At 43.3% G+C, this 72,089-nt stretch overlaps 2 protein-coding genes across 2 annotated transcripts; both read right to left on the bottom strand.

The window, feature by feature from the left end:
• Positions 1 to 34,359: 34,359 nt before the first annotated feature.
• LOC127295866 (uncharacterized) lies at positions 34,360 to 37,374 on the bottom strand. The gene is made up of 10 exons (XM_051325865.2): positions 37,123 to 37,374; positions 36,968 to 36,998; positions 36,722 to 36,870; positions 35,701 to 35,792; positions 35,572 to 35,579; positions 35,396 to 35,467; positions 35,140 to 35,307; positions 34,936 to 35,031; positions 34,698 to 34,820; positions 34,360 to 34,626 (listed from the first exon to the last, which is right to left on the bottom strand). The coding sequence occupies exons 1-10, from the start codon at positions 37,140 to 37,142 to the stop codon at positions 34,534 to 34,536; spliced, it is 852 nt and encodes a 283-aa protein (XP_051181825.1). The 5' UTR covers positions 37,143 to 37,374; the 3' UTR covers positions 34,360 to 34,533.
• A 3,716-nt stretch (positions 37,375 to 41,090) lies between these two features.
• LOC127295864 (elongation factor 1-alpha) lies at positions 41,091 to 43,365 on the bottom strand. Its single transcript, XM_051325864.2, has 2 exons — positions 42,854 to 43,365; positions 41,091 to 42,200 (listed from the first exon to the last, which is right to left on the bottom strand). The coding sequence occupies exons 1-2, from the start codon at positions 43,313 to 43,315 to the stop codon at positions 41,319 to 41,321; spliced, it is 1,344 nt and encodes a 447-aa protein (XP_051181824.1). The 5' UTR covers positions 43,316 to 43,365; the 3' UTR covers positions 41,091 to 41,318.
• Between the last annotated feature and the right edge of the window lie 28,724 nt (positions 43,366 to 72,089).

The following is a 72,089-nucleotide window of genomic DNA, read 5'->3' as shown; positions in this document are numbered from 1 at the left end:
TGCAGACGGATCTGATTGAGCATCAGTGGGCATTGGCTGACCATGAAGACATTGCCTAGAGGATACCGTCTTATTTTCATGTAGACTTTTAAAAATTTGGATGTAATAACTAAGGCTTCGTTGAAACTGTTTATTTTGTTGTTTTCAAACATCCCAATTCATGCCGACGCGCAAATGCGTCGGGCCGCTAGAGGCACCCCAGGCGCAAACGGACGCGTGGACAAAAACGGTCATTTTCGCGTCCGTGGAGCGACGCAAACGGGCGCACGCACACAATTTGGACGTCCAATTTGCGTCACCCCATTGAAGATGCCCTCAGAAGGGCAGTGGCACCCTAGCCCACCAGAGTTCAAATTTCAGATTTGACACTTTGGTGTCTCATAAACACGGGATATTCTTCAGTAGGGGGGGGGGGGGGGGGCGGGACGTTCCCGTCGACAGCGAGGCGCATGTGGTGACTTCATCAATCTCAAGACCCACCGGATTAGTTCTTCGACAAAGTCTCTTGGAGGTGCTCATAGGGGTAGGGTATACGTGCGTTCATAGGATGAGTGTGTGCACGTATGTGTGAGTGTCTTTGATTGCAATGTGTTTCGCAAAGGAAAATGCTTAACTTCCTTCGGAGGATGCGGGGCGAGCAACCTCCGGCTCGGCCAGCGTTAGATGCGCTTCATCCAACGAACCAACAAGCGTGTCAAAGTGGGGCCCGCCCATGTTCTCCAACCTCCTGAGCCATCGTCCTCACGAGACCAACACACTTATCTGTTCCCTCCGTTCGTCCTGCTCCACAGCTCCGCTCGGCCGTGTTCAACCTCTAGCCAGCCGCCGTCCCCGATTCCCGCAGCCTCGCCGGCCGCCCCTCTCACCGGAGCAGCCTCGCTGGTGGACAACACCGCCACGTCGCGTTCCTTCCGCCGATCTCCCCGCGCCGTTCGTCCTCCTCCGCGTTTGCGGGAACGCGGTGGTCCTTCCGTCCACCGCGACGACCGCTGCCTCCGTCCCACGCGTCGCCACCTCCATCCCGAGCGTCGTCGGGGCCCAAAACCATCCCCTGCCACACCGTGGATTCTGCCCCATGGCGTGCGTGGTTCGAGCAGCTTGGCCGCCGTGGCCTTTTGTAACGGAGTTGCCGGTGAGGTCCCAGACCTGTGCTGCGGTAGAAGGCGCGCTCTTCTACCTAACGTCGGCGCCGCCGTCTCCCCTCTCCTTCATCCCGTGCCGGCAACAATCTGACCCGCTCATCAGATTTCAGCCTGAGTGCTTTGTGTGCTACCAACGGTAGCCAAGGGCTGCAAATGTTTCCTGCTGGTGCTACCAACGGCGGCCGATGGTGCTGCAAAGGGTGGATGAATATGCTGCCAACACCGGCCACGTGTGCTACCACGCCGACGCGTGGTGCTGCAAATGGTCGTTGCTTGTGCTACCAACTGCGATCAGCGGTGCTACAAATGGCTATTGTCGGTGCTGCAAGGAGCAAGTGGTGGTGCTATCATTGGCGGGCAACATTGCTACAAGGAGGTCTCCGAGCAAGTACCATGCTTTGACAAAGTACGATGCTGCAAATGGTCACCGACGGTGCTACCACCAGTCTGTGGTGGTGCTGCAAGAAGGAAGTGACGGTGCTGCCAGACGGTGTTGGAATGCTGTCGGCGGTGCACTGACGAGGAGTAGTTCACGATGCTACAATTGTATATTTTTGTGCTACAAATATTATGTGGTTCTGCTACTTTAGTATAATTCTTGTGCTACAATGTCTCCGGCAAGGTCTCCGACGAGTCTCCGGTGAGGTGTCTAGCAAGGTCTCCGGTGAGTCCCTGGTGAGGTCTCCGGCGAGGTCTCCAACGAGCTCTGTGTTCGACGGATATTTTTTTTGTTTTATTTTATAGACGAACCGTTTTTTGCTTCAATGAAGCAAAAGCGGGACTTTTTTTGCTGCGATGAAGCAAAATTGGGATTTTTATAAACGAACCGTTTTTTGCTTTAATGAAGCAAAAGCGGGACTCTTTTTATTGCGACGAAGCAAAGTCAGAATTTTACCTAAAATAGACACGTGTCAACATGTGAAGCAGGAGGCTGGAATGTTTGGTGCCTCGGGAGGATTGCTAGCGCTTTCCTTTCGCAAAACAAACAAAAAATCTAAGCGCAACTTCACCGAGCTGGTCCGTTTCGTTCCTTTTAATTTGTTTAGGTCGGCCGTACATAGAAATGCGGCCGTGTCCTCTTTGATCGGTTAAACTTAGCGGCCAAACGATATTTTTTATAATATCTGATACTGGAGCAATTACCGAACCTTTGACAGAGCTGCCCCCCCCGCGTCGCCCTCCCCTGGCGACTAGGGGGGAAACCCTAGCCGCCACCGCCAGAAGCCCGCTCCACCTCCTCTCCTGCTTCGCCGCCGCCGGAGGGGGGCCGGCAAAGCCGCGCGCCCCCCGGGGAAGGTGGCGGCGGGGCGTTTTTCTCTCCCCCGCGTCCCCTGGCGAGAGGGAGCTCGTCGGGCGCGGGGCGGGGCGGCGGGCGCTGGGGCCGGCGGATGCGCGTTGGCGGAGGTGTCGGCACGCGGACGGGGAGCGGCGGTGGTGCGGTGGCGCTGGCATGGCGGGGCTTGGTGGTGCTGCTGCGGCGCTGGCGTCGCAGCGCGCTCGTGCCCGCGACGATGGATCTGAGGTCGGCCACGGCGGCGGGCTGCAACGGGAGGCTGCGGCGGTGGAGGCTGCGACGGTGGTGCTCGTGGTGTCGCGGCGCGTGCTCGAGCCCGCGGCGGCGGATCTGCGGTTGGCCGCGGCGACGGGCTGCAGCGAGAGGCTGCGACGGTGGAGGCTGCGGCGGTGGAGGCCACGGTGGTGGAGGCCGCGGCGGAGGAGCCTGCTGCTGGCCATGGCGGCGGTGCTGCTTCGGGAGACTGCGGCGTTGGGCGGCCCCTGATCCGGGATTTGCGGTCCGCGGCCAGTTGGGCCAGTTGGCTGTGCGGTGGCGGCTTCGGATGGTGCAAGGTGTTCACGTCTGCGGGCTTCGGCGGTCGTCCTCGAGCCCCGTGTCGGTGTTGTCGGCGTCCCCTCTATGTGGCGTTCCGGCGGCGCCCACGGTGATCTTCGGCGGTTCTCCGTTGGCTTCGGGATGTGTTGCCCTCTGCGCGTCGGCGGCTACGGGTTAGCGGTTTGCTGCTGGTGGTTTTTGTGCCGGTCCTTGTTGGCGGGCGCGAGGTCTTGGAACTCTTCGCTGGGCGAAAGCTCTGTCTTGGCGGCCGGCCGGGACCGACGACGGTGACGCCTGTGGGCGCCGCTACCTTCTTGAAGGCGTCGTCGAAGCGGGTGTTTCTTGTTCTCCGCTCGGGTTCTCCGGGGGAAACCCTAGATCCCTCGCGGGATCGGGCGTGGGCGGCGCTCTTACGTCGCTATGCCTCTTGGGGCCTCGCTTTGGATGTCCACCGGACAAGGGGACTTGTGGAGTGTTTTGGTGGTTTTTCGGTGGAGGCGGGTTCGTCTTCGGCCAGGCGGGGCGCGGCCTCGGGGCCGGTGTGGTAGTTGGAGCGGTGGCTCCGGTCTTTCGCCTCCGCATGTTGCGTTGAGGTGTGGTGTTGACTTTGTTGGTCGTCGACCCGTGTGGAGCGCAGCCTCGGGGCTGGCGTGTGGTGTCGTGTTGTACGGTTTTCGGCCAGTTTTCCTCATAAACTGGCCAACTCTTTTCTCCTATATCAATGAAAGGCAAAGCTTTTGCCTCGTTTCAAAAAAAAAAATATCTGATACTATATTAAAAACCTAATTTATATAGTTAAAAAACAAAAAAAATGAATATAAATATAAATAAACAAAACCCTATCTGGTAACTATGGTTTGCGCCGCCATACCTATTTGTCATCGGCTAGGTCGATAAAGACTGATTGCTTCCAGGGTCATGGACCTCATGGCTAGACCAGAGGAGGTGTTGCCGTCGGAGGAGTCGGTGTTGGCACTGATGCGGCTGTTGGAGCAGGCTCATGCCACCTGAGCGACATGGTGAAGTCACCCTGGCCAATGGCAGGCCGACCCTGTACGCAAGAGTTGATCCATTTTACACATGAGATGTGTTTGTTTCGGACATAATTATAAAAAATACCACCACACTATAGGGTAGTGTTTTAAAGAAATCACCACATTACGCTAGGGTTTTTAAAAAAACCAACAATCTAGCGCTAACATGTAAAAAACACTAATTCTTCTCTGATATTGGTTTAATGGCCAAATAGACATGTGGATCCCATTGTCAGGTTGACATTGTACGTGCCTTTACACATTTCAAATTCTAATTTGTGGCCCTCATGTTCTTCTTCATTGTTTGAGTGCTCAACAACTATGATGACACTGTGTGCCTCCTGTTGCGGTGTCGGTCGCCTCTCGCCGGTTGGGGAGGCGGAGGGCGACGCGGTCTCACATAGCAGAGAGAGCAGGGTGCGCCCATCGAAGAAGAGCCGATGGGCGGCGAGCCTCTGTCACCGGGTGGCCCGGAAGTGGGCAGTTCGCCAGGGTAGGGAGCTGCGATGGCGCTTGGGCCGGCCAGTTACTGCACAAAAACAAAGAGGGTGAGGGTGCCACCGGAGAAGAGGGGACACATGTTGGGAACGCTCCCGATGAAATCCCACTACGGCATCGATCGCCTCTCATCGATTGGGGAGGAGGAGGGCGGCGCGGTTTTGCGTCTGTCACAGAGAGAAAGGTGTAGCAGTCGAATAGGAGCCGATGGGCGGAGAGTCTGTGTGGCCGAGCGACATAGAAGGAGGCAGTGCACCGGGCAGGGAGCTGCGGCGGCGCTCATGCGGGCCGTCATCGCCTATCCTCACAGGTCGGTGGAGGTGAGCGCACCAGGGAGAGGGCCACGGCGGGGGCCAGCACACCGGTGGCCTCGACGGGACGCACACACCAAGAAGAAAGTGGTGGGGACGCAAGTCAGGGATCCAACCGGGGTTGAGGGCAGCTGTCGACGGGCCTGTGCTCCCATATTGGCGATGGTGCGAGCACACCAGGGAAAGGGCCGCCATGGTTTGTACTAGCGTGGTGTATTCTAGAAAAAAATAGCTTATCTGTGCCTATATATCTTTACTATTAAAGCGAAATATGTAATGTCACACTTCCACATAACGTCACACTTCCACGTGATGTCACACTTTACATTATTTACATGCTATGCCACTGCATGTTAGGAGGCCGCGTCTATCTCCTTAATTTAGCTCATCCAAAATAATCTCGCGCTTAAACTGAAAAGTTTGTTTCTCAGTTCCATGTTATTCTCTACCAGACTAAGAGCATGTCTAACAGACCCCTTAAAAGGGTCAAACCCGTATAATAACCTCCGGAATACGGGTCTCGGCTCTACCCGGCCGTCTAGCAGACCCCGTAAAAACGGCCCCCGCTCCGATTTTTGCTATTTTTGATTACGGGGCGGGTCTTCGCCCCTACTTGTGCGGGGTGGGAGCGGGGATAGAGGGCCACCCAGTATCCCATTTCCGAAAGCGCGCGCGGACATTTCAGTTCCCCTCACCCGTTTCCCCCCGCGCGCCGCCGCCGGAATCCGTCAGATCTGCGCCCCTCCGCCGCCCGCCGAGCCTCGCCGAGCTGCGTCGATGCCCGCTGCACCCCCGCCGGAGATCCGCGTCCCTCCGCGCGCGCCGCCGCACCCCCGCCGCGGTCTTCTTCGCCGTTTTCGCCGGTGAGTATTCCACCGCGTTCTTCTCCATTGTCGCCGGTAAAATGGACGTGTTTGGGGCTGATGTATGCTTCACCGTGGTAGATGGCTTCGGAGGATGTGCACATGGCGTATTTGGATGCGACGTCGACCGATTGGTCCTCGTCGGATTCCGACTATTCGGACCTCGACGAGGTGCTCAACGACGACGAGACGGAGATGATGATGCTCCTGTTCGGCATGAAGCACATGGAGGACCGCGCCAAGCTGTTGGATCAGCGGAAACGATCCGTGATGGGGCGTATGTGCATTCCGCGGAACCGCGCACTCGGCCACGAACAGCTAATGCAAGATTATTTTGCCGAGGTACCGACCTATCCTCCCCGCCTCTTCCGTAGAAGGTACCGAATGCGTAGGACTTTGTTCGAGAGAATAGTCAGAGAGATTGCGAGGCTAATTGCGATTATTTCAAGCAAAGAAGAAATGATGCCCAAGTCATGGGATTTAGCCCATATCAGGGGGTGGCCGGGGATGCTTGGTAGTTTGGATTGCATGCATTGGACATGGAAAAATTATCCAAAAGCATGGCATGGAATGTATTGTGGCAAAAGTCGTGATGCTACCATTGTTCTTGAAGCTGTGGCCTCTCAAGACTTATGGATTTGGCATGCTTTTTTTGGACTGCCGGGGACACTCAACGACATCAACATCTTGAATAGATCCCGTTTGTTTGCAAGACTAGTTAAGGGTGAAGCACCAGCTTGTAACTACAAAGTTATGAATAATGAGTACACCATGGGGTACTATCTCACAGATGTTATTTACCCTAACTATGCAACCCTTGTCAAGTCCATAAAAGAGAAAAATGACAAGTCTTTGACAAGAAAGGAAGCTTGCTTCACCAAAAATCAAGAGGCATGCCGCAAGGATATTGAGAGAGCTTTTGGTGTCTTGCAAGCAAAGTTTGCAATTGTCCGGGGTCCTACAAGGTTTTGGCACAAGGAAACTCTTGTTGATATCATGACATGTTGTGTGATTCTTCACAACATGATCATTGAAGATGAAAGAGGTTTGAACTTGCCATGTTTCTATGACAATGTTGGCACCCGAGTGCAGCCCGAGAGGAACCCTGATCGGATTGAAGCTTTTCTTGCAGCTCATCAAGGCATTGAAAATGCCGAGACTCATCACCAGCTCACCCAAGATCTGATTGATCACCATTGGCAGTTGCATGGCCAATGAGTTATTACATTCATTTCCTATTGTTGTATGTGTGAAACATTCATGTGAAACATTTGTTATTTGTTTAATTCTTCCATTAGAACATTTGTTGACATTTCCGAAAACATTATTGTAATAATTATGAAGATTATTGTGTGATGTAAAACATTTATTTTATGTGAATGTTGTGTTGGTTCTAATATCCAATTTGTCAAAAAACCCTGTTTTGAGGGGTTGAAAACTCGGACGAGCTAGCAGACCCCGTATCCCCACCCCGTAAAAAAGAATATTCTGTTTTACGGGGTGGGGATACGGGGTCTGCTAGCTCGGACGAGTTTTCAGCCGGTGAAAAGTGAATACAGGACCCTCTACTAGCGTTTTAAGGGGCCAAAAAATACGGGGCCTGTTAGACATACTCTAAGATTGGCAGCAACCGATGCACCCCAACCCCCAGAACCGATCTTGCCTGGGCTAACCTACCTCGATCGATCCCCGCCGCTTCCGCCAGCCTACCTCGAGCCCCGCCGCCACTCTCCTCCACTGAATGGATCGTAGTGAATGGACGCTACGTCAAGTTTTAGTCTTTTTCAATTTTAGCGGTGCGGAAGGTAAAGGTGAATCCTTTAGTGGTGTCGGTGTTCCTACAATGATGCTAGACAAGTGCAACAAGCAAAGGAACAATCGAGATAGTAAGAGTAAGGAGCAGGACAACCGGATGGCGCGGAGACGAGGCGAGGTTTGTTTCCCGCAGTTCCTCTCACAAAAGAGAGTACATCTGCGTTGAGGAGGTGCTAGCCTCACACAAGAGGCTAGGCGGCTACACCACGAAGGAAGGCCTCACCTTCTTCCTCGAGAGAGCTCCACAAAGGGGCTCCCCCTTCTCCACTATGGCACCGGTCGAGGCGGTGATTCCTTCACAAGGTTGGGGCGAGCTCCACACCACAAGGAGGCTTGCAACAACCTATGGAGCTAGCACAACACCAAGCTAGCCTCCATAGGTGCACTTTCTCCAAGATCCCACCATAGGAACCCTAACACCAAGATCCACTAAGGAATAGCAAGTATTGGTGAAATCTCTCTTGGTAGAACTATAGATCGGGGTCTCCTCCACCACTCCTCAAAATTTGGGCAAGATTGGTTGGATGGTTGGGGAGATCCTCAAGGTTTAAACTCAGCAACAATGGAGGAGAGAGAGAGAAGAGATAAAAACGAGTTTGGGAAGAAGGGCCCTTTAAATAGGCCCTCCCGAATCCAACCGTTATGTCTAGTTTTTGCCTAAGCGGTACTACCGCTCTGAGTTCGAAATCCCACAGATCTTGTCCACGTGGACACAGAGCGGTACTACCGCTCGAGGTACCGCAATGGGGTCCAAACCTTACAGGACTCAAAGCGGTACCACAACGGTACCAAAGCGGTACTGTGATACGTCTCCGACGTATCGATAATTTCTTATGTTCCATGCTTGTTTTATGACAATACCTACATGTTTTGTTCACACTTTATATCGTTTTGATGCGTTTTCCGGAACTAACCTATTGACGAGATGCCAAAGGGCCAGTTGCTGTTTTCTGCTATTTTTGGTTTCAGAAATCCTAGTAAGGAAATATTCTCGGAATCGGACGAAATCAACGCCCAGCATCTTAGAATTCCACGAAGCTTCCAGAACACCCGAGAGCCACCAGAGGAGGGCCATGTGGGCCCCACACATGTAGGCGGCGCGGCCCAGGCCCTGGCCGCGCCACCCTATTGTGTGGGCGCCTCGTCAGCCTTTCGACTCCGCCTCTTCGCCTATTTAAAGGTCCCTGACCTAAAACTTCGATACGAATAAGCCACGGTACGAGAAACCTTCCAGAGCCGCCGCCATCGCGAAGCCAAGATCTCGGGGACAGGAGTCTCTGTTCCGGCACGCCGCCGGGACGGGGAAGTGCCCCCGGAAGGCATCTCCATCGACACCACCGCCATCTCCATCAACGCTGCTGTCTCCCATGAGGAGGGAGTAGTTCTCCATCGAGGCTAAGGGCTGTACTGGTAGCTATGTGGTTAATCTCTCTCCTATGTACTTCAATACAATGATCTCATGAGCTGCCTTACATGATTGAGATTCATATGAGTTTTGTATCACTATTCATCTATGTGCTACTCTAGTGATGTTATTAAAGTACTCTATTCCTCCTCCATGCAGTGTGTGCATCATGTAGTACTTGGCGTAGTTTATGATTGTGATCTCTTGTAGATTATGAAGTTAACTATTACTATGATGGTATTAATGTGATATATTCCTCCTTTCATAGTATGAAGGTGACAGTGTGCATGCTATGTTAGTACTTGGTATAGTTGTGTTGATCTATCATGCACTCTAAGGTTATTTAAATATGAATATCGAATATTGTGGAGCTTGTTAACTCCGGCATTGAGGTGCTCTTGTAGCCCTACGCAATTGGTGTTCATCATCCAACAAGAGAGTGTAGAGTGGTTTTATTATGTGATCAATGTTGAGAGTGTCCACTAGTGAAAGTATAATCCCTAGGCCTTGTTTCCAAATACTGCAATCATCGTTTATTTACTGTTCTGCTGCATGTTTACTTACCACACGCCAGCAAGCACTTTTCTGGTGCCATTACTACTGCTCATATTCATTCATACCACTTGTATTTCACTATCTCTTCGCCGAACTAGTGCACCTATACATCTGACAACTGTATTAGGTGTGTTGGGGACACAAGAGACTTCTTGTATTGTGGTTGCAGGGTTGCTTGAGAGGGATATCTTTGACCTCTTCCTCCCTGAGTTCGATAAACCTTGGGTGATCCACTTAAGGAAAAACTTGCTGCTGTTCTACAAACCTCTGCTCTTGGAGGCCCAACACTGTCTACAGGAATAGAAGCGCGCGTAGACATCAAGCACTTTTCTGGCGCCGTTGCCGGGGAGGAAAGGTAAAAGGTACTCACACTCCAGATCTCGGCTACTAAGCTATTTTCCGGCGCCGTTGTGAGTGCTCGAAGCTATTTCCTTTAGATCATGCAATTGCATCTTTTTGTTTCTTGTTTACACTAGTTAGGCATAATGGATAACAATGATCTTCTTATTCTATTTCCTGATTTAAGACATGGATGGTTTGATGCGGAAATTAAAAAACCTATGGAACCTTATTTGCATGCTAGTAGTAATGATATTAGTATGAACGCTTTGAACACCATTGTTGCTAATGATATGGAAAATTCTAAGCTTGGGGAAGCTGATTTTGATGAGCATGATATTTTTAGTCCCCCAAGCATTGAGGAGAAAATTTTCTCTGATGATACTTTGCCTCCTATTTATGATGATTATAATGATAGTAGTATTTTGGTGCCGCCTACTATGGAGGATAAAATTGATTATGATTACAATATGCCTCCTATATTTGATGATAGCTACTTTGTTGAATTTGCTCCCACTATTACTAATAAAATTGATTATGCTTATGTTGGGAGTAGTAATAATTTTATGCATGAGACTCATGATAAGAATGCTTTATGTGATAGTTATATTGTTGAGTTTGCTCATGATACTACTGAAAATCTTTATGAGAGAGGGAAATATGGTTATATGCATCTTAATAATATTAAGTTTCCTCTCTATATGCTGAAATTTTTGAAGCTACACTTGTTTTATCTTCCTATGCTTGTCACTTTGCTCTTCATGAACTTATTTATTTACAAGATTCCTTTTCATAGGAAGCATGTTAGACTTAAATTTGGTTTTGAATTTGCCTCTTGATGCTCTCTTTTGCTTCAAATACTATTTCTTGCGAGTACATCATTAAAACTGCTGAGCCCATCTTAATGGCTATAAAGAAAGAACTTCTTGGGAGATAACCCATGTGTTTATTTTACTACAGTAATTTGTTTTATATTTGAGTCTTGGAAGTTGTTACTACTGTAGCAACCTCTCCTTATCTTTATTTTATTGCATTGTTGTGCCAAGTAAAGTCTTTGATAGTAAAGTTGATACTAGATTTGGATTACTGCGCAGAAACAGATTTCTGTCCGTCACGAATTTGAGTCGCCCCGTCTGTAGGTAACTCAGCAAAATATGCCAATTTACGTGGGTGATCCTCAGATATGTACGCAACTTTCATTCAATTTGAGCATTTTCATCTGAGCAAGTTTAGTGCCCCAGAAAAATTCGTCTTTACGGACTGTTCTGTTTTGACAGATTCTGCCTTTTATTTCGTATTGCCTCTTTTGCTATGTTGGATGGATTTCTTTGTTCCATTAACTTTCAGAAGCTTTGTGCAATGTCCAGAAGTGTTAAAAATGATTGTGTCACCTCTGAACATGTGAATTTTTGATTATGCACTAACCCTCTAATGAGTTTGTTTCGAGTTTGGTGTGGAGGAAGTTTTCAAGGGTCAAGAGAGGAGGATGATACAATATGATCAAGAAGAGTGAAAAGTCTAAGCTTGGGATGCCCCCGTGGTTCATCCCTGCATATTTCAAGAAGACTCAAGCGTCTAAGCTTGGGGATTCCCAAGGCATCCCCTTCTTCATCAACAACTTATCAGGTCACTTCTCTTGAAACTATATTTTTATTCGGTCACATCTTATGTACTTTACTTGGAGCGTCCGTTTGCTTTTATTTCTGTTTTGTTTGAATAAATTCATGCTTGTGTGGGAGAGAGACACGCTCCGCTGGTTCATATGAACACATGTGTTCTTAGCTTTTAATGTTCATGGCGAAGGTTGAAACTGCTTCGTTAACTGTTATATGGTTGGAAACAGAAAATGCTACATGTGGTAATTGGTATGATGTCTTGAATAATTTGATACTTGGCAATTGTTGTGCTCATATAGATCATGTTTAAGCTCTTGCATCATATACTTTTCACCTATTAGTGAAGAAATACATAGAGCTTGTTAAAATTTGGTTTGCATGATTGGTCTCTCTAAGGTCTAGATATTTTCTGGTAAAGGTGTTTGAACAACAAGGAAGACAGTGTAGAGTCTTATAATGCTTGCAATATGTTCTTATGTAAGTTTTGCTGTACTAGTTCATACTTGTGTTTGCTTCAAACAACCTTGCTAGCCTAAGCCTTGTATTGAGAGGGATTACTTCTCATGCATCCAAATCCTTGAGCCAAAAACTATGCCATTTGTGTCCACCATACCTACCTACTACATGGTATTTTTTGCCATTCCAAAGTAAATTGCTTGAGTGCTACCTTTAAATTTCTATCCTTTGTATTTGCAATATATAGCTCATGGGACAAATAGCCTAAAAACTATTATGGTATTGAATATGTACTTATGTATCTTATTTCTTATTAAGTTGCTTGTTGTGCGATAACCATGTTCCTGGGGACGCCATCAACTATTTCTTTGTTGAATATCATGTGAATTGCTATGCATGTTCGTCTTGTCTGAAGTAAGGGTGATTTATCATGATCAAATGGTTTGAGTATGCATATTGTTAGAGAAGAACATTGGGCCGCTAACTAAAGCCATGATCCATGGTGAAAATTTCAGTTTGGACATTAATCCTCAATCTCTTATGAGAATATTATCTGTTGTTAAATGTTTATGCATTAAAGAGGAGTACATTATTTGTTGTCTATGTTGTCCCGGTATGGATGTCTAAGTTGAGAATAATCAAAAGCGAGAAATCCAATGCGAGCTTTCTCCTTAGACCTTTGTACAGGCGGCATAGAGGTACCCCTTTGTGACACTTGGTTGAAACATATGTTATGCTATGATAATCCATGTAAATCCAAGCTAATTAGGACAAGGTGCGGGCACTATTGGTAATCTATGCATGAGGCTTGCAACTTGTAGGATATAATATACATAACACATATGCTTTATTACTACCGTTGACAAAATTGTTTCTTGTTTTCAAAATAAAAGCTCTAGCACAAATATAGCAATCCATGCTTCCCTCTGTGAAGGGTCATTCTTTTACTTTTATGTTGAGTCAGTTTACCTACTTCTTTCTATCTTAGAAGCAAACACTTGTGTTAACTGTGCATTGATTCCTACATACTTGCATATTGCACTTGTTATATTACTTTGCATTGACAACTATCCATGAGATATACATGTTACAAGTTGAAAGCAACCGCTGAAACTTATATCTTTCTTTGTGTTGCTTCAATGCTTTTACTTTGAAAATATTGCTTTATGAGTTAACTCTTATGCAAGACTTATTGATGCTTGTCTTGAAAGTAATATTCATGAAAAGTCTTTGCTATATGATTCAGTTGTTTAATCATTGTCTTTACCATTGATTTGAATCGCTGCATTCATCTCATATACTTTGCAATAGTATGATTAAGATTATGTTGGTAGCATGTCACTTCAGAAATTATCTTTGTTATCGTTTACCTACTCGGGACGAGTAGGAACTAAGCTTGGGGATGCTGATACGTCTCCGACGTATCGATAATTTCTTATGTTCCATGCTTGTTTTATGACAATACCTACATGTTTTGTTCACACTTTATATCGTTTTGATGCGTTTTCCTGAACTAACCTATTGACGAGATGCCAAAGGGCCAGTTGCTATTTTCTGCTGTTTTTGGTTTCAGAAATCCTAGTAAGGAAATATTCTCGGAATCGGACGAAATCAACGCCCAGCATCTTAGAATTCCACGAAGCTTCCAGAACACCCGAGAGCCACCAGAGGAGGGCCCTGTGGGCCCCACACATGTAGGCGGTGCGGCCCTGGCCCTGGCCGCGCCACCCTATTGTGTGGGTGCCTCGTCAGCCTTCCGACTCCGCCTCTTCACCTATTTAAAGGTCCCTGACCTAAAACTTCGATACGAATAAGCCACGGTACGAGAAACCTTCCAGAGCCGCCGCCATCGCGAAGCCAAGATCTGGGGGACAGGAGTCTCTGTTCCGGCACGCCGCCGGGACGGGAAGTGCCCCCGGAAGGCATCTACATCGACACCACCGCCATCTCCATCAACGCTGCTGTCTCCCATGAGGAGGGAGTAGTTCTCCATCGAGGCTAAGGCTGTACCGGTAGCTATGTGGTTAATCTCTCTCCTATGTACTTCAATACAATGATCTCATGAGCTGCCTTACATGATTGAGATTCATATGAGTTTTGTATCACTATTCATCTATGTGCTACTCTAGTGATGTTATTAAAGTACTCTATTCCTCCTCCATGATGTAATGGTGACAGTGTGTGCATCATGTAGTACTTGGCGTAGTTTATGATTGTGATCTCTTGTAGATTATGAAGTTAACTATTACTATGATGGTATTAATGTGATCTATTCCTCCTTTCATAGTATGAAGGTGACAGTGTGCATGCTATGTTAGTACTTCGTATAGTTGTGTTGATCTATCATGCACTCTAAGGCTATTTAAATATGAATATCGAATATTGTGGAGCTTGTTAACTCCGGCATTGAGGTGCTCTTGTATCCCTACGCAATTGGTGTTCATCATCCAACAAGAGAGTGTAGAGTGGTTTTATTATGTGATCAATGTTGAGAGTGTCCACTAGTGAAAGTATAATCCCTAGGCCTTGTTTCCAAATACTGCAATCATCGTTTATTTATCGTTTCCGTCGCATGTTTACTTACCACACGCCAGCAAGCACTTTTCTGGTGCCGTTACTACTGCTCATATTCATTCATACCACTTGTATTTCACTATCTCTTCGCCGAACTAGTGCACCTATACATCTGACAAGTGTATTAGGTGTGTTGGGGACACAAGAGACTTCTTGTATTGTGGTTGCAGGGTTGCTTGAGAGGGATATCTTTGACCTCTTCCTCCCTGAGTTCGGTAAACCTTGGGTGATCCACTTAAGGGAAAACTTGCTGCTGTTCTACAAACCTCTGCTCTTGGAGGCCCAACACTGTCTACATGAATAGAAGCGCGCGTAGACATCAAGCACTTTTCTGGCGCCATTGTCGGGGACCAGAAAGCTACACAACAGGGATTTCCTCCCTCGTCAACCACGCGCCAGACCTGGACAGCATACTGCCGTAACTAGTTACGGTACTTGAGCGGTACCATGGGACAAGCGGTACTACCGCTCCAGGTACCGCAGAGGTACCGTAACTCGTATTGTGGGTCAATTCCAGCGCAGAACTCAGCGCGGTACCTTGGGGCGGTACAATTAGGGGTAGCGGTACTACCGCTACTGGTACCGGTAGTACCGGCCTGACAAAAACTGTTTTTCTCCTCGTTTTCTCTCCAACCATGTCACCTCGCGATACACACACAAAACCAGAAAACCTATAAGCTACGCTTCAGTCCTCCGATCTTGACGTGTCCAGCAAGGTCACCGTGCACTTGGAAATCTAACAAAGATACTCAAAACACACGGTGAGATTATTCGAGTGTTGTCATCAAACACACAAAACCCGGGGTTTAGACTTTGCTCTTTCAATCTCCCCCTTTTTGGTGTTTGATGACAACACAAGACTTTGCAATAGCATATGATATTATGATGAGATACTTAGATTTGCAAAAGCTCGATGGAGCTCCCCCTAAACATGTGCATATTTGGAATATGTATTTGAATACAAATACACACGTCCTAGAGGCATAACCCCCCCTAGATTTTACAAACCAAGCACATATGCAACAAGGATACTTGACATGTTCAAATAGCATATCCGCAATATGGAGGCAACACAAGATCATGCAAGGAGTTTTGGGTGAAGTTATCATACATTTTGCCTTGAGAAAACCCAAACTCACCGTAAGATGCCTCCCTAGAGTTGATGTAGCCACAAGAAACGATAAACAACGAGGAGCAAACGGCTACAATCAACGAAAGTCCCCATGAAAAAAACCCATCCGAATAGGAACTTCTCCCCCTTTGGCATCGGAACACCAAAAAGGAGGGTAAGGAAACTATAAGGATGGTAAGAGAGAACATGCAACCAAGCTTGCAAAAACCAAAAGGAAAACAAAGCTTGAATGAGACTCTCCAAAAAAAACATGGAGAAAAAGATAGCAAAGAAGAAGGACAAAAAGAAGGTCACAAAGAAACACGAAGAACCGAAAAACTCCTCAAGGAGGAGGTTGGTGGCCGAAACCACCGTGTAAGAGTATAGTAGTGTGAGGTCGCGTGGATGTATCTAGGACTGATACGTCTCCGACGTATCGATAATTTCTTATGTTCCATGCCACATTATTGATGTTATCTACATGTTTTATGCACACTTTATGTCATATTCGTGCATTTTCTGGAACTAACCTATTAACAAGATGCCGAAGTGCCAGTTCCTGTTTTCTGCTGTTTTTGGTTTCAGAAATCCTAGTAACGAAATATTCTCGGAATCGGACGAAATCAACGCCAAAGATCTTAGAATCCCCGGAAGCATCCAGAACACACGAGAGGGACCAGAGGGGGGGCACAGGCCCACCACACCATACCCTGGCGCGGCCTAGGGGGGGCCCGCGCCCCCCTATGGTTTGGCCAGCCCTTCGACCCTCCTGCGCCGCCTCTTCGCCTATATAAAGCCCCTGGATCGAAAACCCTGAGACGTTCGACGAAAACCACAGAAACCTTCCAGAGCCGCCGCCATCGCGAGGCCAAGATCCGGGGACGGAGTCTCTCTGTTCCGGCACGCTGCCGGAGCGGGGAAGTGCCCCCGGAAGGCTTCTCCATCGACACCGCTGCCATCTCCACCGCCATCTTCATCACCGCTGCTGCTCCCATGAGGAGGGAGTAGTTCTCCATCGAGGCTCGGGGCTGTACCGGTAGCTATGTGGTTCATCTCTCTTCCATGTACCTCAATACAATAATCTCATGAGCTGCTTTACATGATTGAGATTCATATGAGTTTTGTATCACTATTCATCTATGTGCTACTCTAGCAATGTTATTAAAGTAGTCCTATTCCTCCTGCACGTGTGTAAAGGTGACAGTGTGTGCACCGTGTTAGTACTTGGTTTATGCTATGATCATGATCTCTTGTAGATTACGAAGTTAACTATTGCTATGATAATATTGATGTGATCTATTCCTCCTACATATGCATGAAGGTGACAGTGTGCATGCTATGTTAGTACTTGGTTTAATCTGTTGATCTATCTTACACTATAAGGTTACTTAAATATGAACAAATTGTGGAGCTTGTTAACTCCGGCATTGAGGGTTCGTGTAATCCTACGCAATGCGTTCATCATCCAACAAAAGTGTAGAGTATGCATTTATCTATTTTGTTATGTGATCAATGTTGAGAGTGTCCACTAGTGAAAGTCTAATCCCTAGGCCTTGTTCCTAAATACTGCTGCGTTACTCTTTGCTTGTTTCTTGTTTTTTCTTTGCGTTACTCTGCTGCAATACTACCACCATCAACTACACGCCAAAGAAGCTATTTTACGGCACCGTTACTCTTGCTCATATATATTCATACCACCTGTATTTCACTATCTCTTCGCCGAACTAGTGCACCTATTAGGTGTGTTGGGGACACAAGAGACTTCTTGCTTTGTGGTTGCAGTGGTTGCATGAGAGGGATATCTTTGACCTCTTCCTCCCCGAGTTCGATAAACCTTGGGTGATCCACTTAAGGGAAAACTTGCTGCTGTTCTACAAACCTCTGCTCTTGGAGGCCCAACACACTGCTCATGTGAAAGGAGGGGAACGTAGACATCAAGTACTTTTCTCGCGCCGTTCTTGGGAGGAAAGGTAAAAGGCACTCATACTCCGGTTCCTGTAAAGTACTTTTAGGCGCCATTGTGTTTGTGCTCGAAGCTATTTCCTTTAGATCCTGCAATTGCATCTTTTTGTTTCTTGTTTACACTAGTAAGGCATAATGGACAACATCTGTGAGCTTTTTATTCTATTTCCTGAGTCAAGACATGAATGGTTTAATGCGAAAATTAAAAAACCCATGGAACATGTTAGCATGAATACTTTGAACACCATTGTTGCTAATGATATGGAAAATTCTAAGCTTGGGGAAGCTGGTTTTGATGAGCATGATCTTTTTAGTCCACCAAGCATTGAGGAGAAAATTTTCTTTGATGATACTTTGCCTCCTATTTATGATGATTATAATGATAGTGGTCTTTTGGTGCCACCTACTATGGAGAGTAAATTTTGTTGTGATTATACTATGCCTCCTACACTTGATGAGAATAATAATGATAGCTACTTTGTTGAATTTGCTCCCACTACAACTAATAAAATTGATTATGCCTATGTGGAGAGTAATAATTTTATGCATGAGACTCATGATAAGAATGCTTTATGTGATAGTTATATTGTTGAGTTTGCTAATGTTGCTACTGAAAGTTATTATGAGAGAGGAAAATATGGTTGTAGAAATTTTCATGTTACTAAAACACCTCTCTATGTGCTGAAATTTTTGAAGCTACACTTGTTTTATCTTCCTATGCTTGTTACTTTGATCTTCATGAACTTGTTTGTGTACAAGATTCCTCTTCATAGGAAGCATGTTAGACTTAAATTTGTTTTGAATTTGCCTCTTGATGCTCTCTTTTGCTTCAAATACTATTTCTTGCGAGTGCATCATTAAAACTGCTGAGCCCATCTTAATGGCTATAAAGAAAAGAACTTCTTGGGAGATAACCCATGTGTTATTTTGCTACAGTAATTTGTTTTATATTTGTGTCTTGGAAGTTGTTTACCACTGTAGCAACCTCTCCTTATCTTAGTTTTGTGTTTTGTTGTGCCAAGTAAAGCCGTTGATAGAAAAGTAAGTACTAGATTTGGATTACTGCGCAGTTCCAGATTTCTTTGCTGTCACGAATCTGGGTCCACCTCCCTGTAGGTAGCTCAGAAAATTAAGCCAATTTACGTGCATGATCCTCAGATATGTACGCAACTTTCATTCAATTTGAGCATTTTCATTTGAGCAAGTCTGGTGCCATTTTAAAATTCGTCAATACGAACTGTTCTGTTTTGACAGATTCTGCCTTTTATTTCGCATTGCCTCTTTTGCTATGTTGGATGAATTTCTTTGATCCACTAATGTCCAGTAGCATTATGCAATGTCCAGAAGTGTTAAGAATGATTGTGTCACCTCTGAATATGTCAATTTATATTGTGCACTAACCCTCTAATGAGTTGTTTCGAGTTTGGTGTGGAGGAAGTTTTCAAGGATCAAGAGAGGAGTATGATGCAACATGATCAAGGAGAGTGAAAGCTCTAAGCTTGGGGATGCACCCGGTGGTTCACCCCTGCATATATCAAGAAGACTCAAGCGTCTAAGCTTGGGGATGCCCAAGGCATCCCCTTCTTCATCGACAACATTATCAGGTTCCTCCCCTGAAACTATATTTTTATTCCGTCACATCTTATGTGCTTTTCTTGGAGCGTCTGTTTGTTTGTTTCTATTTTTGTTTTTGTTTGAATAAATGCTTGTGTGGGAGAGAGACACGCTCCGCTGGTTCATATGAACACATGTGTTCTTAGCTTTTAATTTTCATGGCGAAGTTTCTTCTTCGATAAATTGTTATATGGTTGGAATTGGAAAATGATACATGTAGTAATTGCTATAAATGTCTTGGGTAATGTGATACTTGGCAATTGTTGTGCTCATGTTTAAGCTCTTGCATCATATACTTTGCACCCATTAATGAAGAAACACCTAGAGCTTGCTAATTTGGTTTGCATATTTGGTCTCTCTAAAGTCTAGATAATATCTAGTATTGAGTTTTGAACAACAAGGAAGACGGTGTAGAGTCTTATAATGTTTACAATATGTCTTTTATGTGAGTTTTGCTGCACCGTTCATCCTTGTGTTTGTTTCAAATAACCTTGCTAGCCTAAACCTTGTATCGAGAGGGAGTACTTCTCATGCATCCAAAATCCTTGAGCCAACCACTATGCCATTTGTGTCCACCAAACCTACCTACTACATGGTATTTCTCCGCCATTCCAAAGTAAATTGCTTGAGTGCTACCTTTAAAATTCCATCATTCACCTTTGCAATATATAGCTCATGGGACAAATAGCTTAAAAACTATTGTGGTATTGAATATGTACTTATGCACTTTATCTCTTATTAAGTTGCTTGTTGTGCGATAACCATGTTCACTGGGGACGCCATCAACTATTCTTTGTTGAATTTCATGTGAGTTGCTATGCATGTTCGTCTTGTCTGAAGTAAGAGAGATCTACCACCCTATGGTTAAGCATGCATATTGTTAGAGAAGAACATTGGGCCGCTAACTAAAGCCATGATCCATGGTGGAAGTTTCAGTTTTGGACATATATCCTCAATCTCAAATGAGAAAATTATTAATTGTTGTTACATGCTTATGCATAAAAGAGGAGTCCATTATCTGTTGTCTATGTTGTCCCGGTATGGATGTCTAAGTTGAGAATAATCAATAGCGAGAAATCCAATGCGAGCTTTCTCCTTAGACCTTTGTACAGGCGGCATAGAGGTACCCCTTTGTGACACTTGGTTAAAACATGTGCATTGTGATGATCCGGTAGTCCAAGCTAATTAGGACAAGGTGCGGGCACTATTAGTATACTATGCATGAGGCTTGCAACTTGTAAGATATAATTTACATGATACATATGTTTTATTACTACCGTTGACAAAATTGTTTCATGTTTTCAAAATCAAAGCTCTAGCACAAATATAGCAATCGATGCTTTTCCTCTATGGAGGACCATTCTTTTACTTTCATTGTTGAGTCAGTTCACCTATTTCTCTCCACCTCAAGAAGCAAACACTTGTGTGAACTGTGCATTGATTCCTACATACTTGCTTATTGCACTTATTATATTACTCTATGTTGACAATATCCATGAGATATACATGTTACAAGTTGAAAGCAACCGCTGAAACTTAATCTTCCTTTGTGTTGCTTCAATGCCTTTACTTTGAATTATTGCTTTATGAGTTAACTCTTATGCAAGACTTATTGATGCTTGTCTTGAAAGTGCTATTCATGAAAAGTCTTTGCTTTATGATTCAATTGTTTACTCATGTCATATACATTGTTTTGATCGCTGCATTCACTACATATGCTTTACAAATAGTATGATCAAGGTTATGATGGCATGTCACTCCAGAAATTATCTGTGTTATCGTTTTACCTGCTCGGGACGAGCAGAACTAAGCTTGGGGATGCTGATACGTCTCCGACGTATCGATAATTTCTTATGTTCCATGCCACATTATTGATGTTATCTACATGTTTTATGCACACTTTATGTCATATTCGTGCATTTTCTGGAACTAACCTATTAACAAGATGCCGAAGTGCCGCTCTCGTTTTCTGCTGTTTTTGGTTTCAGAAATCCTAGTAACGAAATATTCTCGGAATCGGACGAAATCAACGCCAAAGATCTTAGAATCCCCGGAAGCATCCAGAACACACGAGAGGGACCAGAGGGGGGGCACAGGCCCACCACACCATACCCTGGCGTGGCCTAGGGGGGCCCGCGCCCCCCTATGGTTTGGCCAGCCCTTCGACCCTCCTGCGCCGCCTCTTCGCCTATATAAAGCCCCTGGATCGAAAACCCTGAGACGTTCGACGAAAACCACAGAAACCTTCCAGAGCCGCCGCCATCGCGAGGCCAAGATCTGGGGGACAGGAGTCTCTGTTCCGGCACGCTGCCGGAGTGGGGAAGTGCCCCCGGAAGGCTTCTCCATCGACACCGCTGCCATCTCCACCGCCATCTTCATCACCGCTGCTGCTCCCATGAGGAGGGAGTAGTTCTCCATCGAGGCTCGGGGCTGTACCGGTAGCTATGTGGTTCATCTCTCTTCCATGTACCTCAATACAATAATCTCATGAGCTGCTTTACATGATTGAGATTCATATGAGTTTTGTATCACTATTCATCTATGTGCTACTCTAGCAATGTTATTAAAGTAGTCCTATTCCTCCTGCACGTGTGTAAAGGTGACAGTGTGTGCACCGTGTTAGTACTTGGTTTATGCTATGATCATGATCTCTTGTAGATTGCGAAGTTAACTATTGCTATGATAATATTGATGTGATCTATTCCTCCTACATATGCATGAAGGTGACAGTGTGCATGCTATGTTAGTACTTGGTTTAATCTATTGATCTATCTTACACTATAAGGTTACTTAAATATGAACAAATTGTGGAGCTTGTTAACTCCGGCATTGAGGGTTCGTGTAATCCTACGCAATGCGTTCATCATCCAACAAAAGTGTAGAGTATGCATTTATCTATTCTGTTATGTGATCAATGTTGAGAGTGTCCACTAGTGAAAGTCTAATCCCTAGGCCTTGTTCCTAAATACTGCTGCGTTACTACGCTTGTTTCTTGTTTTCTTTGCGTTACTCTGCTGCAATACTACCACCATCAACTACACGCCAAAGAAGCTATTTTTCTGGCACCGTTGCTACTGCTCATATATATTCATACCACCTGTATTTCACTATCTCTTCGCCGAACTAGTGCACCTATTAGGTGTGTTGGGGACACAAGAGACTTCTTGCTTTGTGGTTGCAGGGTTGCATGAGAGGGATATCTTTGACCTCTTCCTCCCTGAGTTCGATAAACCTTGGGTGATCCACTTAAGGGAAAACTTGCTGCTGTTCTACAAACCTCTGCTCTTGGAGGCCCAACACTGTCTACAGGAAAGGAGGGGGAACGTAGACATCAAGGACTCACGACTACAACTCAACATGAAGCTCATTAGTCACTTGATTGACAAATAGCATATGCTTTGGATTTCTTTGTGCATTATGGGGGGAGGGATAGCTCAATAAGTTTAAACCGCACTCCCCCTATGTTCATGCGTGCCTTTCATCTAGATATATAGTTTGGGAGTGGTATGTGCGCACGACGGCCAAGCAAAGTTTGATGGATCAATGATGTTTAGCTCATGCCTCAACTCAATGAAACGCTTCTCATCCAAGGGCTTCGTGAAGATGTCCGCCAATTGCTCCTTGGTACCAATGAAGGATAGAACAATATCTCCGCGAGCAATGTGATCCCGGATGAAGTGGTTCCTTATCTCAATGTGCTTCATCTTGCCATGAAGAACCGGGTTGTAGGCGATCTTGATTGCGCTCTCATTGTCACACAAAAGAGGCACCTTGCTATACTCGAGTCCATAATCCCGCAAGGTTTGCCTCATCCACAAGATTTGAGCACAACTACTTGTCGCGGCAACATACTCGGCTTCCGTGGTGGAGACAGAGACACAATTTTGCTTCTTCGAGGACCAACACACCAAGGATCTTCCAAGAAAGTGACAAGCTCCGTATGTAGACTTCCTATCAACCTTGTCGCCCGCCCAATCGGAGTCGGTGAAACCAACCAAAGCAAAGTCCGTGTCCCTTGGGTACCATAGTCCAAAGTGTGGGGTATCAACTAAATATCGAAAGATCATTTTGACCACCACAATGTGGCTTTCCTTCGGACTTGCTTGAAACTGTGCACACATACCAACGCTCAACATTATCTCCGGGCGAGAGGCACAAAGGTAAAGAAGCGAACCTATCATCGAACGGTAGAGCTTGGGATCCACCACCTTGCCGGTCTCGTCAAGGGAAGGTTGACACTTGAGATGCATCGGAGTTCCAATCCCCTTGGCGTCCTTCATGTCGAATCGCTTGAGCATGTCTTGAAGGTACTTTGCTTGATTGATGAAGGTTCCTTGTCGCATTTGCTTGATCTCGAACCCAAGGAAGTACTTGAGTTCACCCATCATCGACATCTCAAACCTATTAGTCATCAACTTAGCAAACTCATCATTGAACTTGGTGTTAGTCGAGCCAAATATGATGCCATCTACATAGAGCTGGCATACAAAAAGCTCCCCATTGACTTTCTTAGTAAAAAGAGTGGGATCGATTTTCCCCACTTCGAAACCACGGTCTACAAGCAACTCCTTTAGATGCTCATACCAAGCTCTAGGAGCTTGTTTGAGTCCATATAGGGCCTTTTTGAGCTTGAAGACATGGTCCGGGAAATGGGGGTCCTCGAACCCTGGGGGTTGCTTCACATATACCTCCTCATGTAAAGGACCATTAAGAAAAGCACTCTTAACATCCATTTGTTGCAATTTGAAGCCATGATGAGAGGCAAAGGCCAAAAGGATACGGATGGACTCAAGCCTTGCAACGGGTGCAAAGGTTTCACTAAAGTCCACGCCTTCGACTTGAGAATAGCCTTGTGCCACCAATCTTGCTTTGTTGCGGATGACGATGTCATGTTCATCTTGCTTGTTCTTGAAGACTCATTTGGTGCCGATAACATTGCGGCAATGATCGGGTCGCTTCATGAGACTCCACACATCATTCCTCTTGAAGTTTTTGAGTTCCTCTTGCATTGCAATCAACCAATCGGGATCTTCAAGAGCGTCATTAACCTTGAGTGGTTCCACCATGGAGACAAAGGCGTGGTGCTCACAAAAGTTTGCTAGTTGCCTCCGGGTGGTTACTTTGCTCTTTAGATCACCAATGACATTACGCAAAGAATGGGACTTGAGGCGCAAGTGTCTAGTAATAGGATCTTCACGGCGAGTGTCGGCTAAAGGAGAAGATTCTTGTGGGTCCTCTTGGCTTTCATCACGGTTTAGATCCTCGCCTTGACCTCCATTGTTGTTGAAAGGTGCATCATCATCATCATCATCATGAGAGCCGGATGACTCGGGGGTACTAGGAATGGGATTTTCCATAAAGATCATCTGCGAGCCATTTGGAGAAGAACTTGAAGCTTGGCCTTGGTCACTTGATGTTGGTTGTTGTGGTAGATGAGCTTGCGGTAGATGTTGTTCTTGAGCTTGCGGTAGATGTTGTTCTTGAGCTTGTTGAGGTGAGCTTGTACTTGATTGTTGTTGTAGTTGTTGAGGTTGAACTTGAGGTTGTTGTAGAGGTTGGCTTGCACTTGTAAGATCAACGGAAGAAGCTTGGCCTTGTGGTGTAGATGGCTCCACTTGGGTGGAACTTGGTCCTTCCCCGGTACTCATAGAAGGTAGCTCTTGAGGTCGGCGAACGCCAACACCCATCCTTCCTATGGCATCCGGGGGAATTGCGTCTCCTTTCTCACAAGAAGCACTTCGCTCCTCCAAAGATCTATCATCTTCATCGAATGTCACATCACAAGATTCTACAACTCACCCATTTGACTTGTTGAAGACTCTATAGGCGTGAGAATCCGTAGCATAGCCAACGAAAATTCCTTCTTGAGCTCTTGAATCAAACTTGGAGAGACGTGTGTCCTTGACAAGCACATAGCATTTGCATCCGAAGACCATGAAATATGACACATTGGGCTTGTTGCCGGTGAGAATCTCATATGGTGTCTTCTCTAGACCTTTGCGAAAGTAGAGACGATTAGTAGCATGGCATGTGGTAGAGATAGCTTCCGCCCAAAAATTGTAGTTAGACTTGTACTCCATCATCATGGTTCGAGCGGCTTCGATCAAGGTTTGATTCTTACTTTCGGCGACCCCATTTTGTTAGGGAGTATATGGCGTGGAGTATTGGTGTTGGATTCCTTCTTCGCTGAGGAAGTCATCCAAGGTGTAGTTCTTGAACTTTGTTCCATTGTTGCTCCTAATTGCGAGGATCTTGTTGTCGTACTTGCGTTGAACTTGATTGGCAAACTCCATCATGGTCCGTTGAGTCTCACTCTTGAACTTGAAGAAGAATACCCAACAATAGCGTGAATAGTCATCAACAATGACGAGGCAATACTTCTTTCCTTCAAGACTTTCATGAGAGGGTGGACCGAAGAGATCAACATGTAGGAGCTCCAAGCATCTTGTGGTAGAGATGATAGTCTTGGCCTTGTGAGGAGCTCCATGCATTTTCCTTGTACGCAAGCCCTACAAACACGATCTTTACAAAAGGAGACATCTTCTTTTAGTCCGAGAATGTGGCCACCCTTGTGGAGACTTTGCAAAGTCCTCACGTTGACATGGGCTAGTCGGCGATGCCATAACCAACCCTTGTCACCTTTGGCGAATAGGCAAAGAGCGGAAGATGTTGTCTTTCCGGAGAAATCAACAACATACAATCCGTTCTCTACATATCCAACAAAAGCTACACAGAGTGTCTTGCTCCACAAGAGGACCACCATATGTTCATCAAAGAAAGTACATAGTCCCATACGAGCAATTTGATGAACGGAGAGTAAATTGTAACCAAGGGTCTCGACAAGGAGGACATTCACAAGTGAGATGCCGGGTGTTACCACCACCTTGCCAAGACCCAATACCTTAGAGCACGTGTTGTCGCCATATGATACGGTAGAGTGAGAAGGCTCGAGGTCGACAACAATATTCTTGCTTCCTATGACTTGTGGCTCCACTATCAACCACCCACTTAGCGCCACCGGAAGCATAGTCCTACAAGGAATCAAGTCTTGGATTTAGGTACCCATTTTCCAATGGATCCTATCATGTTAGTAACAAGGGGTTTGGGAACCCAAATAGTCCAATCAACATTGTCCTCTTGAGGACCAATAAAGCGAGCACGAATATGTCCATAGTAATCAACAAAAAAAACATGAGAAGGGTTGTTAGAGCCGGCGAAACCCTTCGAGGCGAAGTTGGGTACTCCATCCCTTTTTGAGCTAGCATCGCTTTCCTCATGGTTGATCTCCATGTTCTCCTTGTTCTTCTTATTCTTGGTCCTCCTATTCCTCTTCCTCTTTGGCTTGGTAGCCACTCCTCCTTCATTGCAAGAGCCCTCTTTGGCTCCATCTTTGGCTTCAATGACTCCTTCCAAGTACTTGGCTTGAACTTGGAGTCTATCAATTTTGGCCTTCAAACGATTGACTTCATCTTCATGCTCCGGGTGAGGGTGACAAATATCAAACACTTGGACTTCCTTTGCCTTGTTCACCCGGAAGTGTTCCATCAAAGCTTCTTCTTGGAGAGCATTCATCTTCATTAGTATACGCTTGTCACTGTCCATCTTGGCAATGTCACTTTCATGAGTGCAACACGCACAGTCCTTGCTCAAAGGAAAATACTCCTTCAATGCTTCCTCTTGCATGGAATTGACCTCCATGAGTTTGGCTTCCCTCCTCTTCAAGGCGGCTATTTCTTCCTCATGATCACAACAAGTGGCCTTCTCTTTGCTCATGCGGAGGCATTCCACCAAAGACTCTTCTTGCATGCTACTCAAACTCAATAGCTTGGCCTTGGTGGTCTCAAGAGTGGCAATTTCTTCTTCATGATTGCAACATGAGGTCTTCTCCTTGCACAAGCGGTAATACTCATCCAAGGCTTCTTCTTGAAGAGCATTGACCTCCAAGAGAATAGCATTGTGCTTCCTCAAGGAAGCAACTTGATCAACAAGCTCGTCATGGCAAGAGTTGGAGTTTTCCTCATCTTTCTCCTTGTTGGCTTCCTCGAGAGAGAGCATCTTCTTCTTGAGCTCACCCATCAAACCAAGAGCATGGTCTCGGTCCTTGGTGAGTTGGGAGATAATAGCCTTGTTGGAGTCTTCAAGGATGATGACACTAGCTTCAAGAGACATGCGCAAATTTTGTTCTTCTTCAAGCGCTTGATTGAGAGAGGCAATCTCATTTGCCGCCTCCCTTTCAAACCTCTCCTCCTCTATAAGGTCTTGTGCCGCACCAAGTTGGGCCAAGAGAGCCCCAACATGAGTCTTGGTATCCCCTTGCATGTTAGTGAGAAAAGAATCCAAACCCATAATCTCACACTTAATGGTGAGACTAGTGGCATCATCAATATATAAAGCATTAGTTGAAGATGAGAGTTTGGAAGGGGGTTCTACCTCCGTGGATACCTTTGCCATAAGGCAATGAGCGTTGTTGGTGATGAGGTTCTCATTAGGAGAGTCGAAGAGGGAGATAGAGGGAGTGGTAATGGTGATGGCGGCCACTCCCTCTCCTTCCTTGTTGGAGCTCTTGTCCTCATGTTCTTCATCCTCATCGGAGGAGTACCCTTCTCGAATGATGGAGGCTCTAGGCTTCTTGGTGAAGGAGACCTTGTCGTCATCAGGCTTGGAGGAGAACTTGGAGAATCCTTTGGAGAGTGACTTGAACTTTTCCTTGCGGACAAGCCTTCCACCATTATCTTCTCTTCTCTCAAAGATACAATCCGCGACAAAATGATTCTTGTCACCGCAATTGTAGAATGTTCTCCCCCTTTGCCCCTCCCTTGGGCTCTTGGAGAAGCTTCTTGGAGAATCACGTGATCTTCTTGGTCTTGTGCTTCGGGACTTGTTTCCCTCCCAAAATTTCGTGGCGGCGAGAGCCATGTGCTCATGATAGTTGGTCTTGAGATCATCCGGTCCCCACTCAATGGGATCCTCATCGCTTTCACTAGCCTCATGAACTTTCATCTTCAATGCAAGGTTGGGCTTGCGGGTGTTGTGGGCGCGAGCAACAAGATCCTCTGCATTCTTCTTGGAGATGTCCAAAGCGATGACTTCGCTAAGAACTTCATCGGATGTCATAGCACGGAATGAGGCGTTTTGGCGGATGGCCGTCAACTTCACTTCCTCATAAGGGAGGAGAGCGTTGTAGAACTTGCGCTTGATCCAATGGTCATCCACAAACGTTGCTCCAAGATCTTGCATTTGTACGGCGAGAGCAATTAGGCGCCGATACATTTCTTCGGGGGTCTCTCCTTCATTCATGACGAAGTTGTCGGCCATGTTGTTCACTTCATCAAAACGAGAGCTTTGGATGCTCTCATTTCCGAGGAAGAGCTTGTCGAGTTTATCCCATGCTTCCTTCGCGGTCTTGAGCGAGCGGATATGAGCGCGGTCCTTGGGCGTGACGGCCATGTGAATCATGTTGATAGCGGTGGCGTTGAGTTGGTCATCCACCACTTCACTTCTTGTCAAGCTCTTTGGGTCTCGTGGTGAGTAGCCCTCCTCGATGATGCGCCAAAGCTTGGTAGATACGCTGCGCACATGAGAACGCATTAAGAATTGCCAATTTTCAAAGCTATTTGATTCAAGTAACGGTGGTGAACCATGCGACAAGATATGTGGCATAGGTATTGAAACGTTTATGGTGTAATCACTTGGTGGTGGCACCGCATGATTACTCCCTAGACGTTCCGCAACCGGTGTCTCATCCTTCCCCTTTGTTGAAGTGCCGGTCTCCCCAAGCCCTTCCTTTTGTGGATCTTTTGTCGATTGCGTGACAAAATGAACAAGAGGAAATTGGTCAACTTTTGGTGGGGGATCCTCGGCACTTGCCTTAGGATCTACGATGGGGGTTGGTTTTTGAGCAACCAACTCCATCATCATTACCTTCATTTGGTTAACGATGGATGACTCCAATTTCTTGAGGTCATCCAACGTAGCCGTTGTGCTATCGACGGGAGATGATGGAGCGGGTGGCACAAGGGAAGTTGAACCATTCACAACCGTCTCTTGTTCGGCCATTTCTTAGGTGGTAAAGCCCGAGCAAAAAAACCTTGCTCTAATACCACTTGAATGGATCGTAGCGAACAAGAGGGGGGGGTGAATGGACGCTACGTCAAGTTTTAGTGTTTTTCAATTTTAGCGGTGCGGAAGGTAAAGGTGAATCCTTTAGTGGTGTCGGTGTTCCTACAATGATGCTAGACAAGTGCAACAAGCAAAGGAACAATCAAGATAGTAAGAGTAAGGAGCAGGACAACTGGATGGCGCGGAGACGAGGCGAGGTTTGTTTCCCGCAGTTCCTCTCACAAAAGAGAGTACATCTGCGTTGAGGAGGTGCTAGCCTCACACAAGAGGCTAGGCGGCCACACCACGAAGGAAGGCCTCACCTTCTTCCTCGAGAGAGCTCCACAAAGGGGCTCCCCCTTCTCCACTATGGCACCGGTCGAGGCGGTGATTCCTTCACAAGGTTGGGGCGAGCTCCACACCACAAGGAGGCTCCCAACAACCTATGGACCTAGCACAACACCAAGCTAGCCTCCATAGGTGCACTTTCTCCAAGATCCCACCATAGGAACCCTAACACCAAGATCCACTAAGGAATAGCAAGTATTGGTGAAATCTCTCTTGGTAGAACTATAGATCGGGGTCTCCTCCACCACTCCTCAAAATTTGGGCAAGATTGGTTGGATGGTTGGGGAGATCCTCAAAGTTTAAGCTCAGCAACAATTGAGGAGAGAGAGAGAAGAGATAAAAACGAGTTGGGGAAGAAGGGCCCTTTAAATAGGCCCTCCCGAATCCAACCGTTATGTCCAGTTTTTGCCTAAGCGGTACTACCGCTTGGGGCAAGCGGTACTACCGCTGTGAGTTCGAAATCCCACAGATCTTGTCCACGTGGATACATAGCGGTACTACCGCTCGCGGTACCGCTCGAAGTACCGCAATGGGGTCCAAACCTTACTGGACTCAAAACGGTACCACAGCGGTACCGAAGCGGTACTGCCGTAACTAGTTACGGTACTTGAGCGGTACCATGGGCGGTACTACCGCTTGCAAGCGGTAATACCGCTCCAGGTACCGCAGAGGTAGCGTAACTGGTACTGTGGGTCAATTCCAGCGCAGAACTCAGAGCGGTACCGTGGGGCGGTACCAGTAGGGGTAGCGGTACTACCGCTACTGGTACCGGTAGTACCGGCCTGACAAAAACTGTTTTTCTCCTCTTTTTCTCTCCAACCATGTCACCTCGCGATACACACACAAAACCAGAAAACCTATAAGTTACGCTTCAGTCCTCCGATCTTGACGTGTCCAGCGAGGTTACTGTGCACTTGCAAATCTAACAAAGATACTCAAAGCACACGATAAGATTATTCGAGTGTTGTCATCAAACACACAAAACTCGGGTTTAGACTTTGCTCTTTCATCCACATCACATATCTTTCGCGGCATTCCTCCACCCCGCGTTGTGTTCGCGGCATGCCTCTGCACAGCGCCAGCCACTCACCCCTGCCACCGCCAACCTCTCCAATCTCTCCTACGCCCAATTTTCCGGCAACACCCACCTTGCACAGTTGAGGAGAAAATGCGGAATCCACCGATTTGGGCGACGAGCAAGGCTTGGTGCCGCTGGCCTCATCTGCCTAGCACTCCAGGCTGGAGCTGAATTTGTGCGAAACTGCATCTGAAGGTCACTCCCCGCCATTGTCGCTGGTTAGCTCTCCAGTCTCCTACACAGCCTTGATCATGCCCACCCACGATCAGAGCAGCAACGCCGGTCAGCTGAAGACCCTCCCCGGCTCCCAGGTTTCCCCTTCCTTCTTCCCATTGTTTTATTTTAAATTTTTAATCAGCGCATTAACTTACCCACATCAAGTATTTGACAAAAAGCTTCAGAGGGATGGATACTTGAGTTGGTAAGTACTTAAGCATTTGACAAATTCAGAGAGATGGATACTTGAGTAGTTCAATCCTTCAGTTTATTAAATCGGTTCATGTTTTCTTCCATGATGGATAAATATTTGGTACGAATTCAGCTTCCATTCATACATGGTCTCCATCCGAGACTGCAATGCTGCATTTTTTCTGCTTTGTTTCAATTATGAAAAACTGGTTTGTACATGGTCTTTTCATCCTACAGGGATCTGGGCCAGGGGCACCATTATACAATGTTATCTACTAAACACTGATACGACTTTACTATGAAAAATATTTATTTTGTTTTGGTAGATATGTCATATATGCTCTGAATATTATGCGAAGCAAAGACACTATATTGTTGCAACTGATATCTTTTTCATACATCTCTATGTATAAATTATGTTGATCTGGGCGGTTCTCTTCCAACTTAATCCGAGAGAGGCAAACAAACATTGGAAACTATAATGTTGCTTGTACCGAAGTACAAGATCATACTTTCTCAAATTTTATTGTTCTTTCCTATCTTTGTTTTTATCTCACATCAACATGTTTGTTGAATGTGCAGCCGTATGCGGTGCATTGTTATTGCTTATCTCATCCTAGAGATTCAGGAGAATCTTCGCATTTAAAATCACTATGGGGGAAGCTGGTAATACATGTGCTCAGCTGCATTAACTCCTAACGATGCAAATTTAAGATGGACCACCAGAAACCAATTGATATAAAACTAATTTCTAAAATTTAGCGGGTCATTTGCAAGAGTGTGCCCCATGCATTTTTCCATGATCTCTTATTGCCTTCTGTTGATATTTTTTTTTGTTTTTTTTAACAATGTTGATATATTTATTTTGGCACTGCTCTGGAACGAAAATCAATATATAATTTTTAGATGTTGTTTCTGGGTGGGCTTTCATTGTATGGTAATGCTTACTAAATATTTGAGGCAGGAGATGAGGCTTGACACATTGTCCTTTGCAGGACAATGTGCTTGACACATCCTTGATGAAGATGAGGCTCATTGCTTGGATTTTTCTGTATTGTTGTAGACTTGTAGTACTTTCAAGTGCAATGTGTTACTTCTCAAGTAAATAAGTACTATTTGGTCTGCTTTTAGCGCTGAGAGTATTCAAGGAAATATATTTGCAGCATCCTGTCTAGGATATAATTGGCAGTACATGGCAAAGGTCACAAAAGGAAATGGAATTACTTATTTTCTCTGTAGGGTCACTTTTTACTGACCAAGCTATTCTATGTTGTTGTTGTTATGTTATACAGATGAGTCTCACACTTTATCTCATGATAAACAGTAAAATTTCGCAGCAAGCAATTTTTTTATGTTTATTCATGTCCTTGTCTTACTTCTTGGTGGTCCTTCCATGCTTAAGCAAACAAAGCTTAAGGATAATGTTTCACACTATATGCCACACCTATTTTTAGAGTTATATGATTTAAAACATTACTTTATTTTTCATTACTGAGTGCTTTTTCAATACAAGTTTTCTAAGAGTATGTACCACGGAACCTTCAATTTTAGGAATTATGTCCAGTTATTTTGCTGGCTTGAAAATTTGAGTGAATGACTATACATTTATTAAGAATTCTAGGGAAGAAAAGAAATATTTCTTGTTGGAGGTAAAATCATGTTCTCTTGCAAACACCAGTGGATACTAATTCTGTACAACGTCAAGGCTCGATGCAAACATATTTTTACATTTAGTGTGGAGTTTATGCCACTTTCATCAGGATTTTTTCTGGATGACCAAGGATGATATGTCCCAGTTATTTTGCTGGCTTGAAAAATTGAGTGAATGACTATACATTTATTACCTCTGTAAGAATTCTAGGGAAGAAAAAAAAAAATCTTGTTGGAGGTAAAATCATGTTCTCTTGCAAACACCAGCGGATACTAATTCTAGACAACGTGAAGGCTCGATGCAAACATATTTTTACATTTAGTGTGAAGTTTATGCCACTTTCATCGGGGTTTTTCTTGGTGACCAAGGACGATATGTCCTACGTGTAACTGATTATGCTTTCGGTTTGACCTGGGGCTGACTTCACTGGTAGCCCTCAAAGTCACAATCTTATATAGGTTTTAGTTACTAATTTAGGGCATCGATATAGAATTCGTGTTACACTAATTTCTGTCAGAAAGTGGGAGAGTATATTACGTGAATGACCAACAACGAACATGACGAGTTATGGACAAAGAAGAAATGCAGAATCTACTTTCTTATTATGCTATCTTGCAATAATTTTTACCAGTTCTAGAAGGTCATGTCCTTGCACACTGAACGTATAAGAAACTATTAATTCAAGTTAGTATATCATTTTTTTGAGAAAGTTATTATAACATTTAATTCAAGTTACCTGAATGATCTTGATTGATCACTAGTGTCTCATTGTGGCTTTTACTAATAACATTTTGAAGGAAGTACAATCTCATTGTTTTCGGTATATTATGGTGCTATTTCTCTTCTATAAATCTGACTTTTCATATGTATTATATTTGTATGTATTATATTTGGATGCACAACTAGATAAAAATTGAGGGGCCCATAACAACTATTAGGAAACCCAAAAATGCTCTAAAAATTTGAATGCACTTTTCCGCTGTAAAAAATCCAACGCACGAGACTTGCTCTACACACTTACCCTACACATTGAGATGGGAGGAGGCGGAGGCGTGCGAGGCCAGGAGAGTGACTCGGTGAGATAAGTGTACTTTACCATTTTCCAATGTAAATGCTACACTGAAAAAATACTTCAATTGCATGTACATGTACTGATATTGGTGTATCTCACGTTAACATTTTGTTCATAGACATGTTGTAGTTAGATTTTTTTTATCTATCTATGAAAGTATAAGTAGTTGTAATATGATTGGCTGAGACATGAGTCTAAGGATTACATGATTGTCATGTTGCTCCATAAAAACACATATATATTTGTATACCATTGAATTATTTGGTGTATCATATGTACATGTCTGATAACAAAAGAAATTTAGATGCCGTGGCGAAGCACGGGCATTCAACTAGTCTGTACTAGCGAATGAAGCACCAATGGCCAATGAGTTGGTGTTTTTCATGTTGGGTTTTGGTTTGCAAGCTTTCCAGGGTCAAGGTTAGACTTTGTGTTTTGATGGGTCTTGGTTTGGCTACCAAGTGGAAAACATCACCGGCCGGTGTAGTACTTTGTGTTATGATTGTGTGCCATGAATTGTTAGATGTCATTTGGTCCTTTTTGGTTTTTGTCACCGCTATTGTTAGCGGGGTTGTAAATACAGTAGCACACGTTACAGAAATTTCTTCACAATTGTACAAATGTTAACTTCATCATAGTCGGTGCAAGCCTAATCTAAATCTGAGATTGCTGCTAGCATGTTGGTTAAACCCACCCTACCATGGTGTTTGGTGTTGGCATTCAGCGCCAAAGTGATCAACAACGGGCCAGCATCAGTTGCAGCTCCCCACGACCGCGATCTCGTCTTTGAGAGTCTTCCTCTTGCCCTCGTGCTTGCTCCCGGCCTTACCAGACTTCTTCAGTGTCTGCAGCAACATCAATCAGTCAGTAACTAGAACAGATAGAGATAGCAACCCAGGCCATTAGTAACGCTGACCTTTTTGAGTAGTAGTTCGGTGTGCCTCTCCATCTCCCGGATTTGCTCCATGGTCATGCCGTGCCACTCGTCTATCCACGCGAAACACAGCCGGTGGCACGCCAGGAACAGCGCCCTCTCCCCCTGCAACGGCATGGACCACAAAACACACCACGTTCAGCTCTGAACTTCGCAAGCACCAAGACTGTGCCAGATTCACATCAAGATTGCAATGGGGAAACAGGCGCGACACGATTACCGCGATGAGGCAGTCTTCGAGCCGTTCGCCCAAACCCCAGATGGGAGCATCCATGGTCACCAGCTTGTATATGGTCATCACGGGACGGCAAGAATCCTGAAGCAAATTCCATGCACATTTACACAGCATGTCAAATATGACAATTTCAGGAGTCAGGAGTCAGGACAGATAGACCACTGAACATAACTGAGAAATCTGCATTACCATCCATCCCTTGAGAAGGGGACCCCGGTCAGTGCGTTGGGACCTGAAGGTCGTGAGGTCGACGTTTGGAGCGGTGATCACCTTGCTCCAGTAGTCCCGCGATACCGACGCGATGTCGACGACCTCGACCTCTCGTGCGGCCAGCTGCTGACCGGTTAAATCATGCGCCTGGTTGTGATGCAATCTATAATTAATGTCGTTTCCTCTCGTCTGATAGACTGAAAATGACTAAGATACGATGACTGAATGTGCTTACGTTTTCAGAGCAGCCGTTGTCAGGTCTGATCACGGTGTCGATGGTCAGTGAACACTTGCTGAAAAGGGGACACTGCATCGTAGCAAATAATCAGGAACAATGAAGTTAGTACTGAATGAACTAAGGGGTGTTGGATTGGACTCGAAGAACCAAAAGCATTCTCTACATGGTAGTACCTTGATCACTGATGAGGGTCAGAGCAACATCAATGGCAAATGCAAACAGAACTAGGTTAGCAAGAATTCTTTATTGTGGAATATAACAAAAATATGATAGATAAGTGGTATTAAATGGTCTTTTCAGACCTGTTCTGCTCTTTGGATACGCTGACCAGGAGTTCTCGTGCACGGCGAGAGCACTCGCAGACGCAAAGCCCTTCATCCAAGACGGAATTTTGCTGCACAAAGTTTTACCTTTTATGTTTTGGGACCACAAGTGTTTTCAGAAACGATATAATTGCTCCAAATGTCCTGATTGTCAACGTTTATTTTCTACTACAACTTAAAATTAGAATTGTACTAAACAAGTCATGGATTACATGTTTGTAAATTGTAATGGCCTTAATGGGATGAAGACATGCCTTCCACCATTTCCCATGAAGTCAATTAGCTTTTATACTAATCAGACATGGATTTACATGTTTGTAATGGACTTAGTAGGCATGTTTGTTTTCTTCTTAGAACTACTTATGCTCATTACTCAGTAATTACTACGAAATAGCCATTAACATCCGAAAAAATATTGAAATAGTAGTTGGCCAATTTTTAAAGGATCTATCAGCCGTCCCCATGTCATTGCACGAGGTAAGTCATTAACCTTAACTTTTGAGGTGAACTGGCCATTTGGCCCCCGCCGAGCTCAACATCCTCAGGAACCTAGTTAACATCCTCAAATCATTTTTTTTCCGAAATGGGGTATCCCCAGCCTCTGCATCAATTGATGCATGCGGCTTTCTTTATTAAAACGAAAGCGTTTGCTGAAAAGGGCATATTTACTGCCTAAATTAGACGGTAGCTTATTATTTCATAATGTTTTGCTTTTCACTACTTAGCAATTATCTAATTAGCCAAGCTTTGTGCTAACCTCTCATGATTACCATGACATGCTTATTACTGTCAAGGTTGCGTATAAATAGTAACAGGAGTTTGTAATGGCCTTAATTCGCATATTTTAAATTTCTTCCTGAGACAACTTTAGGTTGCTGATCACTGTGAAATATAGCCATTAACACCCTTGGTTTTAGTAAAAAAACACTCCCCACCCTCCCAATTTCTCGAGAATCCAACTGAAGCAAAACAAAACGTAGATGACTGCATACAGACGAACCTTTGCAAATGATAAACTTTTGAGGTGAATTGGCCCTCGCCTAGCTTCTCGTCCTCAAAGGGGACCTGCTGCAGCACCTCCACGCCCTCCTTGCCGTTTGTATTCTGCTGCTCCATCTTCATGATGGTGTAGCTGAGCCCTATTTCATACTGCGACAGAATAAATCAATCTTGGTCAGCTCAATTACCAACTGAACGAAAAGAGGACAATACTTCCTGAATGTTTTTTCCTATTGGTTCTACATACCTCCTCGATCGACATAGGCATGACGATTCGGCTTGGTGCAAGATCGAAGTCAAGGGGCGCCAAATTCCCATGAGTTAACAAAGAAAGGTGATAAAAGAGGGAAGATCGTGCAAAAGAAAGTATCACGGTGAACATAAAAGATCATAGAAGGATACAATTCCTTGATCTGAACCATGGCTGAAGCAGTATCGAGAATTGGAGACGCACAGGTTTGATCGATGGCAGGCTGAGTTTGGTGTCGGAAGGAGGAAGAGCTAGCCCTTTTTTGAAACCGGATGGAGGAGGAGTCTTTTTGCCCGTTTCCCAAGAAGGCAACGGAGGATGACTCGGAAGACGGGAACAACTTCAAAATTGCTGTGTACTTCTTCCACTTATGCCCTCAAACAAATGGAAAACCTGATCATTAAAAGTTATGCTCGTAGTACTGATCTAAGTATCAGCATCTACAAGGAATTTTTTTGTTATCTTAAAGTGCAAATCTAAGGTTTGGGGCGGGCGAGTGTGCGAAGAATCCACACACGACACGGGCGGGCAGGTCTCCATCGACAGGGGTGTGACTTGTGAGGTGGGTAATTTACTTACGTCAGGGGTTGCCTTTATGTAACGTATCTTGCAACTTCTGGAGAAGGAAGATGCTGGCAAAATCCGCCCGGCCGCCACTGCAATTCTGCCCACCACTTTCGGCCTGGGGAAAACACTTGGCCAGGAGGAAACCTATGTGGCATGAAAAAGCACCGTTCCGTCATCATGCGGAGATCATGAAGCGTGTTGACTACCTGATCTAGTGACGGAAGTTGATTACACCCTGGACTGTGAAATCTCAGCAATCACCTCACAGATCATAACTTCACATTGCTTTAATTCAAGATGTGCGGACATGAGAAACACCCCGCGATGATGCATCCAACGGCCGGATGGCAACTTTCAGGTTTTGCATGGCCACGAGGCAAACTGCCATTGATCCGCGCCCTTGATCTCGGCGTGCTATTGGTGTCCATTTTTTTCTTAAGCAAAAGTAGTACTACCTCTGACCATAAATAGATGTCCGAAGTTTGATTAAATTTAGATGTATCTAGTCACCTTTTAGTGTATAGATACATCTAAATTTGAAGAAATTTTTGGCATCTTTTTATGGACGGAGTAGTACTATGATTCAACTGTTGCAACTTGCCTCAAAGACTTCAGGTACAGAACGCTGAAAAATGCTATTCAAAGGAAAAAAAAAAACAGTTATTCAGGTAAACGTCAATTTTTTTATTTTGACAATGTATACTTCATTCAAATTTATGCTTGTGATTGATATCTTTTTCAAACAATCACGGCGGTCTGCACAACTGTACAAACAACTGAATGATTGATTACTTGCTTGATCCGGCAGGATAGGTGGAGTTAGGCGTCGTCTTGGCGACACCGGCACAAAATACAAAAAAATATTACATATTACCGCAAGCATGGCCTTTAGCTGAGTGGCCTTCTGCCCTTACATACCTATATTTGTCCAATTAATGGTTTATCCAAACTCAGAGTCAAAGTTGATTGCTGGGTACTTCATGCCCGTGAATTAGCATCTGGTTTCGGGGAAGATCCTCCCAGATACCATTCTTTTTCTAAGGTGGGGTGATAAGAGGATTAGAAACGGATATTCTGCAGCATGCGCAAGGCTGATCATTGTACTATTTTTCTTGCTTGTTGTTCTGTCAAGTAAATCTCTTCGTTCAGGTTGCTTGTTGGTTCTGTTACTTCCAAATTTACAATATTTTCCATACAAGGATCCTAATGTTATATTCGCATCTTACCAGTAGTCTACAGCCCTCGCCTCCTCCATACCCGCACCTCTAATGCCGTCATCTCAATCGCGTGCTTCCACCTCTCCCTTGAGGATGTAATCACGTTTGCTCTTCCTTATCTTGGACTTAGGAATCAGGACAGACAAGCAGTGGAGATCACTACAGGAAACGCACAAGGTGCCGATGCCAGAACCTGCCGACGGCTTTCTATCGGGAGCGTCGGCACAGGACCCTTTCCTGCTGTCCTTTGAGTTCTGCTGTTCATACTGACGAATCATTGTGGAATGATCCATGTTGAACCGGTTGTGAGCGGAAGATATCTGATCCCCGATCTTCAGTATGGATCATTGGGTATTTCAGTATGGATCATTGGGTATGTTGATACTCAATCCCGTGGTTTGCTTATATCCTTTAGTCTTTTTCCTGCTTTATATGGTTACATATAGCACTAACATTCGTAAAAAAAAATCATATACTAGCACTAAAAAGAAGATCTTAGATTTCACATTGTTTCTTTTGTATCGAGCTTATAATACTACTAGCTTGTCCAAAAATGCACAGTGGGACATGGGTACTCATGAACCCTGTAACTTACTGGCCTCAAAATTCGTATTTCCAGCACGCCAAAAAAATTAGAAATTTTGTTGCAGGTAGAGGACGCACGTATGTATGTGTGTGCCGTTTTCATATCCAAATTTGAAAGTATGTAGCTTAGTCAAAAATTACAAGTTTCAAATGAACAACCTAAAGGAAACTCCCCCTACCAAAATTTCTATAACTTAATAATCGGATAACTATGTAACTTAGTATCAGATTAAGTTTAATCGAATTCAGAAGTACCCATGTCTAGAAAATTCGCTGTACTTGTCCAAAAATACACAGTGGGGCATGGGTACTCATGAGCTATAGCTTATCCGTATTTCTATCTGGATCACAGTCTCTAGAGCAAACTAGCGAGGTGAAACCTCTGCAAAGCTGTGATGGTTGGCAGCAAAAGCAGGAAAATATTGTGGATGAAATGTTCTTGAGAGAATACCAATAACCATACGATATTCAAACCAAAGCGTGGCTGCAAATAAAACCGTGCAGAAACTTTGACTGGATGACTTCAATCATACATTTGTTAACTACTTGCAATAGTTCAAAGCTGAAACATCGTGATAAAGTCCATTTCAGAGACATAACTGTGCTCAAGATTTTTTTAGTTTGACAGAAACATTTTTATTTTATTATATGTTTTAACTTTTCCTTTCTTACGCAATTGAGCATTTGCGCGCTACCTCTGGTTAAGCTTAGATGGTCTTATCGCCAGTCTCAAGTCATTTTAATGGGAAGGGAAAATCTGGCATTAAGAGCTCAGAAAATAGAATTGATAAAAACTTCAGCTTACCAAAAGAGGATTACGAGGAGTTGCTATCTTTGTTGAACATCGACAAGATGCAGTAGTTTCCCAACCGGGCTCCACGATTCCGCTATGCTAATCATCTTTCATCAGGTTGCAAACACAGATATGCTCTTGACAGATATGCTTATCTTCTGTCATCGACAGATATGCTGTTATCACCAGAGCTACAAATTTGTTTTTGACTGCCCTGAAGAGGAGTGCAATGACAAAAACTGCAGAGTGCGCGATCGATGTTAGCAGTGCGGAGGGTGTTTACTGTTTAGAACGCAATAAAATGTTTGAGGAGAAAATTGATCTGATGTACTGTACCTTTGCTGTAAGTGTCAAGGGGATCCAGCTTCATATGTCGCTTTGGAAAAGGGGTTCTCGTCATTTTATCCATATTGAAGAATACCTTCTCCTTGACCACAGAGAAGCAGCAGCCGATGTCTAACCAGTCAGCCATCTTAGCATAGCTTCTACTGATTGAAGAACAAACATAACAAGAAAGCTGTTATCGATGAGCATGGCGTTTAACATATGCAACTTTGCAAGAAACACAACAACAAAAATCGATTCATGGCTTAGTTCTTTCATGGTCTGGCACTCGTTTTATCAGTACTAATGTACTAGAACGTGGACATTGTCAGTGGGTTGCTTGATGCTGCGGCTTTATGGGAAAATCGAAGATGAACCTAGTTTTAGCTGGAATTTACTGCAATCATATCCTGCTGCGCTGCCCCTTTGCCGTCCTTGAAAACTGAAAGAAAGCCTAAAGAAAACATCTTGTTAATCCGTGCTTCTGTCTACCAACTAAGCAAACCATGAGACAAACTATGCTACTGCTTAAATTGTGTCAATTTCAACTGCGTGTAATCCCTCAATTCATCAGAGGAAATAATCACACAACAGAACTGAACACACTAAGCCATAATAAGAACAAACAGACACATGCATAACTAACAGATCACATTCCACAGCCCATAAAAACACAAACTGAGTCTTACACATCCTCCAGGTTTCCACAAAGCTCAAATAACAGGACAGTGTCTTAAACGGTACAAGAGCACATTGCAGACAGAGCTAAACGCTGAATAACAACTACCCTTACCGCATCACCACAGGAACAAAAAGAGATCTAGATATATATATCAACTGAAAGGACCAACTATAAGATGCCTCATTTCTTCTTGGCAGCAGCCTTGGTCACCTTGGCACCGGTTGGGTCCTTCTTCTCCACACCCTTGATGACACCAACAGCAACTGTTTGTCTCATGTCACGCACAGCAAAGCGACCAAGAGGAGGGTAAGTGGCGAAGGTCTCAACGACCATGGGCTTGGTGGGAATCATCTTTACAATACCAGCATCACCATTCTTCAGGAACTTGGGCTCCTTCTCAATCTCCTTACCAGATCGTCTGTCAATCTTGGTGACCAGCTCAGCAAACTTGACAGCAATGTGCGAGGTGTGGCAGTCAAGCACTGGGGCGTAGCCATTGCCGATCTGACCAGGGTGGTTCATGATGATGACCTGGGAGGTGAAACTGGCAGCCTCCTTGGCAGGGTCATCCTTGGAGTTGGATGCCACAAACCCACGCTTGAGATCCTTCACAGCAACATTCTTGACATTGAAGCCAACATTGTCACCAGGGAGCGCCTCCAGGAGAGACTCATGGTGCATCTCAACAGACTTGACCTCAGTGGTCAGACCAGTGGGACCGAAGGTGACCACCATGCCTGGCTTGATGGTACCAGTCTCAACACGGCCAACAGGCACAGTTCCAATGCCACCAATCTTGTAAACGTCCTGAAGGGGAAGACGCAGGGGCTTGTCTGAGGGCCTCTTGGGCTCGTTGATCTGGTCAAGAGCCTCAAGCAAGGTTGGGCCCTTGTACCAGTCAAGGTTGGTGGACCTCTCGATCATGTTGTCACCCTCAAAACCAGAGATGGGGACAAATGGGACCTTCTCAGGGTTGTAGCCAACCTTCTTCAGGTAGGATGAGACTTCCTTCACAATTTCTTCATAACGGCTCTTCGAGTACTTGGGAGTGGTGGCATCCATCTACAAAGAGCATCAGGACAATAACATTAGTTAAATAGGAAAGGCAGATTGTATGGGAGCAACAGGACAATACCCATTAGTTACATAGAAAAAGGCAGATTGGATGGGACCGTAAGATAGTACCAATAGATAACAGCACATGCGGTTATCATAAGAAGGCATGCAAAAATATGCACGTTCATGATAACTTAAGAGCAGTACAAAGCAAAAAAAAAAAAAAAAAAAAAAAACTGCATAGTAATCAGGCATTCAGATAATGCTGCAAAAGTACATCAAACCAAGTGCAAGTATCACCCATGTGCAGTGATATGTTATTTCATAAAAAAATGGAGTTTCAATAAGCTACCAGAGCAGCAGAATAATAAAACTAGCTGAATGCTGAAAAGATGGATATTAATATCCTTTATCCAGCATATAAAATCCTAGATGACTACTGACAGCAGCTGGTATATATATACACACAAGCATAAGCTTTGGTAAACAATTATATCACATTTAAGAACGTGTGTAAACTAATTTTGAAATCTAGCACAGGATGCAGAACATGTGGACATGTTTAGTAAAATCAAGCATTGACATCATGCAGCAAGCTTAGAACAAAAGTAAAGACTCTATAGTAATATGTTGTTCCATAAAAGATTTGAAAGTTATACCTTGTTGCAGCAGCAGATCATCTGCTTCACACCAAGGGTGAAAGCAAGGAGAGCATGCTCACGGGTCTGGCCATCCTTGGAGATACCAGCCTCAAAACCACCAGTGGTGGAGTCGATGATGAGAACAGCACAGTCAGCCTGGGAGGTACCGGTGATCATGTTCTTGATGAAATCACGGTGTCCAGGGGCATCAATGACAGTGCAGTAGTACTTGGTTGTCTCGAACTTCCAGAGAGCGATATCGATGGTGATACCTCTCTCACGCTCAGCCTTGAGCTTGTCAAGCACCCACGCATACTTGAAAGACCTCTTGTTCATCTCAGCGGCTTCCTTCTCAAACCTCTCGATGACACGCTTGTCAATGCCTCCAAGCTTGTAGATCAGGTGGCCAGTGGTGGTCGACTTGCCAGAGTCGACATGGCCAATGACCACAATGTTGATGTGAACCTTCTCCTTGCCCATGGCTGAGTATCAGCCAACAAACTGCATAGATCAAAATAAACAATGAATAAAAAGTCAAACAAACTGCATAGATTAAAATAAACAATGACTAAAAAGTCAAACTGACTAGATCGAAATAAACAATGACTAAAAAAGTCAAACAAACGGCATGGATGTTCTCAGGGCTATTAGACTGCAGGGTTACATAGATCGATGAGGCAATAGACGAGGGAATTGACAAATTGATAGCTGTAGACATATATCAAAAGAGCGGTGCATAACCGCTCGCTGAATGCTATGAAGAGATGATAGGGACTAATTCTAGATCAAACCGTCAAACCATAACAAGGAGACAATTACATATAAGAACGCAGAAATCCTATATAACCAGACGAAATTAAGACACGGATGCATCTAGCAACATATTCAACCAAGCAGGGAGACGATTATGTCATACTTCGCGCTTACAGCTGCTCTAGCAAATTAGAAACAGATTTCGTAGAAAATCTGCAGAACGAGGCAAGGAAATCGACGTATCGTGGCAACAATAGAGAGGAACAAACGACGCGTCCGCGCAAAAGAAACCAAAAATTCTGACGGCTAGGGTTACCTAAAAGAATTATAGCTTCTCTAGAAGCATGAACAACGCATCTAAGAAGAGGGGAGATGAATTGGCATACTGACCCCGGAGGAAGAAGGAGGGAGCCGAGAGGAGGTGGCGGCGCAGAGGAGTGGAAGGGAACTGCGGGAAAGGGATTGGCCGAGCGGGATGGCTCCCCTCTTTATATTGGCAGCGACAGGCGCTAGGGTTCCTTCCTGGCCGCCTGATCCATGTCTGATGGTAGTCGCTGCGGGAAATCGGGTCCGTTTGATTTCAATCGTACGTGCTGCATATTTTAAACGTCCAAAAAATTTTGGACGTTTCGCAGCCCGCAAGTTTGCATCCTGGATTACTTTCGGTGCACGTTCCTGTGCAAGTGGCCGGCAGCACCGACTTTAACAAAAGAGATGAGCTTATCCATTTGTACTTTTCTTTTTATAGAACAATCCGAATCCCTCCATCCTATAAAATATGTCTTAACTTTAACTAAATTTAGATGTATTTAAACATTAAATTGTAAATAGATAAATTTAAATTTCATTAAATCAAAGACAACTTTTGTAGGACAGGGAGACCATTCTACTTTTGCTAATGAGATGTTTATAAAATGATCTTGATTTTTCTGTTGACCTATAACTAACTCATTTCTTAGTTAAGTGACATTAGCATTTTCATGTCTTGACCCGTGACTGTCTTGTCTCCAACCTTGATAGCGGGAATGAAATTCTTGGTCATACACCCGTTCGACACAACGGTGAAATAAGCTCGAGTTGGTATCTCTTTGCTTTAGTCAACAGATGTTGAATCATTGTCGTTGCCATGCAATAGTACACTCCAAGGAGGCGATACCAAGCACCGCATGCTTTATAGTCCATCCTAGCCATTGTTCTCCCAGCTGAGAGGTGTCTTGTGCAACATCGAGCTTGAATATGACTACATTAGCAATTGCAATATGTAGTTTAGCGTGGCTAGTTCTACTCTACCCCACGACTGTAAATACTTTGCAACATTTCTAAACAGCGCCTTGAGTCTTCTAAATGGATTACAATATCCTGATCGCACACCCAAACCTCTTTGATGGCTTCGTCAAATGCCTCTAGCTTGAGACATAGAAGTTCGAATTTGAATCTCCTCTTAGGACGTGACGCTACGCGCATCGATAGGTACGCGGAATTGCTTGGCATGGTTCAGAATAGAGATCGTGGAGTTGGCTTATAGACGCTCAATATCCAAGCATGTGACCCTCATGAGTTTGAGACAATCTTTACCGAGGATGGAGGCTAGACCGATAATTAACCAAAGAGATGCAACCTTACAGAGCATCAAGTCAACACCTTTTATCAGACATCATGTCCAATGATCAAGAACGACATCACGGCGGGTTTGCTGAAACTTGGAGTTGAAGACAGGAGGGGTTTTGCCAAACTAAACAAAGCCATCATCACCTTTATTCGAAAGAAACAGGACCCCGCGGAGATTGGAGGCTTCCACCCGATCAGTATCGTCCACGGCTTCTCAAAGCTCTTCTTGTTCATCAGAGGGCGATGCATCATGCATGTACGATAATTTTGTCCTTATTCATCAGGTGGGAGGAAAATCAGCAACATAATAAATACATGTGTGCTTTTGAAACTTGATCTCCCCAAGGCGTTTGATTGATTTTGTGGACTTTTCTCTTTGAATACTTTTCCCTCATCTCATACTCGATCTAGCATTTCTATGTCCACTATGCATGATTAACTGTTGACACACATTTTTATTTGTTGTACCCATGTAGATAGCTACGCAGCCCCTCTTAACTTTCAATTCAAGCCATATAAACATGTTATAGCATGATATTCTAGTTGAACACGAAATTCTAGTCTACAAAAGTGTTTTTCAAATTCTGGTATAATATTTTTTGGTCAAAGTCAACTCACAAATGTAAAAGTCAATGAACGGTCAACTATGCGTTGACTTCGATCCAAAAAGTTGAAATCAAAATTTTAGAATCACTTTTGTACACTAGAAATCTATGTTCTACTAGGAAATCAAGTTAAAACAAGTCCATACGACCTGAATCGACGTGAAATCCAAAGGTGTATGGATACCACCGTGCATAGCAAATCCATTCTAGGCTCTATCTTTGCTTGTTTAGGTTGGACTGATTTTTATCCACTAGATGATGCCCTGCGCGTTGCGGTGGAATATGTGCTAGTATTTTTTAGCAAAGAATAATGTAATGATGAAATTAAAATGGCATGACTCCCCCCTTGTCGGCGTAGAAACACAAATTAAAAAGTTTCTTTACAATGTAGGAAATAGTAAAACGGCTCATGCAAAAAATAAGGAAACCTAAATCGCGAGATGGCCACTAAAATTAAGTTTCAGCGTTGTAAACCTTCTAGGAGGCTTTTAATAGATTCTATCTTTTCAATGAAATAAAATACAGAATTTTCTTTTGCGTTTTCTCGAAACAAAAACTAAAATTGGAGTTTCATCTGATAACATGGTAAGTAATTAAGCCAAAACCAAGCAGTTGAAGTGATTGCTAAAAATACATACTTGCAATATGTTAGCAACCAGTTTCTGCAATACTATCTACCTATAGTGGACGAAGCTCATGCAACCTTCAATAGTAAATAAATTAATCCTCTCTACTTTCATGAGAATAATCTCATGTTAATATGAAATGGAAATAGGGGCATCCATTTGTGGTATCCCATTCTGTTTGTTGCCGTAGACCACCAATCCATATGAAGTGCAGTTTCCTAAAAGGTGAGCCTCATAAGCAAAGAATCTTCATTTTACTTTGTAGATACATCTGTTAGCATAAAGGGAGAAGAGAATGGAAACCATCATCAGTGGAGAATGGAGAGATGAGATGAACCACCAGTAGCAGGAGTAGTAGTACAGTTTAATAAAAGGGAAAGGGATTTAAAAAGCCACTTACCCCTATCTTCAGGAAAATAATTGTCTGATTTACTTCACCTAAAAAGTTACTAATTAATTAATATTATAAAGCATGAACAAAGCTGAGATGAACTATTACACTGTCCATGCCAACCCGATAGATGGCAAATTCCTGAAAACAACCAACAATTCTGAAATTTAAGGGCAATGGAGGGAAAATGAGTATCCACACACGAACAAAGACAGACAGCATACGCTGCTGCTGTTACTTTTCCATGGCGCCGAGTCTCTGGGCTCCAGCAGGGCTCGTGTTGGTCGGCTAAGCCTTTATGCAAATCACAACCACAAAAAGCAAGCAAGATGGATAGGCGGAAGCAGGGGTGAAGGAGTGGTGAACGGTAGGAGGAGGAGGAGCAGCAGTATGAGATTGAATAGAATGCAAACCGCTGCCATTGGCTTTGGGCCTATATAGGGCAGTGAAAAGGCCAAGAAGAAGAGCGTCTCCTCAATTCCTCATGTCTGCGGCAGTGTAGAATTTGAGACGCCCAATATTCAATGAAGGAAACTGGATTCGGAGGTAACTTATGATCTGAGGCTAAGTGGGAGGCGGGTGACTTTTCATGTAGCAGAATGCCAAGGGAAAACAGCTTGTGGACTGCCAACCAAATAGGTCTCTTAGCTGAGGTGGAAGAGTTGAAGAGATGTGGCAGCCTATGATTGCTTAGAGATGGTTGATGATGTGGATGTCTTGCATGTTAAGAGAATTACCGTTAGTGGGTTGCTCTCATTTAGATATTATAGATTATAGATTTGCCTTCCAACTTTAATGTCTTGAGTAATACTGGAAATATAATCTTTTAGGCCGACTCCCCTTGGTGACTTTTTTTTTGTAAAAAGTCCAGTTATCTATTCATAACCATCAAACAATAGTATAATGAAACCCAAAAATTATAAAACTTGCAAAAGATATTTGGACCACCTAGCGAAGACTACCAACACTCGAAAGAGCCGAAGGTGCGCCACCTTCCTCAGCCCTCCCTCATAGGAGTCAGCCAAAGTTAGTAGAGATCGTCGTGCTAAAATTCGAAAGGACCACCGGACGAGATTAGCAGCCATCATCGATGAACAGAAGCGTAGATCAAAATCAGAACATACCAAATCATGCGAGATCCGTGAGAGGCAAAGCTCCACACACCCTCCGGTGATGCTAGACGCATCACTAGAACAGTTGCTAGAGAGAGAGGACTTTATTCTATCTTCGGAGAATCACCACCGCCATGCATTTCTAAGTAGAACACAAACTGTAAACAAACTGACGAAAACAACAACAAAAAATGGAGCCCTCCCGCCGACAAGGACCGGGATCCACCACGCCTCCATGGCCCCGAGGCCACAGGAGGCGAGGCAGATCGCCGATGGCGCCGGCTAGAGGTAGGGAAACCCTAATCGCCTCTTTCTCTCTAATGGGAATGAAGCGATACATGTATTATATAATGTTCCCAAAATATTGAAAGAGTACAAATGTTCTCTTTTATTATTTTCATAACTTGTATGTTTTACCATTCATCTTCTTATGTTCGCTAAATCTCACTTACTTGGTCATGCATGCTTCAAAAACCTAAACCAAGTCTCGTTGGGAGTCAATGTTCAAAGTAACCTTCTTATCTCACTTATGGTGCAGCTTGTCCATTTTTCGGAAGGATGGAAATACTATCATCAAATCATTCTTTCATCCTTCTAATCTTAAAGCATAAATTTATGCAGGTTCAGAAAGAGCATTAATGTAATACATTTGTTAAAGATTTCTTCCAAGATATTCATTTCACTACGATATTCAGCATGTATATTATTTGGAATTCCCTTTTGGACAAATAAAGTATGACAAAACCACTTGTTTTTCAAGATAAGAACACAACAATGATTAGAAAGTATGACAGAACCACTTGCTTTCCAAGATAAGAACACAACAATAATTCATTATTAAAGTATTTGTCTCTTATAATTAATGTTCGCCACAAGCATGCAATTGTGTGTGTGCGCGCGCGCTCCATTTTCATCCCTACATGTTTTTGACTTATATATCTTTAGGTATTGCTACTATGGCCATCTAAAGTGATCATTGGTGTAGAAATTTATGCCATTTCTAGTCATATAATTATTTATATTCTAACCAACAAGTTTGAGAAAAAGGCTTTGGTGGTGGTGGTGGTGGTGTTGTATTTAACAAATTTGAGGGGAATGACGTATCTCTTATTTCCATATAGCATAGATTTTTTACCACATGGCGTATATCATTGTGTTGTGTAGATACATGCATTTTTATAGAGCCTTGAAGATTCAAAATAGTTTTCATGATTATTTCAATATATAATATGAGATCTCTCTCGATACTCACTCCATTCCCCATTTATATAAGACACACACGCCTTTCAAGATGAAGTTTAACCAGAAAATTTGAGCATTAGTGTATGGAAATTGTAAAAAATTATATTGTTAGGATCATATTGAGAAATACTTTCTAATCGTATAAATCATTTATCAAATATTTCAACTACTTATACTAATTCTTAGCCAAACGAGAATTTTGGGAAAGATATGTGCCTTGTAAATGGGAATATAGGAAATAATAAGTAATTATAGAGGAAATCTATTTTGGCTTATAGGTGTAGATGCACCCGTTGCTTAAAAATGTATTTTAAAATGTAAAAAAGCTATAAAAATATAATTAGGTGTACATCTAGGCATTCTACGTCATCGCACAAAGTCACGCAAAAAATGACTTGTGTAAAAAGAGAATTATCAGTGCTCCAAAATAACTTTTCACAAGATTCCTTCTATATTTTTACACATCCCACATAAAATGTCTTGTTTCTCACAAAAAATTGTGTGGGAACATAGTGTTGAGATATGCCCAAGAGTTAATAATAAAGTGGTTATTATTATATCTTTGTGTTTATGATAAATGTTTGCATCCCATGCTATAATTGTATTAACCAGAAACATTAATACATGTGTGTTTTGTAAACATAAAAGAGTCTCTAGTAAGTCTCTTGTTAAACTAACTTGTTGATTAATAGATGATCATAGTTTTATGATCATGAACATTGGATGTTATTAATAACAAGGTCATATCATTAGGTGAATGATGTGATGGACATACACTCATAGTAAGCGTAGCATATGATCAAGTCATTTAGTTATTTGTGCTTCAAGCTTTAATATGAATAGTAACTTAATACTTCGACCATGAGATCATGTTAATCACCTCCACCGGATGGATACTTTGATGACACCAAAACACTACTTCGTACATGAGTTGTTATAAAGGTGGCATTAAGTGTTCGGAAAGTATAGGGTTAAGGCATATGGATCAATAGTGAGATTTGTCCATCCCAATGACAGATAGATATACTCTGGACCCTCTCAGTGGAATGACATCCAATTAGCTTGCAAGCATGTGACTGGTTTTGCTGAAAACAAAGGATTAAACGAACCGTTTGGAAAAAGAATTATTTGCAGAGAACAGAACAGAAAAATATTGTAGAAGATTGCAATTAAAAGAAGAAGGACCGGGGTCCACAGTTCACTAGAGGCGCCTCCCCAATAAATAAATATGCTGGGTAAAAAAATTACATATGGGCAATTGACAAACAGAGGTTCTACGCTAATGGTTGGTGCAGAATACATGCTATGAAAGTATGCGGGCATTACAACAATATACATAGACCGTAATCCAACTGCATCTATGACTAATAATGCACCTTCAGGATTGCATCCGCGACACCCTCCAGTATTAAGTTGCAAGCAACGGACTATCACTTTAAGCAATGTGTGTAAAGTAAACGATGAAACTACCCTTGAATAGAACACCGCTGTTTTCTCCCTAGTAGCAACAACACATCTACAACTTTAGAGAACAAGGTCACTTCCCATGGTTAAATAGAGGCATGAACCCACTATCGAGCATAAATACTCCCTCTTGGAGTCGCTAGCATCTACTTGGCCAGAGCACCTACAAGAAACGGAGAGCATGCAAGATCATAATAACATCATACATAATCTCAACCAAAGCAATCTCTCTATAAATCGGATCCACATCAAACCAACATAGCAATTACAAATAGATGATCTTGATCATGTTAGGCAGCTCACAAGATCTATACATGAAGCACAACAAGGAGAGTACAACCATCTAGCTACTGCTATGAACTCATGGTCCCGTGGAGGACTACTCACGCATCACCTCGGATGAAGACATGGTGATGTAGAGGCCTTTGGCGGTGATTTCCCTCTCCGGCAGGGTGCCGGGATGGACTGCAGAACCCTCCCAAACTAGGGTTTCGGTTGACGGCGGCGTCGAAACTTTTCGTGGATGGAGGCTCGGGTCCCTGGGGTTTTCCTGATACGAGGAATAAATAGGCGAAAAGGTAGAGCAAACGAGGCGACTAGGCGCTAGTACATGGGCCAGGCGCGGCCAAGGGTGGGGCGGCGCCTGCCCTATGTACTGCCACGTGGCAGCTCTCCTGCGCGTGTCCTTCTGGCTCCGTCTTCGTCCCGGAAAAATAAGACTCTGGGCTTTTGTTTCGTCCAATTCCGAGAAACTTTCATGTACAACTTTTCTGAAACACAAAAACAGCAGAAAACAGGAACTGGCACTGCGGCACTGCGTTAATAGGTTAGTCCCAGAAAATGCTAAAATGTGTGAAAAAGTGCACATAAAACATATAACAATTGTAACAAAATAAGCATGGAGCATCAAAAATTATAGATACGTTTGGGACGTATCAACATCCCCAAGCTTAACTCCTGCTCGTCCTCGAGTAGGTAAGTGATAACAAATAAATAATTTTTGAGGTGGCATGTTGTCACACTACTTTGATCAATCTAAATGTAAAAGCAAACATAGCTGGAATCATCGAATCCTAACATAAGCATGATAGATATAATCAAACAATGAAACTTAATAACCATGCTAAAACATGAATAGTAATCAAACAAAATAAAATGTATAATGTGCATGGAAAGTAAAGTGATTGTCAAGAGCATAGCATAGATACATAATAAAGTGGTACTCAGCTTGTCCCATAAGTGGAAGCAAAACATAAATGCTTGGACACCTTTAAAAGATGATAAGGATGACTAGAAACAAAAAGTTTGAACAAGCAATACCATAATTATGAATCAATCAATAAAATCTTGGGACCATGCACATAAAACTAAGAATGACAACTATGCTCTCATAAGTGGTGCATAAACTAGAAGGTGGAGACTCAACATAAAAGTAAAAGAAGGTCTCTCTTTGAGAGCCAAGTAAGATCACTCATGTGCTAGAGCTTTTTATTGAAACAACAAGAGTATAAAATGCACTTTTGAGAGGTGGATGATGTCAACGGTAAGTACAAAGCATATGGGTTGTGCAAAAGTGCTACTTGCCTCATGCATAATTACTACTAGTGCTCACACCTCGTCCTACTCACCTCGGATCACCATTAGCTCTCATCACATGTTTTAACCTAGTATCACAAAGGGGTACCCCTGTGCCTCCTGTACAAAGGTCCTAGGAGATGCGTTGCTTTTGATTTCTCATTTTTAAAGCATCTTAAACTTGGGACATCCATACCGGGACGACACGAGCAACAGATAAATGGACTCCTCTTTTTTTATTGCTAGAAGCTTTCTCATAAGAGATTGAGGATTTGTCCAACTGAAACTTCCACCATGATACATGGCTTCGGTTAGCGGCCCAATGTTCTTCTCTAACAAAAATGTATACTCAAACTATTTTGCATGGATAATCTCTTTCATTTCAGACAATATGAACATGCATAGCAACCAACATGATATTCAGCGGCAAAGCACGCTGAGGTGTCCCCAGTATTTCAATGGTTATCACACCACAAGCAACTTAAAAGATCTACGGTTACACAAGGAACACACGCTAGGCACAATAGTCATTTTTGACTACTTTCCCATGAGCAACAAAAATATAATACTTTGAAATTTGAAGGTAGCACATGAGCAAACTACTATGGAATGGCAATGAAACACCACATATAGGTAGATATGGTGGACAATTTGGCATATTTAGTTTTTGGTGGTTGGATGCATGAATAAAATACTCACACAAATGGAGGCTAGAAAAAGATCGGGTGCGACCAACTAAGAGAGCATAATGGCCATAATCATGCACAGCGACAAAATATATTAATCAAAGCATAAAGTGATACACAAGTTGCAAACTAAATGATCATAGAGGCAAGAATTGACTAGAATGTAGTCATAACATGTTGCAAAACAGGTGCCAAGTCAACCCAAATAAAAACATTCGCAGGAGAATATATACCACAATATTATGCTTTTCTATTGTATGCTAAAAATAATGCATGAAACCTTCAATGGCACACTAAACACTCTCAGTATTTGAGACTAATCATAATGAAAACATAATTAACAAGCTCATCATGAGAATAACATCTAGCAAAATATGCAAAAATAACTATGCCACAGTCTAAAAATGCTTCCATTTGCATCACATACACATAATTTTTTTTGTCATGCTTCCAACGCCAACCAAATGAAACCAAACGACTCTCATATATTAAAAACAAGTAAATGTACAGAGAGCTACTGAAACTCAAATAAATATAAAAGTGGAGCGTGTCTCTCTCCAACGCAAAATGCATAACAGTGGAGCGTGTCTCACTCCAAAATAAACATGCAAAACAGCGGAGCGTGTCTCACTCCAAAGTAAATATGCAAAGTGGTGGAGCGTGTCTCACTCCAAAGTAAACATGAATGATGGGATCCAACTTTATTGAAAGTAAACACACAGAAAAAAGTAAAGACGCTCCAAGGATAACACATATCACATGAAGGAATAAAAATATAGCGTGTTGAAAAATGACCTGGTGCTTTTTGTTGATGAAGAGGGGACGCCTTGGGCATCCCCAAGATTTGACGCTTGTACTTCTTGGATATTTCTTGGGGGGTCCAGGGTACATCCCCAAGCTTGAGCTCTTGTCCATTCTTCATCTTATTGCATCATTCTTCTGTTCCTACACTTGAAAACTTCCTTCACACAAAACTCAGCATAATTGATTAGCAATATTAGTGCAGATAAAAATATATCAAACCAGCAAGGCTTCAGTAATGGCACATATGGAACACTCATTTTAACATATGCTACTGTAGCTACTTCTTCCCAAAGCTCTTTTTTCACAAAAGAACTCAAAAAGACGAAGCATAAGACGCAAATGCAAAACATGGCAGAAATCTGTCAAAACAGACCAGCAGGCAGAGATCGAAATTAAAGAAATAGTTCTGTTGCTCAAATCGAAAAATGCTAAACTAACGAAAGTTAGCTAACATACTGGGGCATAAGCAAAAAAATGTGTAGCTCAAAATAATGTTCTGGCGATTTTTAAGAATTGTTTTCGTGACCAGCACAGAATCTGTTTCAGAATTGTAAATACCTCAAACACTGCTTTCTTTCTATTAGAGGCTACCCTTGGCATAAAAACAAAATAAAAATGATAAGGAGAGGTTATTACAGTAGCAATAACTTCCAATACTCAACAAAGCAAAAATAACAGAAATAAAACATGGGTTGTCTCCCATAAGCGCTTTTCTTTAACGCCTTTGAGCTAGGCGCAGAAAGGGTGCAAATCAAGTACTGTCAAGAGGTGGCTCATCAACACCATAAGTTGTCCTATAAATAGAGTCATAAGGTGACTTCCTTCTTTTTCTAGGGAAGTGTTCCATTCCTCTTTTGAGTGTAAATTGATAACGAATTATTCCATCTCTCATATCAATGATAGCACCTGCAGTTCTAAGAAACGGTCTTCCCAAAATAATAGGGCATGAAGCATTGCATTCAATATCCAAAACAACAAAATCAACGGGAACATAATTATTATTCACTTGTATAAGAATATTATCAACTCTCCCCAAAGGTTTCTTTGCAGCAACATCAACAAGAAGAACATCCAAATAACATTTTTCTAACTGTGGCAAGTCAAGCATATCATAAACTCTTTTAGGCATAATAGAAATACTTGCACCAAGATCACATAAGTCATTACAATAAAATTCTTCTACTCTCATCTTAATAGTAGGTTCCCAACCATCTTCTAACTTTTTAGGAATTGAAGCCTCATGCTTCAACTTCTCTTCCCTCGTTTTCATAATAGCACTAGCAATATGCTTTGTAAGAGCAACATTTTGTTCAATAGCATTGGGAGTTTCAGCGAGCTTTTGCAAGAACTTTATAACTTCAGTAATGGTACAACTTTCAAAATCAAAATCATTGCTATCAAAAATAAAAGGAAAATTATCTCCCACACCTCTAAAAATTTCAGCACGCTTGTCGGGAACAGTTTTAATGGGTTTATACACTTTTCTATGTGGAGTCGAAACTTTTCCTACATTTTTGATTTTGCTAGTAGTAGTAGGAGGTTTGCTAGCATTCAAAGGTTCAGTATTACTATTGGTGGTGATTGTGTAAACCTTGGCTAAATTATTTTCTCTAGCCATCTCATCTTCTCTTTCCCACCTAGCATGCAATTCAGCTAACAACCTCATATTGTCATCAATTTCAACTTGAATAGCATTTGCTTGAGCAAAAGTTTTATTCTCAGTATTATCATGAGGAACAACCTTTAATTTAAGAAGATCAACATCAAGAGAAAGGCTATCCACTTTAGAAACAAGAGCATCTATTTTGCTAAACTTTTCATCCACAGATTTATTAAAAGCAGTTTGTTTACTAATAAAATCTTTGAGAATACCCTCAAGTTCATAGGGAGCACTCCTATTGCTGTTATAAGAATTACCATAAGAGTTACTAAAACCACTCCCATTGTTGGGAGGATACGACCTATAATTATTCCTACCAAAATTATTCCTATAGGCATTATTATTAAAATTGTTGCTCTTAATAAAATTCACATCTACATTTTCTTCTTGAGCAACCAAAGAGGCCAAAGGAACATTGTTTGGATCCATATGAGCATTATTATTTGCAAGCATAGACATAATAGCATCAATCTTATCACTCAAAGTAGAAGTTTCCTCATCAGAATTTACCTTTTTACCTTGTGGAGCTCTCTCGGTATGCCACTCAGAATAATTTACCATCATACTGTCCAGAAGTTTTGTAGCCGCCCCAAGGGTCATAGACATAAAAGTGCCTCCAACAGCTGAATCCAATAAGTTCCTTGAAGAAAAATTTAGTCCTGCATAGAAGGTTTGAATAATCATCCAAGTAGTCAGTCCATGAGTGGACAATTTTTAACCAAAGATTTCATTCTTTCCCAAGCTTGGGCAACATGCTCAGTATCAAATTGTCTAAACTTCATAATATCACTTCTCAAAGATATAATTTTAGCAGTAGGATAATATTTTCCAATAAAAGCATCTTTGCATTTAACCCAAGAATCAATACTATTTCTAGGCAAAGATAGCAACCACTCCTTAGCTCTACCTCTTAATGAGAAAGGAAACAATTTCAACTTAATAATATCACCATCTACATCCTTATATTTTTGCATCTCACATATAGCTCAACAAAATTGTTGAGGTGAGAAGCAGCATCATCGGTACTAACACCAGAAAATGGCTCTTTCATAACAAGGTTCAACAAGGCAGGCTTAATCACATAAAAACCTGCTTCAGGAGCAGGTGGAGTAATGGGTGTGCAAATAAAATCATTGTTGTTGGTGCTAGTAAAATCACACAACTTAGTATTCTCAGGAGTAGCCATTTAATAAAAATAATGCAAGCAACAGAAATAAAAGCTATACTAATTTTTTTGGATTTTCGATATAAAATGCAAACAAGATAAAAATAAAATATGCAAGCAAAACAACAACAAAGTAAAAGAGTTGAGAGTGAGAGACTCCCCTCGCAGAAGAGATGCTTTTCTCCCCAGCAACGGCGCCAGAAAAAGTCTTTGCTGAGCGCGGAGTTGATGAATGAGAATTTATGCGCAACATTGAGTGGAACCCCAAGAGGAAGGTATGATGAGCACAACAGGAAGTTTTCCCTAAGTAAGAAACCAAGGTTTATCGACCAGTAGGAGAAAAACGTTCTCTCCCGAGGTGTTGCGAACCAACTCGTGGCGGCGCACTGCCGGCGTCAGCAGCAACGTACTTTGTCCCCAACTTTCAGCGAGGTTGTCAAACTCACTGGTTTTGCTGAAAACAAAGGATTAAACGAACCATGTGGAAAAAGAATTGTTTGCAGAGAACAGAACAGAAAAATGATGTAGAAGATTGCAATTAAAAGAAGAAGGACCGGGGTCCACAGTTCACTAGAGGTGCCTCCCCAATAAATAAATATGATGGGTAAACAAATTACAGATGGGCAATTGACAGACATAGATTCTACGCTAATGATTGGTGCAGAATACATGCTATGAAAGTATGCGGGTATTACAACAATATACATAGACCGTAATCCAACTGCATCTATGACTAATAATCCACCTTCAGGATTGCATCCGCGACAACCTTCAGTATTAAGTTGCAAGCAACGGACTATCTCTATAAGCAATGTGTGTAAAGTAAACGATGAAACTACCCTTGAATAGAACACCGCTGTTTTCTCCCTAGTAGCAACAGCACATCTACAACCGTAGAGAACAAGGTCACTTCTCATGGTTAAATAGAGACATGAACCCACTATCGAGCATAAATACTCCCTCTTGGAGTCGCTAGCATCTACTTGGCCAGAGCATCTACTAGAAACGGAGAGCATGCAAGATCATAATAACATAATACATAATCTCAACCAAAGCAATCTCTCTATAAATCGGATCCACATCAAACCAACATGTAGCAATTACAAATAGATGATCTTGATCATGTTAGGCAGCTCACAAGATCTATACATGAAGCACAACAAGGAGAGGACAACCATCTAGCTACTGCTATGGACCCATGGTCCCGTGGAGGACTACTCACGCATCACCTCGGATGAAGACATGGAGATGTAGAGGCCTCCGGCGGTGATTTCCCTCTCCGGCAGGGTGCCGGGATGGACTGCAGAACCATCCCGAACTAGGGTTTCGGTTGACGGCGGTGTCGGAACTTTTCGTGGATGGAGGCTTGGGTCCCTGGGGTTTTCCCGATACGAGGAATAAATAGGTGGAAAGGTAGAGTAAACGAGGCGACTCGGCGCCAATACATGGGCCAGGCGCGGCCAAGGGTGGGGTCGCGCCTGCCCTATGTACTGCCACATGGCAGCTCTCCTGCGCGTGTCCTTCTGGCTCCGTCTTCGTCCCGGAAAAAATAAGACTGGGCTTTTGTTTCGTCCAATTCCAAGAAACTTTCATGTACAACTTTTCTGAAACACAAAAACAACAGAAATCAGGAACTGGCACTGCGTTAATCGGTGATGACCCACAAGTATAGGGGGTGTATCGTAGTACTTTCGATAAATAAGAGTGTCGAACCCAACGAGGAGCAGAAGGTGTTGACAAGCAGTTTCGATGAAGGATTCACTGTAAATGCTCACAGACAAGTATTCAGGGGGTTTTGATATAGCAGATAAATAAAGTACGAGTAAGTAAAATGCGAGAGAAATAATTGCAGCGAGTGGCCCAATCCTTTTTAGCACAAAGGACAAGCCGGTTTGTTTACTTATAATGACCAAACGTTCTTGAGGACACACGGGAATTTAGTCTAGTGCTTTCGCTTCATATAGCTGATTAATCTCATTGTTTTGATAAGTGTTATGTGGGTGAACCTATGCTAATGCACTGCCCTTCCTAGGACTAATACATACTTGTGATTATACCCCTTGCAAGCATCCGCAACTACAAGAAAGTAATTAAGATAAATCTAACCACAGCCTTAAACTCTGAGATCCTGCTATCCCTCCTGCATCGATATACCAACGGGGGTTTAGGTTTCTGTCACTCTGGCAACCCCGCAATTGGCAACCGAATACAAGATGTATTCCCCTAGGCCCATAAAGGTGAAGTATCATGTAGTCGACGTTCACATGACACCACTAGAAGAATAACACCATAACATAAATATCAAACCATTGAATATTACCCAACATAATTCACTACTAACATTTAGACTTCACCCATGTCCTCAAGAACTAAACGAACTACTCACGAGACATCATATGGAACATGATCAGAGGTGATATGATGATGAATAACAATCTGAACATAAACCTTGGTTCAATGGTTTCACTCAATAGCATCAATAACAAGTAGAAATCAATACCGGGAGAGTTTACCCTATCAAACAATCAAGATCCAACCCTAATTGTTACCGCGGTGACGAGGTGCAGCGGTGGAGATGGCGGTGATGATGATGGAGATGATGGTGATGATGATCCCAATGATGTCCAGCTCGATGGCTGACAAGGGATTAACTTATCAATGCCTACAAGTTGTAGACTAGGGTTTTGCTGGAAGTAGAGGGCAAGTAGATCTCGAAGGTTTCAGCCGAAAAGTACTCGACGAATATGAAAACTATGGGTTTGTAAGACAATGATTCGATCCTCTCTTTGTCCCTCGACTCCCCTTATATAGGAGGCGGAGCCGAGGGATTCGTGATACACAAGTTTACAGAGTCCGGGAGGGTTTCTGACCCGTCCCGCAAGATTACAAGTCTATGTTTCCTAATACAACTCTAACTTTCCTTAACACTATCTTGGGCTTCCGAACTTTTATATTCTTTGATATGTGGGCCTTCAGTAAACCCCGGGTACTATCTTCGGCAGGCCCATTAGGGATGCCCATGTCAGTAGCCCCCGAGATTTTGCTTGAATCGAAGAATCAGGGAAAATCTCCAATTTCATACTTTTACCAAGTTCAACATATATCTTTAGATACGCAATTCTATATTGTACAGGGATACTGGTAATTGGGGCTAGTTCATCTGACGGGTCAGGTACTAGTTAACTGCTCTAGTGGCAATCCGCAAAAACCTACTTCAAGATCATGTCCCTGGACATGATCTCGGGATACTGGTGTAAACTTCGACAGGTGCCGCTTAAGGTCTTACCATTCTGTCGAGTCCCAGTCATATTTTATCGGGTACCTAACGCGTCCGTTAGGATTTTTCTTCATATGTGTTGATACGGAAAAAAGTAGCAATCCGACGTCAGAGACGGTGCCACGCCGCTCAGAACGGATCTGGGGTCTTACCTTCGCAAAGTTTTACGGCATTCAGAGATTATTCGCGACGTTTAGCACTCTGAGAATATATTGTTGAGTGCTTTTTCGGCTGTTGGAATAGCACATTTTATCGAGTCACGGATGACTTATATTGACTTCCCGATGGGAGTATATGTCGAGTTATTTTTATAACTCGAAATATGCTCACTTCTTATATTATTTCATCGGGCACGCGAACAGCGTTCCCGATGGGAGTAGCCCCCGAGGCTACAGCCAAGGACTTGGACTTGGTTGTAGGCTCCACACTTTATGCCGCTGTATTGTCATTCTTTCTCGAGCTTTTCATATCTATCGGGTGCGCGAACAGCGCTCCTGATGGGAGTAGCCCCCGAGGCTATGAACAAATGCTTGCGTTTGATCATAGGCTCCATCAATTTCTATATTGTCATACTCGAATTTTACCTTTTTCCAAAGTAGCCCCCGAGCATTTGGGCAAAAACTTGTATTTGATCAAAGGCTCCCAAAGTAATCGATAAATTTTCCTGCCGCCAATCTTCTTATTTCATACTTCTCGAGATTTTCCCCTTGGTCAAAGTGACCTCATTACTGACGATAGCCACGATCTTTGTATCCAGGAAGCTCGAGTACTACTCTCCCTGCCTTGTGGGTCCAAATTTCCTGTCATGTTGACACGTCGTGCAAGTGGGGGACACACGTCCTCCGCTTTTCCTAGCGCACGTACTGTAGTGCCTGTTCTGTTCCATCCCCGTAAAAATACCTTTTTACCCTTCAGTTAGAAGTTCATTTTCCACCGCACGATTTCTCCATCCAACGGTGCATTGCTTCGCCAAATCCCTATATAAGCCCTTCTTCTACCTCTGTTCACACCTTCGCTCACGCCGCACCTCTGCTCCCCTTTGCCAAAACCTCCATTGCGCCCAATTCTCTCTGAGCTCACCCACGCACAAGCTTTGCTCCTTCATTGCCGTTGATGCCACCACGTGCGCGACTCACTCGCCACAGCACTCCCAAATCTAAGATGGCCGTTGAAGACCTCGAGTGGGAGAGATCTAAATTCTCCAACCAGGATATCAACACGCTGAAGAGGCTGGGGCTGATGAATAAGGAAGGCGCCATCCGCTTTCCCAGCGAAGAAAGCTACCCTACTCCGCCAATCGAGTATCGGGTTAGTTTTGTCGACAATCTCATCTGCGGTCTCTCCACCCCAATCCATGATTTCCTTCGTGGCCTTCTATTTGTCTATGGGGTTCAGCTGCATCAGCTGACCCCCAACTCCATCCTCCATGTCGCTATTTTCATCACTCTTTGCGAGTGCTTCCTCGGAGTCACTCCTAATTGGGCTCTGTGGAAGCGCATCTTCTGCCTCAGCCGCAATGGCTCCCACAATGCCATCTACAACATGGGCGGCGTTGTTATCTGTGTTCGCTCCGACGTCGAGTATTTTGACGTCAAATTCCCTGACTCCGTCCAAGGGTGGCGCAAAAGATGGCTTTATATACACGAAGAAAGTGCTAACTCCGTCGAGCACAACATAACTCCTTTTGATGGTAGCGCCAGGATTCTTCGCCGCTGTTCCTGGGATGCTGAAGCTACCGAAGAAGAGAAAACGGCGACAGAGGCCCTCATGTCTCGCATCCGTGAGCTTCAGAATACCCGAGGCAAGGAATTGTCGGGTATCTAGATCACAGCCTATTTCCTTAGGATTAGAGTGCAGCCTCTGCAGGCTCGCAAAAATCCCGTCTGGACTTACGCTGGCGAAAAAGATGCCAATAGGCTCTCCAAGGATCTTTCTGTAAAGGACTTGGAGAAGCTTATTCGAAGAATTTCATCACTCAGCAAGAAGGATCCCATTCCATCATCTTGCCACGTTGAACCATACAGCGCCGCCAATCCTCTCCCCCAGGTATTTTCCTTGTATTTTGTTCCCGAATTTCTGCTGTTTTATCGACTACTGCTTCTTCTTTTTTACTGACACCCCTGCATATTTCCTTGTCGCTTTTTCTGCAGAACCATCCGGTCTTAACTACTCTTCCTCCTCTTCCCGAAGATGGAGAAGTTGAAGAACAGGCTGTTGTCACTGACGACAACCAGGGTACTTCTCTCCCTGGGAGTGAAGTCGCAGGTTCTCGTAAATCTGCGGCTTCCTCTGAAAAAGAAGTTGAATCTGACGCCAGCGAGTCGACACAATCCCTTCCTTCTGTTGTTTCCCCAGGGAACAAAAGAAAGAGGCTCGAGGTTGTCGATACTGGCACGTCCAAGGCTGGCACATCTCATGTCGAAGAAGTTGCTCCTACTGAAGAAAGGACAACTTTAAATCCTTATGAAGCTGCCCTTATCAGCTCGTAAGTTTTTCTTTTACTTTTTGCTCTCGTCATTTTTGACTATATTGTCTCTTCATACTGTAACCTGTTTATCTCAGTGATGAAGAGGAGGACAATCCCGCCATTGACGTGACTGCTTGAATGAGCACGTCTCGTACTTTGGTTGTCTCGGAAGCTCAACCCGATGGAGATGAAACCTCGGCACCTCAACAAGGTGTTGAGCTTACTGCTCCAGCTGCAAGCCCCCGAGCCCCTTCACCGAAAAGAGCCAGGGTTGAATCAGTCGAAGAACCCACCCAATTAAGTGGTGGTTTCACGACTTCTTCATTGAATGACGTAAGTTTCTCCTTTGTTGTGCGTTTTCTCTTTTTTGCTTGCTATCTTCGAACTTTTTCCATACTATATTTGATTTTTCTTTCTTTGTATCTCTCCAGCCTTTGATGAATGAATTTTTCCGTCTCGGTACCCAATTCGTCGGGTACCGTGATCTTTCGAACAAGCTGAAAGGTACTATTTTGCTATTTTTCTCTTGATTGAATTTCCTTCCTCATAATTCTTGTCACAATAATCATTATTATCGACTGCTTTTCCAGCCAATCTTGCGGAAGCTAACAAACGTGCTGACGCTCTTGCTCTGAAATTGGAGCAAAGCGAAAAGGCTCGCAAGAAGGCTGAATCCAGCGCCGTAGTTGTGGAAGATCTTCGAAAAAGACTTCACAACGCTGAAACTTCTCTGAATGACCACATCACTCGGCAAGCTGCTCGAGAAAAAGAAATTATCTCTCGCTTAGAAGCGTAGAGTCGACGTTTGTTAGTAAGTATTCTCACCAACTTTTTATTTTCCCTTTACCATGCTTTTTTCCTTTCTTTTGACAAGCTATATTTTCCATCAGCAGGGAAGACGCGTCAAGATTATGAACTTGAATTTCCTGAGGGTGGCCCCCTTCTCGACGCACTCTCCCTCCTCGAGATTCATGGAGATGAGGCACGCCAAGGCATTGATGATGCCAACTTGGGCCTGAAGAAGTTGTTTCCATATTTCTTCTCGAAGAAAGAAGAACCTAAGTCGTTTGGCGAGCTGGCCAAGTGCTTCAACGTTGACGAAGATCTTGGACACAATCTTCGGCAAGAAGGCTTGAAGGTTGGTGTTGAAGGCACCATTGCCTTGGTTTCTAGCAGCCAACAAAACGTCGACTGGGCTAAGGTTGGCGACGTTCCGAAGATGGAGACGAAGACGTGGGTGTCTTTGATCAAGGCTGCCAAGCCAAACTCGAAGAAAATCCTTGCCTTCCTTGGATTCAGACCAGCTCCAGCTCCAAGTTCGTCGAAGCCGGAGGTCAAGTAGACCGCTCTTCTTTTTGTTTTGCTGTCTTTCTTTTGATGTTGTCGCCATGGTAGTTTTTGGCGACAACTTTACCACCTGTTCTCCTAGGAACGCTTCTTGTAATGGCTTTTGTAAATATCCAATCTTATCAATGAAAAACTATCTTGCCGAAGTTATTGATTCCGAAATTTTTCCTTTTCCAGTTAATTTTTGACAATTATACCGCGATGCCTTTGCCAACTGCCTTGCCTTCCGCACCCTGCTCGAAAAAATCTTCTGCTGGCGAGTTTATCAAGAATTCTGCGGGTACTGCATATACTGAAGATTTGGACGAACTCCGTTAGCAATTGCAATCGATGAAGAAACAGGCTCTCATGTTAATGGAGCAATCTCGAAAATCCTCTGAAAAGGAAAAACTTGCTATTCAACAAGCTCAAGAAGCCATAGCTGCCAAGGAAGCCGCCGTTTCTGAAGCTGAAAAGGCAACCACTCGAGAAAATTCCATGCTTGAACTGATGAATGAAGCCAGTACCGATATGTCCGGTATGTTTTCTCAAACCAGAACTCCTTCTATCTTTCTGCTATATCCTTTTTGAATTTCTCGTGCTGTCGCCAAATAGGTTCCTTTCTCGACGCTGCCGCTGAAGACGAAAGGGTAAACGCGAGAACCAATCTGCTCGTTAACCTTTCTCTTGACCATGGTTGTTTGTTCAGGGCCACTCCAGAATGGACCCGACAGATTGTCAGGTTTCAAGACCGCGCCTGTCAGGTTCGTGATTTCCTTGAGTTCTGTACCAGAACCTTGTCCTTGGTTTATAGTACAATGTTTCCTCGGAACGAAGTACCGGACACTCTTCTTAGTCTGATGGAAAAATTTCGGGATGCCCCTCGTATCCATAACTTTGTGTGAGCTCAACTATCTGCTGGAGCAATATTCGCGATGATTATGATACAGATGTGCTACCAAAAATTAGACCTGACGAATATTGTCGCCAAGTGTCTGGCCAAGCAGTCGAAGCGAAAAAGGAACATCGACAAAATCAATGAGACTGTAACTCCTGTGGCCGAAGAAATGATGGAAGAACTTCTTCGGATGGACTCTGAGTTTTTTGTCAAAGGGAGCTATGCTGAGCATACGACAACTGCTGCAAATAACAAAGGTCTATCTATAGATAGTATATTATGCATCAAATGAGCTGTACTATATTGCAGGAAATTGTATATATATTTGTTTTTGTTGAATTCTTCTTGACGACAAAGTAGTCTATATTGTAAAGTATAATCTATCTTGTATAAGCCCCCGAGCGTTTCGGTGGCGATTTTCTGTACTGTACTTGCGGTGTTAAACCAAGTCGAAGATTTTCTATATTGTATTTGCGGGTACTAGCCCCCGAGCTTTTCATTGAACACTATTTTTTGTCATTATTGATTTGCGAGGTATGTTATACCAAGGCAAGCTATCTTTTTATAATTTTGAAGAACTGTATTGTAATTGTCGGGTTGAAGCCCCCGAGCGTATCGAAAGAGAAGATGTATATCACCAATATCTTTACTATATTGCAGCACCGCGAGCCCGCCTCATTAAAAACCTTTCCAGCCCCACTCGGTGCCCTGAAAAGGAAAAGAGTGCGTGATACGTCTCCGACGTATCGATAATTTCTTGTGTTCCATGCCACATTATTGATGATATCTACATGTTTTATGCACACTTTATGTCATATTCGTGCATTTTCTGGAACTAACCTATTAACAAGATGCCGAAGTGCCGATTCTTTGTTTTCTGCTGTTTTTGGTTTCAGAAATCCTAGTAACAAAATATTCTCGGAATTGGACGAAATCAACGCCCAGGGTCCTATTTTGCCACGAAGCTTCCAGAAGACCGAAGAGGAGACGAAGTGGGGCCACGAGGTGGCCAGACTACAGGGCGGCGCGGCCCAAGCCCTGGCCGCGCCGGCCTGTAGTGTGGGCCCCTCGTGCCGCCTCTTGACCTGCCCTTCCGCCTACTTAAAGCCTCCCTCGCGAAACCCCCAGTACGGAGAGCCACGATACGGAAAACCTTACTAAGACGCCGCCGCCGCCAATCCCATCTCGGGGGATTCTGGAGATCTCCTCCGGCACCCTGCCGGAGAGGGGATTCATCTCCCGGAGGACTCTACGCCGCCATGGTCGCCTCCGGAGTGATGAGTGAGTAGTTCACCCCTGGACTATGGGTCCATAGCAGTAGCTAGATGGTTGTCTTCTCCTCATTGTGCTTCATTGTTGGATCTTGTGAGCTGCCTAACATGATACAAGATCATCTATCTGTAATACTATATGTTGTGTTTGTCGGGATCCGATGGATAGAGAATACTATGTTATGTTAATTATCAAGTTATTACCTATGTGTTGTTTATGATCTTGCATGCTCTCCGTTATTAGTAGAGGCTCTGGCCAAGTTGATGCTAGTAACTCCAAGAGGGAGTATTTATGCTCGATAGTGGGTTCATGTCTCCGTGAATCTGGGACAGTGACAGAAAGTTCTAAGATTATGGATGTGCTGTTGCCACTAGGGATAAAACATTGATGCTATGGCTAAGGATGTAGTTATTGATTACATTACGCGCAATACTTAATGCAATTGTCTGTTGTTTTCAACTTAATACTGGAGGGGGTTCGGATGATAACCTGAAGGTGGACTTTTTAGGCATAGATGCATGCTGGATAGCGGTCTATGTACTTTTTCGTAATGCCCAATTAAATCTCACTATATTTATCATGACATGTATGTGCATTGTTATGCTCTCTCTATTTGTCAATTGCCCGACTGTAATTTGTTCACCCAACATGCTTTTATCTTATGGGAGAGACACCTCTAGTGAACTGTGGACCCCGGTCCAATTCTCTTTACTGAAATACAATCTCATCGCAATACTTGTTTTACTGTTTTCTGCAAACAATCATCTTCCACACAATACGGTTAATCCTTTGTTACAGCAAGCCGGTGAGATTGACAACCTCACTGTTTCGTTGGGGCAAAGTACTTGGTTTGTGTTGTGCAGGTTCCACGTTGGCGCCGGAATCTCTGGTGTTGCGTGATGTCTACTTCCCCCTCCTTTTCCTGTAGACAGTGTTGGGCCTCCAAGAGCAGAGGTTTGTAGAACAGCAACAAGTTTTCCCTTAAGTGGATCACCCAAGGTTTATCGAACTCAGGGAGGAAGAGGTCAAAGATATCCCTCTCATGCAACCCTGCAACCACAAAGCAAGAAGTCTCTTGTGTCCCCAACACACCTAATAGGTGCACTAGTTCGGCGAAGAGATAGTGTAATACAGGTGGTATGAATATATATGAGCAGTAGCAACGGTGCCAGAAAATAGCTTGTCGGGGCGTGTAGTTGATGGTGGTAGTATTGCAGCGAGAGTAACACGGTGAAACAAGAAACAAGCGATAGTAACGCAGCAGTATTTAGGAACAAGGCCTAGGGATTACACTTTCACTAGTGGACACTCTCAACATTGATCACATAACAGAATAGATAAATGCATACTCTACACTCTTGTTGGATGATGAACACATTGCGTAGGATTACACGAACCCTCAATGCCGGAGTTAACAAGCTCCACAATTCATTGTTCATATTTAAGTAACCTTAGAGTGTAAGATAGATCAAAAGACTAAACCAAGTACTAACATAGCATGCACACTGTCACCTTCATGCATATGTAGGAGGAATAGATCACATCAATACTGTCATAGCAATAGTTAACTTCGCAATCTACAAGAGATCATGATCATAGCATAAACCAAGTACTAACACGGATGCACACACTGTCACCATTACACCGTGTAGGAGGAATAAAACTACTTTAATAACATTGCTAGAGTAGCACATATATAAATTGTGATACAAAATACATTGCAATCATAAAGAGATATAAATAAGCACCTCACTATGCCATTCATCAGTGAATAAGTATTCTGTGAAATATAGCCTAAGAGACCCACACGGTGCACACACTGTCACCTTTACACACGTGGGACAAGGAGTCTCCGGAGATCACATAAGTAAAATTCACTTGACTAGCATAACGACATCTAGATTACAAGCATCATCATATGAATCTCAATCATGTAAGGCAGCTCATGAGATTATTGTATTGAAGTACATAGGAGAGAGATGAACCACATAGCTACCGGTACAGCCCCGAGCCTCGATGGAGAACTACTCCCTCCTCATGGGAGCAGCAGCGGTGATGAAGATGGCGGTGGTGATGATGGAGAAGCCTTCCGGGGGCACTTCCCCGTTCCGGCAGCGTGCCGGAACAGAGACTCCTGTCCCCCAGATCTTGGCTTCGCGATGGCGGCGGCTCTGGAAGGTTTCTGTGGGTTTCGTCGAACGTGATAGGGTTTTCGCGACGGAGGCTTTAAATAGGCGAAGAGGCAGCGCCAGAGGGTCGAAGGGGTGCCCACACCATAGGGTGGCGCGGGCCCCCCTGGCCGCGCCGGCCTAGGGTTTGGTGGGCCTGTGCCCCCTCTCTGGCGGTTCTCGTGTGTTCTGGATGCTTCCGGGCAAAATAGGAACCTGGGCGTTGATTTCGTCCGATTCCGAGAATATTTCGTTACTAGGATTTCAAAACCAAAACAGCAGAAACGAGAACCGGCACTTCGGCATCTTGTTAATAGGTTAGTTCCAGAAAATGCACGAATATGATATAAAGTGTGCATAAAACATGTAGATAACATCAATAATGTGGCATGGAACATAAGAAATTATCGATACGTCGGAGACGTATCAGCATCCCCAAGCTTAGTTCTGCTCGTCCCGAGCAGGTAAAACGATAACAAGAATAATTTCTGGAGTGACATGCCATCATAAACTTGATCATACTATTTGTAAAGCATATGTAATGAATGCAGCGATCAAAACAATGGTAATGACATGAGTAAACAAGTGAATCATATAGCAAAGACTTTTCATGAATAGTACTTCAAGACAAGTATCAATAAGTCTTGCATAAGAGTTAACTCATAAAGCAATAATTCAAAGTAGAGGCATTGAAGCAACACAAAGGAAGATTAAGTTTCAGCGGTTGCTTTCAACTTGTAACATGTATATCTCATGGATATTTGTCAACATAGAGTAATATAACAAGTGCAATATGCAAATATGTAGGAATCAATGCACAGTTCACACAAGTGTTTGCTTCTTGAGGTAGAGAGAAATAGGTGAACTCACTCAACAATGAAAGTAAAAGAATGGTCCTCCATAGAGGAAAAGCATCGATTGCTATATTTGTGCTAGAGCTTTGATTTTGAAAACATGAAACAATTTTGTCAACGGTAGTAATAAAGCATATGTATCATGTAAATTATATCTTACAAGTTGCAAGCCTCATGCATAGTGTACTAATAGTGCCCGCACCTTGTCCTAATTAGCTTGGACTACCGGATCATCACAATGCACATGTTTTAACCAAGTGTCACAAAGGGGTACCTCTATGCCGCCTGTACAAAGGTCTAAGGAGAAAGCTCACATTGGATTTCTCGCTATTGATTATTCTCAACTTAGACATCCATACCGGGACAACATAGACAACAGATAATGGACTCCTCTTTTATGCATAAGCATGTAACAACAATTAATAATTTTCTCATATGAGATTGAGGATATTTGTCCAAAACTGAAACTTCCACCATGGATCATGGCTTTAGTTAGCGGCCCAATGTTCTTATCTAACAATATGCATGCTTAACCATAAGGTGGTAGATCTCTCTTACTTCAGACAAGACGAACATGCATAGCAACTCACATGAAATTCAACAAAGAGTAGTTGATGGCTTCCCCAGTGAACATGGTTATCGCACAACAAGCAACTTAATAAGAGATAAAGTGCATAAGTACATATTCAATACCATAATAGTTTTTAAGCTATTTGTCCCATGAGCTATATATTGCAAAGGTGAATGATGGAAATTTAAAGGTAGCACTCAAGCAATTTACTTTGGAATGGCGGAGAAATACCATGTAGTAGGTAGGTATGGTGGACACAAAAGGCTTAGTGGTTGGCTCAAGGATTTTGGATGCATGAGAAGTATTCCCTCTCGATACAAGGTTTTAGGCTAGCAAAGTTATTTGAAACAAACACAAGGATGAACCGGTGCAGCAAAACTCACATAAAAGACATATTGTAAACATTATAAGACTCTACACCGTCTTCCTTGTTGTTCAAACTCAATACTAGAAATTATCTAGACCTTAGAGAGACCAAATATGCAAACCAAATTTATCATGCTCTATGTATTTCTTCATTAATGGGTGCAAAGCATATGATGCAAGAGCTTAAACATGAGCACAACAATTGCCAAGTATCACATTACCCAAGACATTTTAGCAATTACTACATGTATCATTTTCCAATTCCAACCATATAACAATTTAACGAAGAGAAAACTTCGCCATGAATATTATGAGCTAAGAACACATGTGTTCATACGAACCAGCGGAGCGTGTCTCTCTCCCACACAAGCATGATGTAATCCAATTTATTCAAACACAAACAAAAAGAAAAACAAACAGACGCTCCAAGTAAAGTACATAAGATGTGACGGAATAAAAATATAGTTTCAGGGGAGGAACCTGATAATGTTGTCGATGAAGAAGGGGATGCCTTGGGCATCCCCAAGCTTAGACGCTTGAGTCTTCTTGAAATATGCAGGGATGAACCACCGGGGCATCCCCAAGCTTAGACTTTTTCACTCTTCTTGATCATAGTATATCATCCTCCTCTCTTGACCCTTGAAAACTTCCTTCACACCAAACTCGAAACAAACTCATTAGAGGGTTAGTGCATAATCAAAAACTCACATGTTCAGAGGTGACACAATCATTCTTAACACTTCTGGACATTGCCCAAAGCTACTGGAAGTTAATGGAACAAAGAAATCCATCCCACATAGCAAAAGAGGCAATGCGAAATAAAAGGCAGAATCTGTCAAAACAGAACAGTCCGTAAAGACGAATTTTAAAATGGCACCAGACTTGCTCAGATGAAAATGCTCAAATTGAATGAAAGTTGCGTACATATCTGAGGATCACTCACGTAAATTGGCATAATTTTCTGAGTTACCTACAGAGAATTTTGCCCAGATTCGTGACAGCAAAGAAATCTGTTTCTGCGCAGTAATCCAAATCTAGTATGAACTTTACTATCAACGACTTTACTTGGCACAACAAAACACAAAACTAAGATAAGGAGAGGTTGCTACAGTAGTAAACAACTTCCAAGACACAAATATAAAACAAAGTACTGTAGCAAAATAACACATGGGTTATCTCCCAAGAAGTTCTTTCTTTATAGCCATTAAGATGGGCTCAGCAGTTTTAATGATGCACTCGCAAGAAATAGTAGTTGAAGCAAAAGAGAGCATTAAGAGGCAAATTCAAAACACATTTAAGTCTAACATGCTTCCTATGCAAAGGAATCTTGTAAATAAACAAGTTCATGAAGAGCAAAGTAACAAGCATAGGAAGATAAAACAAGAGTAACTTCAAAAATTTCAGCACATAGAGAGGTGTTTTAGTAACATGAAAATTTCTACAACCATATTTTCCTCTCTCATAATAACTTTCAGTAGCATCATGAGCAAACTCAACAATATAACTATCACATAAAGCATTCTTATCATGAGTCTCATGCATAAAATTATTACTACCCACATAAGCATAATCAATTTTATTAGTTGTAGTGGGAGCAAATTCAACAAAGTAGCTATCATTATTATTCTCATCAAGTGTTGGAGGCATAGTATAATCACAACAAAATTTACTCTCCATAGTAGGTGGCAACAAAAGACCACTATCATTATAATCATCATATATGGGAGGCAAAGTATCATCAAAGAAAATTTTCTCCTCAATGCTTGGGGGACTAAAAAGATCATGAAAACCAGCTTCCCCAAGCTTAGAACTTTCTATATCATTATCAACAATGGTGTTCAAAGCGTTCATACTAATATTACTACCAGCATGCAAATAAGATTCCATAGGTTTTTTAATTTTCGCATCAAATAATCCATGTTTTAAATCAGGAAATAGAATAAGAAGCTCATTCTTGTCCATTATGCCAAACTAGTGTAAACAAGAAACAAAAAGATGCAATTGCAGGATCTAAAGGAAATAGCTTCGAGTACTTACAACGGAGAAAATAGCTTAGTAGCCGAGATCCGGAGTGTGAGTACCTTTTACCTTTCCTCCCCGGCAACGGCGCCAGAAAATAGCTTGATGTCTACTTCCCCCTCCTTTTCCTCAGAGATGTTGTTGGGCCTCCAAGAGCAGAGGTTTGTAGAACAGCAACAAGTTTTCCCTTAAGTGGATCACCCAAGGTTTATCGAACTCAGGGAGGAAGAGGTCAAAGATATCCCTCTCATGCAACCCTGCAACCACAAAGCAAGAAGTCTCTTGTGTCCCCAACACACCTAATAGGTGCACTAGTTCGGCGAAGAGATAGTGAAATACAGGTGG

Source organism: Lolium perenne, chromosome 4 (genome assembly GCF_019359855.2).
Source record: "Lolium perenne isolate Kyuss_39 chromosome 4, Kyuss_2.0, whole genome shotgun sequence".
In the NCBI taxonomy this organism is placed as follows: Eukaryota; Viridiplantae; Streptophyta; class Magnoliopsida; order Poales; family Poaceae; genus Lolium; species Lolium perenne.
Note: the sequence above shows the minus strand (reverse complement) of the source record. Positions and strands in the feature narration are given on the sequence as shown.

What these genes read in the sequence shown, in the direction of transcription:
- LOC127295864 (XM_051325864.2), bottom strand. Translation starts at nt 43,315, where the DNA reads ATGGGCAAGGAGAAGGTTCACATCAACATTGTGGTCATTGGCCATGTC. An exon ending in TGATCTGCTGCTGCAACAAG is followed by an intron (nt 42,201 to 42,853) that starts GTATAACTTTCA and finishes TGCTCTTTGTAG; the next exon opens with ATGGATGCCACCACTCCCAA.
- LOC127295866 (XM_051325865.2), bottom strand. Translation starts at nt 37,142, where the DNA reads ATGGTTCAGATCAAGGAATT. An exon ending in AAAGTTTATCATTTGCAAAG is followed by an intron (nt 35,793 to 36,721) that starts GTTCGTCTGTAT and finishes AACTTTGTGCAG; the next exon opens with CAAAATTCCGTCTTGGATGA. An exon ending in TCGAAGACTGCCTCATCGCG is followed by an intron (nt 34,821 to 34,935) that starts GTAATCGTGTCG and finishes ATGCCGTTGCAG; the next exon opens with GGGGAGAGGGCGCTGTTCCT.